Genomic DNA, 72,089 nt, shown 5'->3' on the forward strand with positions numbered 1-72,089 from the left:
AGCAAGCTTTTGGCTACCTAAACAAATGCTCCTCCAACGTTAATGTGCATATGAATGACCTGAGGATTTCATTAAAGTGTACATTTTTGATTCAGCAGGTTTGGGGTGGGCCTGAGATTCTGCATTTCTAACAAGTTACCAGGTGGTGCTGACTCTGCTGATGCATAGGCCACATTTTGAGTAGCAAGAACCTAAGTACTCTGTGAGGTCCCTGGCTGAGAGGAGGAACCGTGAAAACACAAGAGACTCATTAGCTGGGAGTCACAGTAAGCATTTCTGCTGAGCATTCCCATCAACCTCAACAGTGTAAGTTAAGTTAAAATATTATCTTAATTTGGAGTCTGTTTGTTTTCACCTTTTTTTCAGAAAACAAAATATTTTAAGTGGTATGTGGTATGTATGTGCTATTGTTTTGTGCATGGGTGTGTGTTCTATTTTCACGTTCTCAGCCAAGTTTTTGCTTACGTACAAAACTAATTCCCGGGGAGCATTACACAGAGGGGACAAGCATTACCCCTACTCGTAGTGGTTCAGAGGGCAGAGCAATGAGTTTAGAACCAGATGATTGTGGTTCCCAGCCTCTGCCAGGCTACTTTCCAAAACACCACCTTGGCTAGCACTTCTCAGACTTGTTTGAGCGGTTGAGTGCTTGGGAATCACAGTGCTCCCTGCACGTCAGGGTGGGTGAAATACTGATATATTCATATAATGAGATGATACAACTTCATTAGCAGAAAATATGGCTCTAATAAATGAATTCAACATAAAATAACACCTACCCCTAAGTCCTTTCGGAAATAAGCATCAGTTTCATTATTGGTAAAATGAAGGTAATAACTCCTACCTCTGATCCTTCATTTGGTACCAAAGATACGCCAAGGGCTTTTGCTTCTGGTGTTTATGCAGCGATCACCATAAGGCAACCAGGACGGCAACCAGGACCACCACTGCTACTCACTACTATTTATTTGGCATCTATCACCTACCAGATACTATGCCCAGGGCCTTGGAAACCTCTCATTAAACATGACAACAATTCAGCTAGGTAAGTATTTTTATTTTCTCAATGCTAAAGATGTGAAAGGTTAGAACAAGGGTTCCCTGATAGAGCTCATTGGGAGAGCTCACTCCTTGCTCCTCTTTCAACAGGCCACTCACCATCCTATGCTCCCACGCTAGGAACTTACCTTCTTTATGTTAAGAAGTTAAGATGTGGCTTTGGACCAAGCAAGTCCCCATGGCAGTATTTCTTAATATTTTTTGGATCACAATTGCTCTCAGAATCCATTGAAGGCCATGGACCCTCTTCCCAGAAAAGTGCAAATAAGCAAACAGTACTTTGGATTCAACTTCAGGGGGTTCATGGGCCCCAAGAAAAATCCCTTTATGCTACAGCGTTTAGGAAGACAGACAGGGCTTTTCTAGGCTTCAGGCTGAACTTGACCTGCCCTTCCAAGCACTGACCTGAAATGTTTCCCTAAGCCATTTTTCTGTTTTATTTTTCAAATATTTATATTGATAAAAGATTAAAACTCTAAATATCAAAAATATTTCTTGGCACCAGGGAGCCTATAGAGTTTCCAATTTTTTAATAGCATCAGTCATCAAAAAGACTGTCTTTCTATTAATATTATGAATAGACAATATCACTTCAGATTAGTGAACACCCCAGAAAATGCTTGTTTTTCTTTCTCTTGATATCTGAATGAAACAAGATACTTAACGCAAAACAACATTATTGCTCCCTCCTGGTTTCTTGACACAAGAAGAGACTTGAGCTGTTGACAAAAATATACAAAGGTAAGAAATACAGGGTTTGGTTTCCATCACCCCCAAATATGAAGGAAAAAAAGTGGGAGGGAAGAAAGAGGAAGAAAGAAAGAGAGGAAAGAGAGACGTGAGAGAGAAGAGACCAGATATTTATATTTTAAATAATTTGAAATTAACGTTTGTTGTGCATCTTGTAGATCCACATGTGCTCTCTGGACCAGCAAAGAGTATGTGTTAGATCAGCAGAATCAGCATCAGCATCGCCTGAAAATGTATTAAAAATGTAAATTCTCAGGCCATACCCTGCTGTATCCAGACACTTTAGGGGTGAGATATAGCAGTCTGTTTTTTTCTTTTCATAAATAAATTTATCTCTTCAAAGATTTTATTTTTTAGTGCAATTTTAGGCTCACAGCACAATTGAGAGGAAGGCATGTAGATATCCCGCACACTCCTTGCTCTCACACATGCTCAGCCTCCCCCCTGGTCAACACCCCCCACCAGGGTGGTACATTTGTTACAGCTGATGAACCTACATTGACACACATCATCACCCAGAATCCACAGTCTACATTAGGGTTCACTCTTGGTGTTGTACATCCTATGGGTTTGGACAAATGTATAATAACATGTATTCAGCATCATAGTATCATACAGAATAGTTTCACTGCCCTAAAATTCCTCTATTTTCTCCCTATTCGTTCTTCCCTCCCCTTAACCCCTGGAAACTACTTTACTGTCTCCATAGTTTGCCTTTTCCAGAATGTCATGTAATTGGATTCACACAGTCTGTAGCCTTTTCAAGATTGGCTTCTTTCACTTAGTAACATGCATTTAAGCTTCCTCCATGTCTTTTCATGGCTTGATAGCTCATTTCTTTTTAGTGCTAAATAATATTCCATTCTCTTAACGTATCACAGTTTATTTATTCATTCACCTGCTTCCAAATTTTAGCAATTATGAATAAAACTTCTATAAACAGCCATGTAGAGGTTTTTGTGTGAAAATGTTTTCAGCTCCTTTGGGTAAATACCAAGGAGCATGACTGTTGGAATTATATGATAAGAGTATGTTTAGTTTTGTAAAAAACTGGCACACTGTCTTCCAAGACAGCTGTATCATCTTGCATTCCCACCAGCAATGAATGAGAGTTTCTGTTGCTCCACGTCCTCACCAGTATTTGGTGTTCTGGATTTTAGCCATTCTTACACGTGTGTAGTGGTCAGTGGTCTGTTTTCAACAAGTCCTCAAGGTGATTCTGATGCACTAAAGCTTAAGAACCATGGTTGTGGACGGCTGTGGACAGTTTCTCTTATAGAAAGAACCCTCCCAGCTCGTCCTAATTCAGTCCCTGATCTTGTAATGAAAAGCGGGCATAAAAAAGAGAACAATGGTGGGGAAACCAGTGTTTATTGAGCAACAACATGCCAGCCACTGTATGATTATAATCTCATTTTATCCTTCCATGAGGCCTCAGAATTTTACTCTTGTCTCCATTTTAAAGGTTTTTTTGAAATGAGATTCTAATAGATAACATAATCATTCAAGCTTACAGTTCTACTAAGCAGTGAGTCCAGAGTAGGAAATTTGAAAACTACAAAAAGTTATAAAGAAGAACACAGGAATTACCCACAATCCCACCAATCAAAACAACCACTATTATCAGTTAATCTACCACCTCACAGTATCTTTTTTCCTATGTAAAACTCCTCTGGATTTAAAGGCTACTTTGTGGTTTTTTGTACAGTTTAGGCTCCAGAGTGGCTTCCCTTCTCTGAGATCTGAAGACTCAGGAACTCAGCCCCAGCTTTGTTCTGATCTCCTCTAAAAGATAGTGTCCAGATCCTTCGGTTCTCACTCTGTACTTACCTTGACAATACACAGAAATAAGAGCTTAGTAAATAAAACAAATGAGATAAAACAAGTGAACTGGAGTAGATGCTGAAAGTTGACCCAAAACAAACTGAGAGCTAAGCCCGAACTCTAACACAGATGAGCAATGGACAGGTGTAGAACAAGCTGTGTATGCTCAGTTCTCTAGGAAAAAAAAAGGAGGCTTGTTCTGAGACGTGTGCATCTTGTGGTGGGGGCTGAGGAACACTGCTGTTTTTGGAACACACTACAAGTATCTGTTCTGGGAGGGACATGATGGTCTCTGCACCACGAGCCAGGCGTTGGGCATCAGAGTCAGGGAATGGAAGTCATCAAAATTCTGGACAACGCTCTGTGATGTTTGGATGGTCCTCTATTTAACCCCCTGTGGAGGCTAGTGTGTATCTGTTTCATGCCAGACTCAGAGAAAATAGTAAAGATAAAAGACAGAAGGCTTAGGCTTATAGATGTTTTCATAAAGTGTTTGTTTTCCTTGTAGCTAAGACCACTTGTCCAAGTGAATCATTTGAGGTTGCATTTTATTAAGCATCCCCCTCAAAAACCAAAATGTTTTTAGAATCTATAGCTGTGGGTGGCCCAAACATAATGAGCTTCCTCCTTCTGAAAAAAAAGAAAAGAAGAAGAAAGGAAAGCTTAGGGTTTCCCCCCTCAACCCTGCCATGGATTCTATGAAAACTGGAAGCAATTTCTGCCTTTCCCTCCCAAGGCTGCCTTTCCCTCCCTCCTTAGTTTTTATTCAATGTAAAATAAAAATGAAGATAACCTGGAAGGATTTTATATGACAGTGATGTGTCATATTCAGGCTGTGGATAATTGAAATTTACAATTAACAATTTTGTCAGAAGAATGCCTTTTAGTCCCAGGGGTCCTTTATTATGTATGCTAATAGGATAATTTAGAATAAAGGCAGGAAGTGGGTTCTAAAGAGAACATCACCATTATGTAAGTTAAAGGGTAATACAAGGTATTCACTTATGGGAGAAATGTGTTAACATATTTTACTTATCTACTTTTGAATAGACAATACATTTACATAGTTCAAAATTAAAACAGTACAAAAGGATAGATGGTGAAAAGAATCCTTTCGCATTTCTGCTCTCTACCCCTTAGTTTTCCTGTCTGGGATAATCAGAGCTACCAAAGTGTTTTGTATTCTGCCAGATGTATATTATGCATAAACAAGCAACACATATATATTCTTAGACGCTATTTTTTAATGCAAATGGCAACATTTACTACACATTGTTCCACCTTGTTTTTACCCTTACATGTTTTTGTTTCAGTGTATAAAGAACTTCCCCATACATGATCCTTACTTGAAATCATGCCTCATAATAGAGGTTTCCTCTGACTGCCCTTTTCTGTGCCTGTGTTGTCCCCTTCTTTTATTGTTTTCTGCCTCTACTTTCATTGTAAGCCTTCTTTTCTATTCTTATATTTCATCTGGCTTAAAGGAAGATCATATCTTTGTGCTGCAGTGATCCTAAGCTTCTAAGAACTCTAGTGATAGCAGGTCTAAAGAAATTTCCTGAGGTTGGAGCTTGTACCTTTCTGGAAAGACATTTATGCACTAGGAAGTAAGGAGCAAGAAGCAGGGACAAGATAGGAAATGGAATCAAGATTAAAGACAAAGGTAATGTGAAAGAACTAGACTTTTGCAATAATATAAATGATTTGGGTGATTGAACTACCAAAGCTGTTTGTGTGTGTATTTGAGGAATCTGCATTAAATGTGCAGAGGCAGATGATATGTTAAAGCAGTAGACAGGAATTATGTTGATGTGCAGACTGAAATGTGCATCATTAGCTATAGAAATAATATAGTCTTTATAGATGTGAATATAAGTTGATATCTAGTAGCCAATTTGGAAAAATACATCAAAAGGATTAAAAATGCGCCCACCCTATAGAATTGTCCAGAAACTCCAATATTTTAAGGAAACAAGGATAAACAAAGTGGTCACATTATTTATAAGGGCAGAAATTTAGAAACAATCTAAATATCTAAGATAAGGGATTAATGATGGTACATCCATGAGCTGAAATACTATCAGCTATAAAACATGTTTACAGATATGGGAAAATGTTCTCCATACATTTCTAAATCTAAAACAAAATACAGCAAAAAGGCTCACTCTATATATTTATTGCAGTGTACTAATAATAGCAAATGTTTATTGAGATTCACCATGCACCAGAAGCTCTTTGCAGCATTTTAAACTCATTAAAACTTACAACCCATAAATTAGCAGCTACAATAATTTAATTTTGAATTTGCTCACAAGGAAACTGAGGCATGGGGCAGTTAAGCAACTTGGGTGAGATCACAGCTGGCAAATAGTAGGGCTAGGAGTTGACCCAGCTCTCCTGGCTGTAAAGCCAGATCCAAATCCTTGTCCACATGTGGCAATGCCTACACATGTAGCAAGAGACCCGGGTAACAAAATAGAATTAGGTTTTTGAATAGTGACCATGGGGGGGAATGTGTCTCTGAATGGGAAGAAGTTCTTTTCCAAGAGAGACTGAGGGAGGCAGGTGTGAGGGGATTCTGCCTGTGTTAAAATGGTTCAGTTCTGATAATACTGATATGGAGAACTGAAATCAAGAGTAGAAAGATAAATTTAAGGATACCTGGAAGGGACTGTAGGGGTCAAGGAGAAAGTTCCCTTCATTGCCCTCTGAACTTTCCCTGAAAAATCAGTTTGCAAAAGGCAGATTAATTGGAGAAAAGGCAGACAAATTTATTGAATGTGTGTACATGGGAGCCTTCAGAATCAAGACCTGAAGACATGGGGGAAATTGTCCTTTTTTATGCTTAGCTTCAACAAAGTATGCACTGCAGTGTAGAAATATGATGGGGCAAAAAGGGTATGATCAGGCCGGGCGCGGTGGCTCACGCCTGTAATCCTAGCACTCTGGGAGGCTGAGGCGGGTGGATTGCTCAAGGTCAGGAGTTCGAGACCAGCCTGAGCAAGAGCGAGACCCCATCTCTACTAAAAAAATAGAAAGAAATTATCTGGCCAACTAAAATATATATAGAAAAAAATTAGCCGGGCATAGCGGCACATGCCTGTAGTCCCAGCTACCCGGGAGCCTGAGGCAGTAGGATCGCTGAAGCCCAGGAGTTTGAGGTTGCTGTGAGCTAGGCTGACGCCACAGCACTCACTCTAGCCCGGACAACAGAGTGAGACTCTGTCTCAAAAAAAAAAAAAAAAAAAAGGGTATGATCTAGTGCCAATACACTGAGTGGGAAAACCCAGCGAAGCCTGTCTGTCTAGTTTCTTCTTGGCCTCTCTGAGCATGCATTTTTTTTCCTTCTGGGTGTGGGGCAGGGCCCTCTCTGGAATGGGGGTCTTATGACTACAATAAAAAAAAGTAGGTCAGATAATTTCTTTATGGTCAGTTTTTACTCAGAAAAGTGGAGGGAAAGTTAGATTAATACTCTTAGGTTTTATGGCTGGCTTTGAGGAAAAAGGGTTCTGGTTTCTATGACCTGCCTTGGGGAAGAGGAATTCTAGTTTCCATGGCTAGCCTTGAGACTGAGAGACTGGAGGGCAGGAGAAAGTCAGAGAAAAACTTGCTTCTGCAGCTGCCTCTGAGGCTTTCATTTTGGGGTTTTATTTTCTGAGCCCCAATAGGAACAAAATAAATCAATTCAGTATCTTAAAGATGATTTAATTTAATCACAAAATAAGCCATGAAAGCATTCAGCTTTCAGAAAACAACAAACAACATGCAAGTGGTTTATAAGTCTGAACTTGCAGTGCTTGAGTATTTATTTATTCATATAATAAATAATTTCTTTATAATGATTGCTTAGGATGACTTTTATAAGTGTGCTCTCCTCATACACTTAAAATTAAATTAAAATATCAAAATAAAAGAGTAAAATGAGGCTCTTTGTTGTAAGAGAAAACAAAGTCCAAAAAATCCCAATGCTCAGCTTAAATATTGAATAATTGTGTGGGGAGGCATTGGTCATATTTTGTTTTCTTTGGAAATGCTTGCAAAACCACTTTCATTATTAATTTTTCACATTGTTTTTAACAAAAAATCATTTCACCTACACCATTTACCACACTTGTCACCAAATGACTATGTTTCCAGACATTCAAACCCACTGACAAATGAGGATGATTTATCATTACAGAGGATATTTTAATAAACAGACGGCAGCTTTTCAAGACTCAAAGCAATATTCTAATAACATATTTAGTAACCCCAACATTGCTGAAATAAGTATATCTTCCTAAGATGGTTCTTGAGACATTCTGACATTTTTGCTTAAAAACAAAATTAGTCACATTGCTTTATTATCACATATGTAACTTCACATTTAAACATATATATATTGCATAAAACAAATTGAGCTATATTTATATACAATATCTAGAATTTATTTCAAGGCATATGGGCCCAGTACTCCTTAAAGTACAATAAACACTTTTTTCCCCTTCATTGCGTAATGGCCTGGGGCCTTGAGCAAATTAAAATAAACTACACTAATTTTTCAGCTGTATGTTAAAGCCTTAAATCCGCCACATAAATATTCCAAAACCAACTCAGAGCAGTAAGCTGATGGCTGGGTAGAAAGCACAATCAGGCGGCTTATTCCGAGGCTTTGAGGGAGCAGGGGAAGCGCATTTCCTGACCTTCTGTACTGAAAGGCTGCTTTTCATCTGGTTTCAATTCTCTTGTTTGTGCACCTTGCCATATTTATTATTGAATTCCTGGTTTCTTCGTCTTGTTTCATGTTCCATGTTCCAATGATTTATGAGAAATTGCTGATCTAGATGTTATCTTTGGCATTCAGAGAGTGCACAGAGCCCCTTAAGAATGCTGAGAGAATAAATGTGTTTTGAGCCGCACAATACCCGGGCTGAACAGATGTCCATCAATTCATGAAAAATGCCAGCTGAAGATGCTTTAATAAGACGCATTTTTCTTCTTAAACACAGCAGCAGCAAGTATATTTTCAAAATCACAGATATTTTTCCCTTTTTGGTAGTTGATTATTGTTAGAAATGACAAGACTTGGTCCTAAAGTTGTCATTTTAGGAGAACGCTGGTGGAAAATAGATTTTGGTTTTTTTTAGTTTAGCTCACAATAAAATGAAATGACATGTTTTCTACATCAGGGATTTGTCTGGTTTGGTTCACTAAGAAATGAAATATGCTAGTGACATTTCAGCTAATTTCTAAACATCTCCATGAAGATGATCTAGTTTATAAGTGTGTAGGGAATGAGAGTTTTTGTAATGGTGAGCAATTTTCTCTTGCTTAACTAAGTCAAAACTAATTAGCAAGTCAAATGTGCTCGGAGAAAATCAGTCTAGTTGGATCAATTTTACAGGCTAATCAAAATAGTTGGGGCATTTTCCCTAGACTTCCTCCTCTTCACTAGAGGGGGTTAAACACATCCCCAGAAAACATTGCTGTCACTAAACTTTATCTTTCTATGCAAGTCATTCTGTAATTAAACTTACCAAAACATTATATCAAACACTCTAAAGTAGCCATGTACACAGATTCCTTAGTGGGCTTAGTGTTTCATGACCTTTCTCATAAAATTTAATAATTTTTAGGAGGGAGATGTGTCAAGGTACCAAGTCTTTTTTTTTTTTTTTTTTTTTTTGAGACAGAGTCTCACTCTGTTGCCCGGGCTAGAGTGAGTGCGGTGGTGTCAGCCTAGCTCACAGCAACCTCAAACTCCTGGGCTCAAGCGATCCTCCTGCCTCAGCCTCCCGAGTAGCTGGGACTACAGGCATGTGCCACCATGCCCGGCTAATTTTTTCTATATATTTTTAGTTGTCCAGCTAATTTCTTTCTATTTTTTTAGTAGAGACAGGGTCTCACTCTTGCTCAGGCAAGTCTCGAACTCCTGAGCTCAAACAATCCGCCCGCCTCAGCCTTCCAGAGTGCTAGGATTACAGGCGTGAGCCACCGCGCCCAGCCAAGGTACCAAGTCTTGATTATTTAAAATTATATTCTTCATTTATTTTCATCTTATTTCTCAGAGTTAAATCAGAAAAACAACACACAGAATGAAGACAAGTAAAGAGCTTAACGCACACTATAATAAGCAGTGCACTTGTGAGAAAAGGTACATAGTGGTAAGAGGAGAAAAGAAGTCCCTTTTTTTCATGATAAGAAGGGAGAGAATAGATACGTTCACCTGTTTCTTTACACACACAGAAGCTATGATAGAACACCTGGTGCAATTAATACCTTTCTAGTTAGATAGTTAAATAATTGAGCAAGGAAGTAATTAAAGATTATTTTAGTGAATCAAATGTTTATTTCTACAGTTACAAATACTTAAATCCTAGGATACTTAAAAAATAATCAAAAAGACCGAAGAGTTCTCCTAGAAATTTCAAGAATTCTTAAAGGACACATACTTCAATCTTGGCTAAGGACAAATCTTTGATTTTTCAGAGTTATCCTTTATAGAGCTTATCAACTTAATTTCCAAAACCCAATGTGAAATATTTTAGGCCACGAAATGTTTATTTCTAGATGGTGAGATTAAGTATGATTGTTACTGTCTTTCCTTATACTTTCCTATTTTATATTGTTTTTATACTGTTTATTTTTATAGTGTTTATTACTTTCATAATGGAGGGAAGGATATTGCAAAAAAATTCCAGGCTACCTGACACACACACAAGTGCAATTCACAAGTGCATGGCACCATGATAAAGAAACAAGTTTGGTTGAGACAGGTTTTCATAAGGATGGCTTCTTACCTACTCCACGTTCTGGGATTCAGAAACTTTGCCATAAAGGTAATCTTGTATCCATCTAAGTTAGGTACCTAACTGTCTTTTCTAGAATTTTGTAAAGGTTTCATTAAGAAGAACCAGCCAGGCACAGTACATGGCTGTAGTCCCCCTGGCTATTCAGAAGGCTGAGGCAGGAGGATCGCTTGAAGCCAGGATTCGAGGCTGAATGCTCTGTGATTGCACCTGTGAATAGCCACTGTACTCCAGCCTGGGCAACATAGTGAGACCTCATCTACTAAAAAAAAACCCAACCAATTCCACACTAAGAAATGATTTGTGATAAAGTTAATAAGCATTTAAACCAAGTCCAAAAGTAAAACAATAACTATATAAATAGTATACAAACAAAACTGTATTATCACCAAATGTTCTCTCCAGGATACAGAAGAAACTATTAACTATAAATGGTTAGAGAAATTACTAGAGAAGTCTTGGTCCTGTCTAGATTCTTGTATTCTCTATATCCTCGTTCAGTATCATCCACACTACCACTCTATGCACAATGGACCATATCACATGCCAGTTTGAGTCCTCACTACAGTATTTGATCTATTTATATTATGCTCGAATTCTTAGTCTTTCTATCTCTAATTGTTCACATCTCAGACTTTAAGAAACAATGTCTTCTTTAACTATATTGCTAATTGAAAGCTACTTCAGTCTCTAATAGTCTCTAATTGTTATATCACAGACCTTTGCAAACATACCATTGTGCAAATGCCATAAATGTCCACTGTTGTTCCCTGTCACAAAACACCTCCTTCACTCTCAGACAATGGGTGTGGAGAGATTTTTAGACCCCCTTGACTTGTCTGGCAGTGCACTGTTTTCATTTACAATGAAGATAGAAGCTATTACCTTATCCTTGTGAGCTGACTCTAATTTAGCCCAATGCCAGTAAGAACTTAGGCCTCTGCCCTGTTTTACACAAGAATCACAGTCATTCTCAGCATCGTGAGATTTTTAAAAATAGACTTTATTAAAGATTTCAGAGAGGACACAGAAAAGAGATCTTCCATTACACATCCTCATCAAACTGCCGCAAACATCCTAATCAGAGCTGACTCCCCTGCCCTACTCTCTAGCTCTGCTGCCCGCTGGAGTGTTCCTTGTCACCCTTTGTTCCTCAGAGGGCCCCCAGCCCACTGGCTCCCTGTTCTCTCTGCAGTCTCTCACCCCAACCTGCATATTTATATACCTAGTTGTCAGCAAATTAAATGCCTTCTTTCAAAAGCGAAGGGGGGTTATGAATAACAATTTTATTTTCTCCTGTTACATTCACATTGAGCGCTCACGATAGGCCTCCACAGTAGGTTTCATCATAGTTTACAGTGAGGAAAGTACAGAGTACAAACCAAGGTTCCCTCTCTCCAGACTTCAATCTAAACTACTACACATAGTGTCATTTCCTTGTACAATCATAAGATGTCTGTATAATCCTCACATAAATGGATATGAAATGTCCAAACATCAAAATTCAGGCAGTTTACAGATACAGGGATGATTTCTATAATGCAAGCAGGAAATAACTGCAGAATTATGTATTTGTTTGTCTCTTTGTTTTAATAATGAAGGAAAATTATCTCAAGGTCAAATCCAACTTTGGAGAGCCCCTCTTTTTTAAAAAATAATAATAATAAAAAAACTATGACAGCCTACCTATCAGAGTCACAAACACAAAAAAAGACACAATTTTCAGGCATTGGGCATTATGCAGAGTAACATTGAACCACAAATTCTTAACCTCAAAAATTTATAAAAACACATTCAATAGCAAATAAATTGTGTGGTGGGGCCATAGAAGTAGAAAACATAGTTGGTAAAGATTCTATACTTTAACATCTTCACTAGAGACCTGCAAAAAGAGACAGCAAGAGAAATCTGCGTCTTTATTATCAGCTCTTACCAGAGAAGGGAACCATTACTTGCCTGAGTTCTGAGCAACCAAGGGACATATAAGGGTAAATGAACCTGTGTGGAGGAAAAATGGGGCCCAGCTATGAGGAAATATTAATGAAAATGAGTCCTGATGCAAACCCTCAATGTCTTTCCCTGCACCACAGTTTGAGTTTTGTTCTATACCCTTGCATGCAACAAAAACGAGCTTCTCTTTTCTTCCCTTTGGTAGAGGAGACACAGTTGACAAAGCAAAATCTGGGAATGGTGTGGTTAGCGGAAAGATGTCATATACTCTTTGGAGAAGAAAAGGAATATAAGGAATTGGAGGTGGAAGCTCATAGGAAACTATCCACAGGAATGAGACTACCTACATGTTCTGACCCATCTCAGATGGAGAAAGAGACCACTCTCCCACATGTAGCTGGATTATAAGGAGTCTATCAGTCAGTCAGTACGGGCTAGATTTTGCTGCAGAAACAAACATATCTCAGGCGTTAAATGACAGATGTTTATTTTAATGGCTTTTAGTTCATATAGAATTAGAAGTACACAGAGTTCCTGATGTTAATTCTAATCCCTCTTCATTGACGAATGATGAAACCCATGGTAAAACTAAATCAAAATGGCTGTTGCATTGCATGGAGGCACATGGACAGTCTTTGTGAGCTTTGAAAGCAAAGGAATTGAGGGAGAACAACCCGGCAGCTCTCCCTCATTAAATTAGCATTGCAGTTTCTTGTGGCAGTCATCTGGTCTGTTCCCAAATATTCCACTTTTTCTCTTTTGGGGCTCATGATGAGATGCACATTCCCAACTCCCTTTTAAATTAACCATGGCCATTTGACTTGCTTTGGCTAATGAAATGTGAGAGGAAAGTGATAGATGTCACTTCTGGGTGGAAACTTTAAGAGATCAATCAAGAGATCAATACAAGTTTTCGTAAACTGCATATAATTCCTTACAAAAGTAAATTTAGTCATTTTCAGGTAATGCTCTTAGTAATCTTTAAATAAAAATCTCAAATAAAGAGAGGTGTGAAAAACTTAAGAAAGGGATCACCCTATTTATTTTCCTGACAATTGCAAGCAAGACTCACTCTCATATACTGCTGATGAGAATATAATTTGACATACTTTTTGTAAAAAATGTGGCAATATGTATCAAGAGCCTAAAATTATTCCTCATTCTTTTACCTGGCAATTCAACTATTGGAAATGTATCCTAAAGAATCCCAAATGTTTAAAAATTAAGCATTATGTTCATTGCCATACTGTTTATAGTGGTAAATAACTTGAAATAGCTTAAAAGTCTAACCACAGAGGAATGATTTAAACAAATTATGGTAAATCTACATGGGAAACTCATTGAAAATTGTGTTTTTTGGGAAAATGATTACATTATAATATTAACTTAAAAATAAAGATACAAAATTATTCATAGAGGATGATCAAATCTGTGTTGAATGTATCTATAACATATATTTTTATACATATTTTGACATCCATTACGAGTAGACCACTTCAAACAAAGGTATTAAACAAGACCTATTTCCTTTTTAATATGATGCACGTTATACATGCACAACCAAAGGACTGTTATTGTTTCATAATTAATAAGACAGACCACTTCAAACTTGCTAACAACACAAGGGTATATAATGAGATTTTGTGTTGATTTGAGAAAGTTGGAAGGGTGTGTGTTTGTGTGTGTGTGTGTATGTAAAAGAAAAAGAGAGCATTAGGTAATGCATTTGGCAAAAACCCATTTTTAAAAGTTATCAGAAGGAATTGATTTGGTATAAAAAGACCTAGTAGGAAAAGATCTAGAAGACCCAGTAAAAACTGAGACTGTTCTGGAGTGTCATTCTAGGATGTATATAAAAAAGAACATTCCCCCAGGGAGGTAATCCTCATATATATTAAGCCTTTAATATACTAATGCATATAAGATTAAGGCTGGTTAATTATTATTATTTAGAATAATAATAAGGTTTGGGAAATGGTTACAATAGAAAAATTCTGAAGGGAATAGAGATTATTTAAGCTGGAAATAGAAATCTGAGGAGAAAATCAATAGGTACTTAATGTAGTAAAGGCATATGTGTGAGAATGTTGGTGACCAGTTCTTTTAATGGTCATTATCACTGATTCCATTAAAGATCTACTGAAAGCAGACAAATTTAGGACAAATTAGGAAGTATTTCCTAAATAGCAAAATAACAACATTCTGAAATACAATGGCAAGAAAGTTAGGCAATCTGCCTCCCTAGGGTTGGTTTTGCTTGAAGGAGAGGGAAACCGGCCAGCCATCTATCTTTCAGGGTCTGGGGTGATTTTGCTTTGGGGAGGAGGAAAGGATTTCTCCTCCAGTTCTTTCAGTTTGAATTGCAGGTGCCTTGTCCCCTCATTCTTTTCCTGACATCTTTGAAGATGGCATAAAATCAAGAGACTCTTTTTAAAACGAAATTAGATGGTCATTTCTAATCACATTACTTATAATGCACTAATTTTGGAATTTTAAAAATTTCTGACAGCACTCTCAGAAATAACTTTTTGCACACTTATTTTTCTTGCTTATTAAATTAAAAACTTATTACAGTCCCACAACCCCCTTTCCAAAAGTCTCAAAGACAAATATATTTTGGAATTTAATACTATACTGATTTACTGACTTTAAAGAGATAATATGGTGCAAATATCATATATTATATAACCCCAAGTATTATATGGGGCAGTACCCATAGTCAAAAACATAAATATTTCTGCAGTAATACATATAAATATTTACGCTAATTGAAGTAAAGATGATAAATAACCTTACCTCAATTTAGGTTACATTTTGCCATTAAATAGTTACAAAAATCTTTGGCTTTTAGATAGGGTTGCAAGATAAAATAGAGAAAGCCCTGTTAAATTTGAATTTCAGACAAACAACAAATAATTTTTATTGTTTTGGGTTTCTTTGTTGTTGTTGTTGTTGTTTTGTAGTGGTGGGGATGGTGGGGACAAATAATTTTTTAGTATATGTCTCAAACATTGCATGGAACCCATTTATAAAAAATATTATTCAGTGTTTATTTGTAATTCAATTTTAACTGAATGTCCTGTTTTTTATTTGCTAAATATGATTTTTTAAATTTTGGAATTGCAAATGAAGAATTGTGAACCCATATCTGGAGATATCCTAATTGAAATATGAATACTATTAACACCTACTCTTCCAGGAGTAGAGTTTGATTTGGGCTTTTTTGAAAGGAAACACAGAAAACAATTTTATTATGTTTGCTTATGTCCACAGAGTATATGAAATATAAAGCCTGTGCAAAGCAACCAGATTAACAACTCAAAATATTTCAAAAGTTAGAAATAACATGGCTATTCTAAAAACTATTTATATCATGCATTTTAATAAATGGTTCTTTCCTGTTTCACTTTAAACTTCATCATCTGTAAAATATCCCTTTTATAAATTGATAAAATTCTCCTTAACAAAGATATAGCTCCATCTAATGGAAGAAATATCCAATTACAGCCCTTCATGGAGCTAAGAATTAACCCAGTATCTCTACGGGCATTAGTAACATTGTATGTGCATGTGGTTTATACACATGTACACAAATACTGGATGTGTTTCTGTGCTTCTCCTTTTTTGAAGCTAGATAGGATCCAAAGGTACTTAGTCATAGTTTTGCAAGAGTTGCTCTTTTTCTTGGATTGAACTATGAAATGTAAATATATTTTTACTGCATACAACCACCAGCACCCTACGCTCATTCCCACCCTATTCATCTACAAAACATAACCTTAAGAGTGTTTAATTTTCTGCCTTTGAGAATCATGTTTTCTTCAGATGTAGAAAGGGCACTAGAGATTATCTAATTTGGCTTCTCTACCTTATTATTAGGTTGGTGCAAAAGTAATTGTGGTTTCCAACCGTGAATTTTAAATCATTACAACTAGGCTGAAACACATCTTTATTAATCAAAATAGGAACCATTACAATCCACACATTTTTGCCAATGAGAAATAAGTTTGTTTATTCCTGTAGTGTAAAAATCTGTGCTTCAGGATTCCAGGAACTCTTGGAAAGCGTTTTCTGCATCCTGCTGGTCATGGAAGTGTTTTCCCTGCAATAACTTTTCGAGATGCTTGAAGAAGTGGTAGTCGGTTGGTGAGAGGTCAGGTGAATATGGTGGATGAGGCAAAACGTCTTAGCCCAATTCGTTCAACTTTTGAAGAATTGGTTGTGCAACGTGCGGTCAAGGGTTGTCGTGGAGAAGAATTGGGTCCTTTCTGTTGACCAGTGCCCACTGCAGGCATTGCAGTTTTAGGTACATCTCAATTTGCTGAGCATACTTCCCAGAGGGAATGGTTTCACTAGGATTCAGAAAGCTGTAGGGGATCAGACTGGCAGCAGACCACCAAACAGTGACCACGACCTTTTCTTGGTGCAAGTTTGGCTTTGGGAAGTGCTTTGGAGCTTCTCTCAGTCCAACCACTGAGCTGGTCTTTGCCAGTTACTGTATAAAATCCACTTTTTGTTGCATGGCACAATCAGATTGAGAAATGGTTCGTTGCTGTTGTGTACAAGAAGAGAAGACGATACTTCAAATCGACAATTTCTTTGATTTTTGGTCAGCTCACGAGGCACCCACTTATAGAGCTTTTTCACCTTTCCAATTTGCTTCAAATGCCGACTGTAGAATGGTCGACCTTGAGTTCTTCAGCAACTTCTCGTGTAGTTGTAAGAGGATCAGCTTCGATGATTGCTCTCAATTGGTCGTTGTCAACTTCTGATGGCCAGCCACTGTGCTCCTCATCTTCAAGGCTCTTGTCTCCTTTGCAAAACTTCTTGAACCACCATGTATTGTTGATGTTGCGAGTTGTCTCTGCTGCTTTATGACCCATTTTGAACTTGAATAAGAAAATCGCTGGAATTTGCTTTTTGTCTAACATCATTTCCATAGTCTAAAATAAATATAAAATAAACAGCAAGTAATAACTCTTTAGCAAAAAAACATAAAGCAAGAAATGAGCATTAAAATGATATATAACATAACCACATTTATTTAAGAATGTATGCCAATATCAAACAGGAAATGTCAACAATGCTGAAACTGCAAATACTTTTGCACCAACCTCAATAGACTCATCTAGGAAAGTTAACAAACACACCTACATGAGCCTGCCATCAGATATTCTTCTTTAATTGGTCCAGGTAAGGCCTGGGCTGGGTACTGTGTGAAAGCTCCCCCAGGAGATTCTAATGTGCAGCCAGGGTTAGGCCCCAGTGAATTTTAGGATAGCCCACATATTTTATAGTTGAGGAAACCAAGCTCCAGCGAAGGGAAGTGATTCTCTAACCTAGAGTACTAGAGTCTCTGACATAAGAAATCACAATTCTTTCCTTTGCATTACAGTATTCTTACTCTTTAATTTATATAAAACTTTCATCTAAGAAGACATAGCAGGAAAAGGTCTATTTCAAAACTCAAGCTCAATGACATCAAATCAGATATAAGAATTGTCCTCACTTCTGAGAATCTGACCTCTAGGTCCAAATTGTAGTCCATTTTATCTCTATTTCTCTTTCACCCCTCTCTCCATTCCATCACCAAACCTTGCTGGTACTTTTCATAAGCTCTGTGAGGGCAGAGCATGGGACCGTCTTGATCATTGCAGTAGTCCCAGCCCTGAGCATCATGTCTGAGTGATGGTAAATGCTCTATAAATATGTGCAAAACTAAATAAATGAAGTCAAGGTCTCTTGCATTCATCCACTGCTTTCTCTCAAGACCAAGTCCTCAATTCCTCCTGCCTAGGTAACCATTACAGTCTCTTCACTAATTTTTTTGCTAATTTCCTAGGGTTTTTTTGCTTATTTCTTAGCCATCAGTAACTTTCAACTAATACATGTTACTTTGAGCCTTTACCATTTTATCCTCTTGCCCCAAAATACACATCTCTGTTTTGATTTCTTCCTTACACTCACTCCACCCTAATTATCCAACTTTTTCCCTCACCGTTCCCTATTCCCTTCCATTCATGCCATGTCTGTTCTTCTATTTCCTTTTGCACATACTTTAATGCCTTGAAGTAGTGGAACAAACAGAGGTTGTGGAATCAAACTGATAGCCAAGTGGTTCATATTCCAGCTCTGCTACTTAATTGCTCTGAATCTCAGTTATTTCATCTATAACGTGTATCAGTGGAAAATAAGATAATCCATTTAAAGCACCTAGTACTGTCTCGTGGATAGTATTGGGCTAATCCTTTATAGTCTCTCCACCATCAGCACAGCTTTGATCACCATAGCTTTAATCACCATAGCTTTAATCACACTATTTACAAGGGAAAACCTTTAATTCTAGAAGTACTTCAGTTGACATTCCTCTGTACTAATTTCACAAACAAGCCATGTCTTCCTAGTTTTATGTACTTGAGTAAGAATAGTTATAATCAAAGGTCAATTTATTCTGAATTTATTTTGAAAATATCTCCCTCTTGAGGGAATTACTATTTATGCATCAATATGCTGTAAACCTGAGTACTCTGATATATATTACTGGGTGGGAATGGAGGTAAATTAGTACAAACAGCTTGGAGGACAATTTGGCAACATCTATTAACATTTAAAAACCCATGAATATAAAGACCTACAAGCAAGGACAGTCAGTGAAGCACTAGGTAGAGTCACAAAAACTGCAAACAGGCTAAATGTCCAGCACTGAGTGACTAATCAAACAATGGGAGGGTACATAGTGAAATAGTGTGTAACTATGAAAAATTGGAAAATCTATATATACTGACAGAATTATCTCTAAGACATATCTGCATAAACATACTTGTGTGTGCATACAATAAAAATACCTCCAGATGAATGCTGGTAATAGCCATTGGCTCTGAGAGAAGAAACGGATCAGCAGGCTCAAGAAAGGGAGACATACTTTCCACTGTACACACTTTTACTGTGTAAACTGATTTTTATACCACATATATACATAATCTATAAGTAAAAGTCCAATAAATTAAATATGTTGTAAAATTTTTGAAGTAGAACTTACATACAGAAAGTGCACAATCGTAAGTGTAAAGGACAATGTTTTTTGTTTTTTCCACAAAGTTAACATACCCACAAAAAGAGCATTCATATCAAGGAAAAAGGCATTACCAGTATATATATATATATACACACACTTTTTTTTTTTTTTTTTTTTTTGAGACAGAGTCTTGCTTTGTTGCCTGGGCTAGAGTGAGTGTGTGGCGTCAGCCTAGCTCACAGCAACCTCAAACTCCTGGGCTCAAGCAATCCTCCTGCCTCAGCCTCCCGAGTAGCTGGGACTACAGGCATGCGCCACCATGCCCAGCTAATTTTTTCTATATATATTTTCAGTTGGCCAGATAATTTCTTTCTATTTTTAGTAGAGATGGGGTCTCGCTCTTGCTCAGGCTGGTCTTGAACTCATGACCTCGAGCGATCCACCCGCCTCGGCCTCCCAGAGTGGTAGGATTACAGGTGTGAGCCACCGCGCCTGGCCTACCAGTGTATACTCACAAGAAAATCTCAGGCTGGGCACAGTGGCTCATGCCTGTAATCTAAACACTTTGGGTGACTGAGGCAGGAGGATCGCTTGAGCCCAGGAGTTTGAGGTTACAGTGAGCTATGATGACGCCACGGCACTCTAGCCCAGGCAACAGAGCAAGATTCTGTCTCAAAAAAAAAAAAAGAAAAGAAAAGAAAAGCAAATCTCAAGACATTTTATCATTTTACCTGTAATACTTCAGTATGTATATCTTAACAGATTAAAAACAACCATAATACCATAATCATATGAATAAAATGAACAATAATTGCATTTTAAAATATTTTATGCTTAGATGTTCTAATACCTAGTTCACACTCAATTTTATTTGCTTATCTCAAAAATGTCTATGTGCACTTGGTTTGTTTGAATTGTTTTCCAAAAAGCCCACCTATTACAAATGGTGATTTTTCTCTTAAATCGCTTTGATTGTATAACTGTTACCATTAATGCTATTTTTTTGTTGTTAGAGAAACTCATCATTTATCTTGTAGAACTTTTTACATTCTGGATAGGGCTCACTGAATCCTCCTGGTATCATTTAACATGTTCTTTGCCCTCTGCTTTTTTTTTTGTAAGCCAGTAGTTAGATCTAGAAACTCAATATATTTTCCTGAGTTGGTAAATAAAAGCATTCTATGATCCAGTTCCTTCGGGAAACGCGGTGTATTTTGGGGAACGTATGCGTGGAGATTGGCAAATAAAGACCTAAAAAGTTCCAAAGTGAGAAAATGTTGTTTATTAATAATTTTGCTTAACTGTATATTTTCCACGTGTTTTGTTGATGTTGTTGTTGCAATAGTACCTATTACGTCCACATGGAACTGGAGTCTTGTTTTACACACTCTGATAAACACTGGGGTAGATCTGTATGGTCTTCTCAGAATCTGTGATTTTGCATGGTGTGAGAGACACACTGCAGATACTTCTAAAAGTTTGCTGATTGATTAATCAGGCAGACATGTATTATGTTTTCTATTAAAGCGTACTGTACTTGAAACCACTATTCCTGTCCTTAAGAAATAAGATTGGGTTGATGAATCAGCATGTGTCCAGGCAGTAAATCCACACGCTCATTTAAAGCATAAGGTAGTAAAAACCTCAGCTGTGATGTTGCAGTCAGAGTGGCCTGATTGGGTTCATCAGGAAAGCTCCAACAGAGAGGTCAGCTTTGGGGTTCAGCAACAAGAACTCACAGCAGGTCATAGCTGGGGAAAAAAAAACAAAACAAAAAACCCCCCCAGAAATCAGCTGGTCCAATCTCTTTATTTATAGAGGACACGAAGTCTAAGGACAGGAAAGAACTTTTACAGCTGATGAGATAATCCTGCTGCTAAATTTAGTTAGTCCCCTTAGTAGGTCTAATTCAAGATTATTTCTTTGTAAGCAAACTTTGTTTTTTCTCCCTTTTGAAAGGTTCTGGGATTTTCTCTTCACCCTTTGGAGTACTGATTTTTCCTAAGCAAGTCTCTAGTTATATGCTTTCCCCTTCATCCTGCCTGGCCCACTGTCAGCCTTTGCAATATGAGGACCTGGGTTTTCTTGAGCCAAGGGAAACTTTCTTCTGTTACTTGCATATCTGTTTTTGGGTCACTTGTTTTAAAATTCGTTCATCCCCAATTGTTTTCTTTGATGCTGCTGGTTTTATTCATTTGGGGTGAACCTTGGTTGCCTGTTTACATTTATGAATGAAAGATAATGTTATTATCTGACTTGGGACTGTTTTGTAGTTGTATGGGTTTGTTTACCCTGAAATGCATACGGAGATAAATATGACCTACTTTTTAGCCTTGAGGTATTTATAGTCTAGTAATGGAGGAAAACAAGTAAACCAAAAATTCTGCCAAAGTGTCAGAACACTCATGGTGCAGCTAAAACAAAAAGACTGTGATACTACTAGTTTGTGTACCAGGGAGTTCCAAGCTGTGTCCCTCCTCTACCTTCAACAGGCTACCTCTGGCTCCTCTAGGGCAGGCCTGGAAATGGAGGGTGCCTGGCAGAGATAAAGGTCTGACTTTTAACAGTTTGATGATGTAGCTCTCTGGGCTTGAAGAAAGTTCAAGGCTTATTCTTTCCATTGAAATATTATTTCTGAATTTCTCAAAGATTTATCACTGAAAGTCTTCCACTGCAACATTTGTGACATAGGCAATGCCTTTCCTAAGGCTTTTCACTTACTACTACTTTTAGCCCCTGGGCACATGGTGGTCCATTCTACACAAACTCTCTCTGTTTGGGATCCCATCTCTCTCCCAAGTAGTCCTTTTCGGGAGATAAGAACTTGACTCAGGCCTGGTTCCTCCCCATGGACTATATCTGGTCCAAGGGAAAACACTCGGGCATCCTCGCACCTGTGGAAATGTGCCTCTCAGTGTTCTGCTGTAAGTAAACTGCTCTAGCCACTGCCCTTGCCTTAATTTCTCAAGGATGAGTCAAACACCTGAAAGTCTTCAATTTCTCATGTTCTGGAAGTAGGTAATGAAGTAAGACTTACAAAACTGGAAGCTAAGCACCTCCTTTGTAAGCTCTGTATAGATTTAGAATGTGGGAATATTTGGCACTTTTAGTTTTGTGCTCAGTCTTTGGGGTCTGAAAGAAAAGAAAAAAGGTCCCACCGGAAAAGCCTTTGTCATGCCTAAGTGAAAAGAACAAGAGTGATGAAATAAGGAAGGAATCTTCCATGATGCTTCTTGAAGGCAGTAGACCATCTCCTATACCTGACTTCATTACAACAAAACTGTGTGTCGGATAAACCTCTGTTAAGCCTGTGAGCCTCAGTCAGGGCAAAAAAGGAAAAAAAAAAAAAAAGCTGGGTTCTCCTAAAAGGCTGAAAGTTTCTTAGGCTTGGTTCTCCTAGGGAGCCAGCTGAATGCTGTGAAGAAAGATTGCCTGGCAGAGAGAAATTTAGAAACATTTTTACACTAAGGCATTTATACAGCATGAGCATTGAAGTCAGACAGGCCTGGGCTTAAATTCCCATTTGAAACTTACTAGCTGTGTGACCCTAGACAGACAGCACTCTAAACCCATGGTTTTCTGATTTGTAAAAAGGGACTAATAGCTAATTTGAAGAGTAGCTGTGAAAATTAAATGAGATGTAGTATATAAAGACTCCAAAACAGAAAGTCCTCAAAGAGTAGTAGACACCATCCCCTCTGCTTCTTCTTTGGCCCATTAATTCCCACTCTTCCTTAGGTCAGGGTCAGCCACCTCCTATAGAAGGCTTTCTTGGATTCCCTTTCCCACTCATCATGGTACAGGTTATGTTAAAGTGTTTTGTGCTATCTCTATCAAGCACAAACTACATTTAGCTAAAGTTGTTCGTGCCCATGTTTGCTCCCCCCATTAGAACTGGAGGCTTCTTGAGTGCAGAGAGTACATCTGACTCACCCATCGTTTCCCATGGCCGGGCCCGGCAGGGCAGATATCAATGAACATGCATTTGGGACATGTATGGGATCCGTAATTCACAGCATCCTAGGAGAATTCATAACCACTCTGTCATAAGTAAGATAGCAGATCCAGATTTCTGATTCCCAGTCTGGCTCACTAAATCATAGAATTGTAGGGCAGGAAAAAGCCTCATCATGGGGGAAGTATTTTATTCAAAAGGAACACATGTATCTTAAAAAAAGTATTCAACATTGTAAGTTTAAAGTGGGAAAGTTACAAAAAGAAACTTAGTTTTATTTTAGAATAGAAAGCCCAAAAATACCTTGGTTGATGGGATATTTATTTAAGCATCAGTCATACCATGGTGGTGGTAATCAGAACTGGGGACAGTGATACACAAGGTTTCTGTTTTATCAAAAGGAGGCAGGAGTTACTAAAGTTTAAGAAACAATGACCTATTTTCAACCACTTCTTTAGATACAGATGAGGCTCAGAGGGTAAAGAAATGTGTGCAAGGTCAGGTAGCTAGTAGGCAGCAGACAGGCTGGATGTGTGACCCCAGATGAGCGCTTCTCCGCTGCACCACAGCCTGCCTTGTGTATGCAAGCAGCACTGAGTGACGAGCGAGAGGTGGGTACCCTAGCGGGACCTTGAGCACGCCAGTAAATCCGAGACTCCGTTTTCCCATCTGCAAAACAAGATCATATTCTGCCATACATGGCTGCTGCGGGATTAAAAGAGAAGCGAAAGTCCTTCATAAACACAACACATTGCTTAAAAGTGGCCCTTCTGGTATTTACATCAACCAGCTTGTAAAAGAGTAGCACAGTGAAGCTATACATCTAGACTCCAGCCACTTCAGCATGGCCACACACAAGGGTTTCCAGACAAGAAGTAGGATACCAATGATAATTAACACTCCCCGAGCAGTTTTTCATCAGGGGTAATGGTATAAGTGGGTAGTCACAGGAGATAAAGGTAAAATTGGAAACCAGGATAAATTCCAAATAGAAGAGAGACCTATATTTTTAAAAAATGAAAATCTATAAGCACTAGAAGAAAACATAAATGAATTCTTCTATAATCTGGAAATGGGGAAAACTTTTCTAACCATGGTTCAAATTCCTTAAGCAATACAGAAAAGATTAATAAATTTAATTACATAAAATAATTCCTCTATAGCAAAAAAAAAAAACCCCAAAACAAAAACTCACCAAAACCCAAATAAAACAAAACAAAAATACTGTAACTAGGCAAAAAAGACAAATGAGAAACTGAAAAAAAAAAAAAATGTGTAACTTACATCACAGACAAGGAGTTAATAGCCTTAATAAAGAGGGTGCTTCTAAAAATAAAAAAACCAAGAATCCCACAGATATATATTGGAAATAAAACAGCTCTGAGAGAAAGAAATGCAAATGATCCTTAACTTACTAACATTCCACCTCACTCATAAATGACATGTGAAGTAAAACTACCCTAAAAAGCATGTCTCACCTATTATATAGATTTTAAAAACTCAAATTGGACAAGATCGGTTGGTGAGTCTGTGGGGAAATGGACACTTTCATAGATTGCTGGTGGGAAGGCTACTGAGAGAGCAAAATGATATAACCTCCATGGAGGGAAATTCAACAATATCTAGAAATTACACATTCATTTATCTTTTGACCCATGTCTCATTTTTAGAACTCCACGCTAAAAAGACAATGGCAAAAATATGAAAAGGCATGTGCACAAGTCTTTTCATTGCAGCACTGTTTATATTATCACAAGTCTGGAAACAATTCAAATACCCGTCAGTAGGGAACTGGTTGAATAAACTACAGTACATCAACAAAAGAGTGATCAACTCCAGGATAATATTAAGTGAAAAAAAGTAATGTGGAGAAAAGTGAGTAAAATAAGCTATTTAACTAATGATACATATATTAAGTGGACGGATAAAACATTTTTCTTCTTAAATGGCTGCTTGCATGGGGAGGAATGAAACAGAAGGGAGGGGACTGATACAGAAGCTAGACTTCTCTAAACATACCTTGTTTTGTAGATTGAACTTTGGAATCCCATAAATATTTTATAGAATTATAAAACACAAATAAGGTTTATGCAAACTTTTAAAAGCAAAAGCAAAATGAAACAAATGACTCTGTGTATCAAGCTTGTGGCATAACCACACAAAGATTAATCATTTCTAGTGACTTTAAAACACAGGGCTTTGTTCATTTCTAGTAGGATATATACCATAAGGACAAAAAGAACTGCAAAACAATCTTAAGCTGCAAAGTCATTATATTATAGGTAGTAATGTTGGTATTGCTTTATTGAGACTATTATGTGTGTACTGTGAGATAAAGCAAATGAGTATTTGGGTTGGTATCACTGAGAATCAGAACTTTCGCCACGGGGAAAAAAGAGGTATGGCCATACAACTGATGAAGTAAAAACTCTTTCATCCTGATTTTGAATTGGAAGCATCAGTATAAACTGAAGTATTTTCTCTTAAAAACAAAAAATGTATTTCCTCGCATTGTCCACTGAAAAGGCCTAGAAACCATGACCAGCTCAGTAACAACAACCATCTCTAGCACCCAGAAAATGGTCCAGACCTCGTTATGGAAATGGATGATTCCAGATCTGAGGCAGGCAATTTGGAAGAACCTGGAACATCTTATCATACCAGAAATCAAGGAAGCAATAAAATCCAAATAAGCTCATGCCAGAAGGATACAGAAGCCAACCTGAAGAGGCTCCTGTTGGCCAAAGATGGGATAATTTGCATATTAATAACTACAATAAATTAGAAAATTCCAAATATTTTTACACCATAGGTTTAATATAACACTAAAACCAACTAAACTAGATTATAGAATGAATGAGAGAGAACAAAAGGGATTGACCTTCCCTGCCAAATTCCTTTTATAAACCTCTCCTTGTAGCACTAAAACTAACCATGTCATCACTTGGTCAGTTTCCCTCACTGCACTTACACTAATGCAGAAGAGCAGATTGGGTGTTTTTAGACACCATCACATCCCCAGTGCTTGGCAGAGAAGGGACAGTAGGTACCTGGTACTATTTATGAAAAATTGAAATAGGGCAAAGAGCTAAGTTTGGAAACTGAGTCATCCAAGAAAGAACCAAGGAGTGGTTGCAGTGTGTTAAGATTGGGGAGCACTTACTTAGGAAAGTAAAACACTTGATGAAGCCATTATTTTGAACACCTGCAGTACCAACTGTGTTAATATGTACAATTAGGCCAGAACTGTCAAGACATACTTGGCAACATATTTCTATTGACATCAGGGCCCAACTAAGTCCCTGAGGTGCTGGCACAACCACCTTTAGGCTCAAAGTCTAAACATCAAGCAGAGCATGGTGGCTCACACTTGTAATCTTGGCACTTGGGGAGGCAGGATTGCTTGAGGTCAGGAGTTTGAGGTTGCAAGTGAGCTGTGATGAGGCTACTGCACTCCAGCCTGGGTGACAGACTAAAAAAAAAAAAAAAAAAAAAAAGGAACATCATTCCCTTTTGTTCTCTCATCTTCTACAATCTGGATTCTGCCAAACCATCCACTTAAATATGAGGCCACTGTATTTGGAGAAAAGGTCTATCACTAGGAAGTTTTAACAGTCAACCAATATTTTTAGAATGATAACGGATAGGAGGGTGAGAGGAGATAAGGATGGTCCAAGATTCCAACTAAGTAAACTACTTTTTCAGACAAGGCACACAGAAGTAGATTTAGTGGACCAGAGTTCAGATTTGAAAGTTCAGTTTCTGGTGCCTATAAGGCATCATGGGAGATTTCTAACAGGCCATTAAATATTGGTTTGGATCAGGAATGATGCTCACCCATACAAAGCCCTTGATAATTAGTACATAGCATCCTCTGAAGCAGAAGGCAAGAGTGATGCAACAAATACTGAAAATTTATGTGTAATAACTATTCTAAGGTACTCAAGGTTGTATTTACAAATTATACAAAAATATCTAAGACTGAAGAAAACAGAATTTCATACTGCTATATATGAAATTGTGCTTCAAGTACAATTTCCTATATAACACGTTTACTTGAGGACATTTTAAAAGCAATAAATGTTGGAAATCCTAGGGGAAAATTCTACCAGCTATATAAGCTACTTAAATACTGTTTATAGAAATTATTAAAGGAAAATCAAAATCATGTAAATAGCATATGTGAAAAGAATTAGACCAAAGTTTAAGAGTGCAATATTTTTTATTCATTGATAAACTAAAAGCCCATTTTTAGATGTTTCTTTCTCGTGTATGCTACATCTGTTTTAGTAGTAAGCAAAGCCCTATAAGGAATGGCTTCACCTAGTCCTCAGACTCTGATCCATCTTCATCTTGGCTAATCTGGAAGTAACGAAGTTCGTAAGTCTCCTTATCAGAGGCAACCACTCGAAGCCAATCACGAAGATTGTTCTTCTTAAGGTACTTCTTGGTAAGGTATTTCAAGTACCTTTAAAATAAAAAGATGAATGTCATCAAGCAATCTAGTCCCTACTATGGAAGATGCGCACCATCTTTTTTCTTGTGTGCCCAGTTCCCTCCAAAATGTCATCCTTTCACTTATACTAAGCATTGTGCAAGGATGCTATGGATACAAATAAGAGCAAGCAGGCTCTCAATCTCAATCAGAATCAGTTTATGCCTTATGAAACCCTTATTCTCCCATCTCCCTAAAATAAACTAGTATTCTTTACACTGGGAGATTTTATGTAGCAGAGCAATGGTAGCTTCCTCTTCAGCCTTACTGCCACAGCCAAATTATTTTTAAATCAACCAATACACAATTTCACTCTTCAAATACATTATGCATACATTATGCATGTTAACACCCCCTTCACCACTATCAACCTCCCTAACCTCAATGGCACCCTGGATCAACAAGAGGCAACCTGTCAAGAGAATTAAGTTCATTTATAAGTTCAAGGTTTTACAAACAGCCTTGTAAGAAGTATCTGCCTTAGCTCTTATAAAAAAAGCTTTCAGCATGGTCCAATTTCATCACTCCAGCCATTCTCTTCCTTTTACACTTTACAGCAGTTCCAACTACCAAGCATTCCTCTAAAGCTCCCCTGCCCTGTGCTAATGCTGCGTCCCTCTGCCTGGAATACCTCATTCCATTGGCAAACTATGCTCAGTCAGTCTCAGCTTTTCTGAAAATTCTCGTGCCCTATCTCTACATCCAATACAACAATTACAGAATTGTATTTTATAGTAATTACCTGATTGTCTATAAGGTCTTTGAGGACAGCTACTACATTGTCATCTCTCCGAATCCTTAGTTCAAGCCATAAGCTCTTAAGTCTTCATCTTCAGTTTCCAACAAGCTCACCACCCATCTTTGTCAGCCATAATGATCAATGGCTTGCCAATGCACATAAAACTCAAAGCCCTTCTTCCTATGGCTTTCAAGATCTGCTTCCTAGCTACCCCTCCAATATCATGCATTCCTCCCAAAACACACTGGCCTCCTTACTATTCCTGCATTTCATTTAGGTGAGGCATTTCCTGACCAATTTATCTAAAAACCTTGCAACCCTCTTTATGCCCTCTCACAGCACTTATCACTGCTTAATCTTGCATTTCACTTTCTCCCTTCTCCATTAGAGAAGCTCCTTGGTAGTGGCTAATTGGCCTGTTTGGTTCACTGTTGGGTTACCCAGTCCTGCAACAGTGCAACATATTCAATTACAAAAGCACTCAACATTAAAGTTTATAAACAACTTGGATTTACAGGGCCTATAATTTACTGGACAAGAACCCTGGACATGACTTGCTATATCCTAGTAATAAATTGCACTTATAAACAGTCAATAAGCAATTGGCTCCCAGTTAATGTACTTCCTATTCATACAGGCCTTTAATAAGTTCAAATGTATTCTTACGTATGAATAGAATAAATGCCAGGATTACATATTCTATAAAATATTTCTCAACTATTATAACTTCATAAAAATTTGCAAAACAAGTACCAACCTTTTAGAGAACTGTTTCTCAGAAACAACTGTAATTTTATTTTTGAAGCGTTCAATGTGAACAACATTCCCAAGATTTCCAGTTTTTCCATTGACTTTAACTTTTTCCCGTAGAAACTGCTCCTATTTCAAAACAGAAGAAATGCAAAACTAGGGAAGAAAACCCTAGATATTCACTAGGGAAGGTACCCTAGGAATAGACCTTAGGTTAATATCAACTTATTATATACTTAAACCATTATCAAGAATTCTACAATTATAATAAGCTGAGTGGAATGATACTTACAAAATTTCCAGAATCAAAAATTCCATCTTCTACTGGATGAGTAAGATCCAAATTAAACTTCCAGGTTGACCTCTTGGGTTTTTTGTCTTTCTGCTATATAAAGTTAAAATTATGATAATGCTGTAAGACAATTTATTCAGTTTACATACAAAGCCTTAACACAATGTACTGTGAAGTTATAGAAAAACAGTGTATAATCTTTAAAAAAGACCCACCTGGGGTTGATTTAAACTTCTAACCAAGGCCGATTTTGTTCAAGTTGTCAAGAAAAGTTGTGGGCTTTCATTATTTTCCAGACCACTAATGTTCAATTTTAAATTACTGTGTATGGTTTACTATGGGCCAAGTACTGCTTTACCACCATCCCCACTGCAGATGGGAACAGGTTAGTACACCTTCTAGCCCAAGCTCAGTTACTGCCAGAGCTACAATTCCACCCACTTATTAGACATAATAAGAATCCAATTCTTATGCTGGCCTATATATATATATATGTATGTATGTGTGTGTATATATATATATATATTTACATCGATATATAAGGAAAGGCGGGGAGGACCTTTGGTAAAGGTTTCATTTTACATTTAGATTTTCCATATCTAAACATTTTACACCAAGTTCATATAATATGGCTACATAAGCAAAATGTTGCGGCTAGTAACACTGGATATTCAATGTAAGGAAAACAGACAAATCAGTATTTATTAGAGAATGTCTTCAAATTAGATCCACCCAAATGGATATCAAGTATTGATACAGTCTGCTTTCTCAGGTAGTCGGGTTAACTTGTGCCAAAAAAACAAAAAGTTATCCAAAACTTATAACTGACGAGAGAGCAGTGGGTGCTGGGCCTGACTCCTGGTTTGGGCATAAGTTAACCTGGGAGACGCAGACAGTTCCTGTACAATGGAACGGAAAACCCCAGAGGGTTTATGGCCTCAGTGGGCTTTAACCCAGTTTTCTAGCCCAGCGATTTTACCCTAACATTTCTTTGTAAGTTGCGGGCATGTACCTAACTTACTGGTTCCCTTATTAATGACTTAAAATATCTGACGCACGTCACCGTAGAGTCATGACTTCTCCCCCAACTTAGTTCTAAAAGTTCTCAGAAACTTCTCCGACCGCCTCTGGCTCCCTCCGGCCTGGCAAGGCCGTCAGACCGGTCGGATTACCCACCTCTCCCCCCTTCCCGGTGCAAACAGAGCGTCAACAGCGTTATCAGGCGCGAGAGAGCAAAGCAAGGGTTCAGATGCAGCACCACCGGCCCCGTCCGCAGTCGTGCCTTTCTCTTCCTGAGTGCCATGACCACCCATCCTAAATTCACCCATCCAATTCCGAACCCAGCTCCAACTCCATCAGGCCGCATGGCAGCAGCCAGGACTCAAGAAAAACAACGCAAGAACCTAACATCTTGGTTGTGTTCCTGACCCGGCTTCCATGTCTCCCCTCCCTTTATCTCGACTGAGACGTCCACTCGCCAGCCGCAAAAATCATCTACTCTGCCCCCAAACACTCCCACTAAGACCACGTTCACTCACAGGCGCCATCTTGAAACCAGGCCACAGGACCAGAGAGGAGTCGGCCGCCGCGCGGCGCGTACTTATACCACAGCGTGCTGCGTCACGCGCTCGGAGCGTCGGAGTCCCGCCTCCCGGAAGAGGGCGCGGCGGCCAGTAACCCGGGAAACCGAGGGCGTGGCCGGAGGCGGGTAGGATAAGAGTGCAGTCAGGTTTCCTGCGAGCGCCCATCCGCGGCCGCAGTTCTAGTGGCTCTCGGTTTTCCACTGCGGGCTGCAGAGGCTCGTTGATCACCGCCGTCTCTGCGCGTGTCTTGGGGCTGCTCCCCGGCGCGAGGGATGCGGCAGTTATCTTTCACCAATCACCTGAATCTTGTCTTCAGTCAGGGCAAGGTAGTGTCTCAGGTTGCTTTGGGATCTCCTCTCCTATATTGCAATTATAATCCTCCAGCGAAAACGTTATTTCTGTGTGTTTTGTCTGTAAGCCCTGTTTTCTTTTATTCCCCCATCCCCCGCCCCGCAACCCGAGAGAACCCAAGCTGTGAAAGTGAGCCCTGTTTTCTAAATACCTATTGAGGGAAATCACTGTTGAGGGAAATCAGGGAGAAAAAATAAACTAGGTCCTTGGAAAAAATATCTTTCTAAGAGAAAAACACAAAGTGCTTACTTCTTGTTCACGTGTTTGGGTATAATCTATTTTATCGTGGGTTTTAGAGTTAACTCTAGGTCTCCTAACTGCCATCCAAAATGCCTTCCAGTTATGAAGAACAGGAATTGATGGTAGGAAAATGTGTGTGTGTGTGATGAATTGTTTTAGAGAAAAAAATGTGCTCTCTTTGATTCTAACTGATGCTATTTGCTTCTGTGACTGTGCTTGCTTTTAGTTGTTTGATAAATATAGTTAATCAGAATGAAAAACAGGTATAAGAGCCAGGGTAACTCCATGATAGGCTAGGCTTCCTGGATGTGAAAAGCTAACAGCCTAGTTCTGCTTCTGTATATGTGGCTTGCTGGCTTGGCGCTTAGCTTAAGTGGAGCCATGATAGGCTTCACTAAAATGGAGAAAAAACAAGGCCCCGGGGAGGTAACTGCAAGTTACTTCCTGATAAAGGGCTGGAGAGTCCCGGGGCCCACCAACCAACTAATTAGATAAAAAAGACAAGACATGATCAGCGCGTGAACAGCTTGTACAAGGCGTGTGTTCTCAATATCGCTTGTAACCAGAAACTAAAAGTCATACAACAACCACCCCTGACGTGACACGGGCCCTCCTCTTCCCCGACATGACATTGACCACAACTGGCGCCGGCGCGAAAAGCCCGAGGCTTAGAGTCAACCAATCAGGAGCCAACATGATCAGCCACTTTTAAAAGAACAAATAAACTAAAGGGGGATGGAGTGCCCAGTATGTCCTGTGCAGCCCAGTGTGTCGGGTGCAGACTAGTGTGTCGTGTGCAGACTAACGTGTCGTGTGGAAACTAACATACAGAAAAGTATAAAAGCTTAACCTTTACCCCAGGGCGGGGTCCTGGTTTGTGAGGGGACCCTGCGTTGGTGCTCTGGGACTTGGACCCTAGCTTGAGCTAGCCAATAAACTCCTTTGCCTTTTGCAGCCTCAGTGACTCTGTCTCTCTGTTCCTGGGGCGGAGGGGAACTGGCTCTAACAGTTAAAAGTCAACGAATGTTTGCTGTGACTTAACAATCATATGTACAAGGCATACAAGGGTGGACGTGTCTTGATGACAAAAGGAAAAAAAAATATCAATAGCTTTTGAGCTTTGAAGGATTGTAAACTGAAGTCAGATCAGAAAAGTGGCATGCCTCTCAGAGTTTACCAGTAATTCCGGGGTGAAACTATGGTACCTAGGGGCTGGGATAAGGGATGAAGTGGACTTTTGTTGTTAATTTGGAGAATGACCCTAGAAAGTGATAATGGTGTGTGTCCTTTATTCCAGCAATTAGTTATTGTAGAAACTATGCTTTAATAAAGCATACGATGGTTAGAGCCTGAAGAGAAGCACTGAATTCCTCAAAGAAATCCACGTCAACAAGATTTTTTTTGCTTGCCTCAAAACCATGGTATTATAATTTCATTTCTTTTCTGAACATTAAGAGGAGGGGAAGAAATCAGCATTTCCTCCTCAAGGGCTGCCCAGGCTGCAGGGCAGAACTGATTCTTGTGCTATTGGATATTTTGAAAACAAATTAGTAATTGAGGCACTTATTGTTTTGTTTTCCTTGTCTTTAGTAGCCTTCCATGTGATGACAATAAACTCCTTAAACACTGGTAAGCTATTTTTACAAAGGGGTTATAAGAACAACATGTGCTTCAAAGTAACTAGTAATCCCAAAATAACTGGTTAGACACTGTAACGGGGAAAAAGATTTCTCCCAATTAGAAAACAAAACAAAATAAAACAAAAACTTAAGAAAAATATTAACCAAAAATGTGCCAATGGAAAGAGTAACTGTTGTAAATAACTAAATTCTTCCTGAACTGCTTACACGCACACACACGCACACAGATATATTAACACAATGTTAGTCGTTACTCCAGTTATTTTTTTATTTTGACAGCTATTTCTAAAACACATAAAAACAATAAATGTCTGAAAAAAGCCAAGACAATTTAGATCAATGAAGGGAAGTGTGCCTTTCCAGCTATTTGAATATAAGGTAATATATGATAGATATATATTTCATATGTCATAAACTTCAGTCGTTGGATTTACATGATACTGAAGCCTGAGTAGACAGATCAGTAAAACAAAGAATACAGGACAACATGACAGATTAAATTCTTAAGAAAAACTCCTCCACATGTAGCCGTCTTAAAAAATGGCTAAAATATCATGTTATAAATAATTGTTATTGTATGGTTAAGCTACTGGAAAAGTAATAGAATTTTTTGGAGGCAGAAATGACAAGCCATGCTCATATTTGTTCCGAGCTTGAATTAGCTCTGCCCAAATAGCATGAAAAATCTCCAAACTAAAAATGTAGTTTAAAGTGTGCTTGGATTGTTAGTGCCAGGCAGAAGCAAATGCAAATGCTCTCTGGAGAAATCCATTTTAAATCCAGGCACAAAAAAATTCTCTGAGATAAACTTCCAGAAATATGAGCTGAGAATTTTTTTAAAATCACTAAATACACAGGAAAACAAACCACTATGCATGAAAATCAACCCTCAAAATCTACGAAATCAGACCGACAATGAACCTACAGATAAATTATTAGAATTATTATGTGAACATATCAAGATTGCTGGGTACAAACTTCATATACAAAAATAAATTGCATATCTATAAACCACAATGAATTAGAAAATGGAATTTGAAGAAGATATCATTTTTAATACCATAAAATACGTAAGGAAAAAATAACAAAAGATGTACAAGACCTCTGTGCAGAACTATAAAATATAATTGAGAAAAATTAAAGAAGACCAAATAAATAGGAGGACATTCAATGGTCAGGGATTGGAAGACCCAATAAAATAATGATGTAATTTGTCTCAAAACTAAATTATAGATTCAGTGTGATCTCAAACAATAGCTTAACAGGTGTTCTCTATCTCATCTCTCTCTCTTCCTCCTCTCTCTCTCTCTCTCTCTCCTCCTCTGTCTCACAAAAACCAATTTGAAAACTTGTATGGAAGCACAAAGGTACCAGAATAGCAAGAATATATTTTAAGAAAAAAAAATAAGATAGAAGAACTTTCTCTACCAGATTAAGATTTATTTTAAAGATACTATAATTAAGACAATACAATATTGTTTTAAGGTTATGAATATAGACAAATGGAGTAGACTAGAGAGCATAAAAAGTTCACACACAAATGTGTTTGTTTGCCATTTATGGCCAAATGGTACTTCAGAATAGTGGAGAGAAGACTATTCTTACAACCCTCATTATTTTTTAAATTGAAAATATGTAAATGTACACCCACTAAAACATAAACATTGTGGTCAACATAAATCTTTAAAATCCACATGATTATTTTGTGCTGGAAATATTATAGATATGCTTATGAATGTTTGTAAATAATCTAATAAGCATTTATCCATGTAAGTATCAATATGTATTTTTTGAACTGTGAAAAACTGCTCTGACATTTCAGCAAAGAGGACTCAGAATAGAATTATCTGTTCTGGTCCATTTGTATATCACACATCTGCTCTTCTTGCAGGTGTGTATCTGTCCTGGCTTTTTGCATCACACAAGGTTTCTCACAGGAGTAGATAGTGCACCTTATTCTACAGTGTTCTCTTTTGGAAATCAGCACAGAGGATCACACTGTACCAAAGAAAGCAGACAATGTCTGTACCTCTGAAATATACTTATTCATTATTAAAACCCATCCTATTTGCTTGCAGCTTTTATAAAAAAAAAAGAAAGAAATCTGTAAATTTCTCTCTATCCAAACTCCAAGTCATCAAAGTTATCACCATTTAAGCATTGTAAAAAAAAAATTTTGTATGTGTAACAAACATCCTATTCCATTTCTTTCTGTGCCATGTGCTACACAGTGAAGCATGTTAAGCATCACAAGGCATTGCACTACTCATCTCTGGGAAAACATACTCAAATGACATTGCAGTGCAAACAGTCTTATGGAAGCAAACTGCGTAGTTTTAGCAAAGGATGGCCTGCAGCCCTTCTGTGCAAACAACAATGAGACACTGTGGACAAACTTTGTACTACCAAAGAATATTGCTGTTAAAATCTCAAATCTATGTGTAGTTCTTTGTTAGATACTCATTAATGAAAGCTAAGAGGACCAGGCAGGGGAAGTAGGAACTTAAGTTACTGCTGCTTGCCCTTTCTTTACTAATTTGATTAGAGAGCATTAAAAAGTAAAAAACAATAGATGGTGGTGTGGATGCAAAGAGAAAGGAACGCTTATACACTGTAGGTGGGACTGCAAAGTAGTACAACCTCTGTGGAAAACATTAAGGAAATTCCTCAAAGAACTAAAAGTAGACTTACCATTCGATCCAGCATTCCCACTATTGGGTATCTACCCAAAGGAAAAGAAGACTTTTCATAAAAAAGACAACTGCACTTGAATATTTATTGCAGCACAATTCACAATTGCAAAGATGTGGAAACAACCCAAGTGCCCATCAATTCATGAGTGGATTAATAAAATGTGGTAAATGTATACCGTGGAGTACTACTGAGCCATAAAAGAGATGAATTAATACCTTTTGCAACAATCTGGATGGAACTGGAGACTATTCTCCTAAGTGAAGTATCACAAGAATGGAAAAATAAACACCACATGTACTCACTATTAAACTGGAACTAACTGATGACCACACATGTGCACAGAGGGAAGTAAAATTCAGTGGAAATCAATGAGGGGGGAGGGGGAAAGAGGGAGGAGGGAAGCGGCAAAAACCTACCGAATGGGTACAATGAACACTATTTGGGTTGTGGGCACACCTATACCCAGGACTCAAGCATTATGACAGTGATCCATGTAATCTAAAACATTTGTACCCCCTTAATGTTTTGGAATAAAAAATAATTTAAAAAATTTTAAAAACGTATGAGTAAAACATTTATGCTTGCTTCAGTGCATCTTTTCTCTCAATGTGTATTTAGAAAAACCTAAGTTATTTGGTTTTTTTTCCTTTTTTACAGTATTTTACAGAAAGTTTTTTTGTTTGTTTTTGTTTTTTGGGTTTTTTTGTTTTTGTTTCTGTTTCGTTTTTGAGTCAGGGTCTCATTTTGTTGCCCAGGCTGGAGCATAGTGGCGTCATCATAGCTCACTGCAACATCAAACTCCTAGACTCAAGTGATCCTCCTGCCTCAGCCTCCTGAGTAGTTGGGACTACAGGCATGTGCCACCACACCTGGCTAAGTTTTGTATTTTTTGGATGATAAGTCTCACTATGTTGCTCAGGCTGGTCTCGAACTCCCAGTCTCAAGAGATCCTCCTACCTTGGTCTCCCAAAGTGCAGGATTATAGGCATGAGCCACCATGCCTCACCTGTTTTTATTATTTTTAACAAATTACAGATTCATCCAAGTAAGTTTTTCTTGTTATATAGTGCTACAGGAATTCTGCATCTTTAAAATGAGAACAAGTATCTTTTTTCGTTACTTAATTTTATTACCTATTATTTTCAGTGTATATTTAGTCATTCATCTGTTGGTGAACATCCAGATTATTTCCATTTTTTCACTATTATAAATAATGCTTAGAGGAACTTTTTAAATTAATAACGTTACTGTTATCTTCTTATGCAAAAAGAAATGCTCATGAAAGAAAATATAGAGAAGCAGAAAAGATAACATAAAAATATATAAAACCCCACTTGCTCAGAAATAGCTATTTAATGCTTTGGGGCATGCATGTCTGTGAATGTGTGTGTGTGTGTGTTTGTGTGTGTGTCTATCATTTATCTATCCTCTGTCTAGATAACTATCCTCTATCTAGATAACTATCCTCTATCTAGATAACTTTATAAAAATTGGATGGTACTATACATACTCTTTTGAGTTAAAATTTTTTTATTTAGAAATAACTTATTCTTACTAAAGATTGTAGAAATATTTCAAAGAACATACACACACACAAACACACACACACACATATCTTTTATTGTATCTGGATTTCCAATCAGTTGAAAAGAAGCCAGGTTATAGAGGAATCCACCCATGTTCTCTTCCAGGACTTGCATGGTTTTATTGTTTCCATTTAGGTCTCTGCTTTATTTGGAGTTTATTCTTATGTATGTTGTATGCAATTCATCTTATTTTATTTTTTCCAAATTAATTTTTTTCCAATTGTCCCAACATGATTAAGTCAAACTTTGCTTAGTGATTTGTAATACTATCTTTATCATATATTAAATTTCTATATGTATTTGGGTCTATTCTGAATATTCTATTAATATTCTACCGGTCTGCCTATTCATTTGCTAGTACCTCATTGTTTTGATTATAGAGGCTTAGTAATATGTTTTAATTTTTGGTATTGTTTGTCTCCACTCATAGCTCTTTCTTTTCAGTATTTTCCTAGTGATTCAATTTGCAAATCAAAGTAGGTAGAACTAATAATCTTAATGATGTTGAACTATCAATCAAGAACATGGAATATGTTCAAGTCGACTCCGTCTTTAAGAAGTGTTTTACAGTTTTCTTTGTATAGGTTTTGAACATTTCTTGTTAAGTTTAGTCACTTATATCTTATAAGTGACTATATCTTATTTTTTTGTTGTTGCTATTGTGAGGTTTTCCCTCCATTGTGTCTTCTAACTGGTTATTATGTGTGTACATAAAGCTTGATTTTTGCATGTTAATTTTATATCCTGCTACCTTGCTGGACGATTTTATTGAGTCAGCATCTGGGATTTTCCAGGTATACTATCAGATTATCTGAAAATGTGTCTAATTGTTTGATGGCACTGGTTTATATTTTCATAACAATGTAATAGAGGTCAAGACAGTGGGCATTCTTGTCTAGTTCTTGACTTTAGTGAGAATGTCTTGGCTGGCTGAGGTGGCTCATACCTGTAGTCCTAGCACTCTGGGAGGCCGAGGCAGGAGGATCACTTGAGATCAGGAGTTCCAGACCAGCCTGAGCAATACTAAAAATAGAAAGAAATTAGCTGGACAACTAAAAATATATAGAAAAAATTAGCCAGGCATGGTGGCGAATGCCTGTAGTCCCAGCTATTCAGGAGGCTGAGGCAGAAGGATTACTTTAAGTCCAGGAGTTTGAGGTTGCTGTGAGCAAGGCTGATGCCCCTGCACTCTAGCCTGGGTAACAGAGTGAGACTCAGTCTCCATAAAAGAAAAAAAAAGTGTCTTTAGTGTTTCTCCATTAAATAAAAGGCTGGCTTTTGAATTTTATGCACATGTGCACATGTATATAAACACACATATATGTGTATATATGCACCTGTGTATATACATCATATACATATCTAATGTGCATACTATGTTAACATATATAAACATAAATATATTTACATTAAATAAGTATTCATACATCTTTATTTTCTAAAGAGTTATTTTGAGAATGGATATTGTTTTACTGATGGTTTTTCCAGTATCTATGGAGAAAATAACATGATTTTTTTCGCTTTGGGTCTATTAATATAGTAAATATTAGTAAAATATTTCCTAACATATTAATATATTTCCTATGATAGTGAATTATATTAATAGATTTTCTAATATTGAACCATTCTTACATTTCCAATATAAACTCCATGTAGGCATGGTGTATTATTTTCTTCATGTAGTGTTTGAGTCTAAAAACTAATTAGAATTTTTGCATCCATATTTCTTTTTTTGTTATTTTTATTGGGTTTAGGTATCAATATCATACTTGCTTCATAAAAAGAATTTAGGGATTCTACTTATTTCCTATATTCTAAAACAATTTATGTAATCTCGAGATCATCTGGTCTCTAAAGGTTTGGTAAAATTCTCCTGTGAGACCGTTTGGACCTGGTTTTGTTTTCTGTTTGGTTGGTTTCTGTCTGGGAAGTGTCTTGATAACTTTCTCCAATTCTTCTATTAAATTATTTTCTTTAAGCTTTCTATCTTTACTGAGTTCAATTTTCATCTAGGTTTTCAAATTTATTTGCATAGAGGTTTGCAGAGTTTCCTGTTTTATTTCCTCTGCATTATTAGTTATTCCTCTTCATCATTTCTCATTTTTTATGTTTGTGTTTTCTTCATGTTCCTGAAATAAATTAGCTAATGATTGGTCTATTTTGTTAATTTTTCAAAGAACCAGAATTTTAATCTATTTATTTAATTTGCTATTTTTCTTATTCACTTCATTTATTTCTGCTATTGATTGATTTTTATTTCAGAATATTACAGAAGTACACACATTTTGGTTACATAATTTGCTTTTGTACACTTTGAGTCAAAGTTATCAGTGTGCTCTTCACCCAGTTAGTATGCATTGTACCCATTTATTGCTGTTTTTATTGTTGTCATTTCTTCCCTTGTGCATCCTTTTGATTTGTTATTTTTCTGTTTGATTTGGGAATTTAATTCATTTATGTTCATTCTTTCATTGATGTTGATATAGATGATAGGGCTATGAATTTTCCTCTGATACTACTTTACATAGATTCTGATGATGTTTTCATTATCATCTTCCAGAAATTCTTTAATTGTTGTTTGTATTTACCCTTTCATTGTACACTGTGCATGTTTTTAAATTTAGAAGGGCCTTTTTATTTTCCAGTTTTGTTTTTAATTTCACTTGGGATTGGTATCACAGAGCATTTTTAATATGTCTACTTTATAGAAACTAGTACTGTTTTCTTTGTGCTTCAAATACCTTTCTCTTTGAAAGTTCCATTTGCCTTTGAAAGAAAGGTATATTCTCTAACACCATGGTGTTAGCTTTTGATATATATCCAAAAGATTTACCTCACTGATTGTATCGCAAGTAAAATGAAATACAGTGACACCCACAACTTAAGTGAAACTCACACACATAATTGTAAACAAAAAAGGCAACCACGCTATGAATGTTAGGTGGACGAACATTCTCCCTTAGAATCTGTGTCAGGGATCTGATGGTAACCCAGTTTCCCAAACCTTTTTGACATGCCTGGACATTGGAACACAAGTCATTGTCTATGGGTGTGGCCGATTTGACTGGATCAGAAATAACTCAAATTGGACAATGGATTGATATGACCTTGTAGATGGGCCCTTTTGAGTCAATATACACCCAGTGGTTGTAACTGACACTGCTGAATGTATTGTGGGAAATACATCTTTTAAGTTCCCAGTGGAGTGCACACTTTAGACAGGCAGTATGGGTTCTATGTGGCAGTCCCACAAAAAGACATTCTATTTGTTAAAATGTTTAGTTATGGGGGGAGAAGGGGAAGAGACCCTGACAGGCTGTAAGAGACACAAAACACACAATTAGACCTTTTTCACTCTTCTTCCTTCCCATGCCTACCTCTGGGAAACTGGGCTACTGTATTTTAAAGTGGCAAAAGAGAGTGAGGATGTGGGTTGGAAGACTAATCTGGTGCTTCTTTTACTGCTCAACTCTGCTTTCTGGATCTGGAAGATTATGGATATTAATGGTATTGATCATAGATATGAGGTATGGCTCACATGTCAGGGAGCAAGAGAGATGTTCTAGAATGGTACAGTGTATAAAAGGAAGAAGCTGCTGAGCCACCTAGGGAAAACCTTGTCCAGCTGATGTGGATTAGAAATGGTGGTGAGGTTTGGAAAAAGGGTGAAGAGTTTGCTTCAGGGAATTATCATACCACTCATGTCCTTGTGGAAAGAGAGCAGCAACTCCCAGCTGGCAGGAAAGGAAAAACCTCAGACCCTGGGAGGTAAGGGATGAGGCAAGGACCATCTCTCTTGTATTAAATATTTCTGGAAGGATGCATAGGAAGGGGATGAAGATGGGAAGATGTTTTTACACTTTTCTTACATGTTGAATTTTGAACCAAGAAACTATTTTAGTAGTTTTAAAAACTATTAAACATTTAAAAATAAAAACAAAATTGTCCTTAAACCTGGAACTAAAATTTAGAAATTAACATTCCCAGCCAGAATGCTAGGGTACTAAGGACCTAGCATATAAAAAAAAAAAAACTTAATAAAATATAAGTTAGATTTTCTTTTTAAAGCGATATACACATTAACTCATAAAATTCTCTACTATGAAAAATTTTTTAAGAATGTAAATAAACAAGAGTTGTATAAGCTGTTAAATTAACTTTATTTGTATTTAATGTAACTGATGAAGTTAACAGACAAATATTTTAATGTAACAAAAAGTCATAATTGATAAGTTTATCTACATTTTAAAGGTTTTTTTAGTATAGCCAAGGACTTAATATTTGAATTTTACCCATATTTGAAATGTAAAATGCACAATTATAATATCCATACTATTAATACATATCTTAAAATTTTTAAGTTTTAGCTAAAACATTTGAGTCTCTACAGGTAAAAGCAAGAATTCTCCTACACCTAAGATAAATAAAATGTATTACTAATAAAGTGCCACTGGATTAGACAATACCATTTCAAATATTTCCTTTTTTGGGAGGAGGAAAAAAGTACATAATAGAATAGAACTGGTCATTTTCATTATACCAGTATAGAACTAGTAATTTGCACTTTACTTTGTAACAAGCACAAGAGTGCTTATTTATAGTAGATATTAACCACAATAAAGAATTCCTCTCAAGAAAGTTCACAACTGTAACTTATGACACGCTGTTTGGTCATTGTTGAATATAGTTTAGTGTCCAGAGTTTTTAAAAAGTACAATCTACAACTAAGATACACTTAAATCTACCAATACCAAGAAATAGTTTTAGGGACTTCATATAAATAAAAGAAACTTTTTTATTGTAAAATAGATCTCTACCTGTTCAAAGGAGGGGAATAGTGGTGGATGGCAAAGTTTGGCAACAAGTGTGTTTCTAGCCAGTGAAAGCCTGGTATGGTTGCCGTAAGATGCATCTTTCACATAAAGAAAAACATGCTTATTAGATGTATACAGCACTTTTCAGGCACTTGACCTCACTTGGTAGTTAAGTTGGTGTTCAGATGTTTATTTACTGGAAAAACATTAAATTATATATTGACTTCAATCCATGTTCCCTTACAACATCTGTGTTCCGTAAGCTAAATCCAAATGTTCCCTGCTAAAATCAAATAATGATGCTATATACCCAATTCAGAGAAAAAAAATTCAATAAAGTTAATAGATTGGATTTTCTCAACTTGAAGATTTTCTACTATAAATTTTTCTTAAATCTTTGTTGCCTATTATTTGAATGCTAGCAGAAAAAAGCTTGAAAACTATGAAATATTATGTCTAAATTTTATTAGAAAATTAAAACTGTTGATCAGTACAATATATTGTTTATGGGAATATGCTTATATTTTTGCTCTTATACTGCTTAGGAGCCGTATTTTCTCATAGTAAATGTGTTCATAGGTCATATTATAGAATTCAACATATAAACATTTGTACACAGAACAGCATTATGAATTTTCAACCTGCTGTCCCTAAATATGTTTGGAGAACTACTATATCAATGTCTGGCTCTAAAACTATCTTTGGGGTCCATGCCAAAAGAATGCTTTTCAAATATATTGTAAGGATAGGGATCCAAGATGAGACTACCAAATTCTATTCTTCAATGAAAAAATATGGTAAGATTCAGGTATAGATGCTACTAATACTTCCATTGTTTTCTTGAATACTTGGTATGTAGTTTAAATATGTTGATATTAAGAATTTTTTAGATGTATGTATCATGGTATTACAATTTGGGAAAGTTCTGCAATATGCTTTCAGGCAGTCAGCTTTGAAATAATAAAACTCCAGCTCTTAGCACAAACAGTCCTGAGAACAATGCATTCAAATTACAGCTCAACTAGAAATAATCTAATTGAGAAACCTTAAAGTACAAAAACAAGTTCTGAAAAAGTTGTAAATTAATAAAAATAAAACCAGTTACCAACATTTGAGGCACTACCAGACTACAGTACTTTAAAGAGTTGAATGGATTTTGGAAAAAGAACAAAAATACAAAGCTAATGTGTGCACATGCACACACTCACATTGTGTTGTAATGAAAAATTGTATACCCAAATTTTATTAGCCTAAATATTTTAACACAGCATCTCCTGTTAAAGATATCATGTTCTGACTGCAGGAGAATTTTGTTAATTAATATAAAGCATTGGTACAGGGGCTTGTACCATTAAAGCAAACACAGCAAGAGCTTGGTTAGCAACAATTTCTTCAAGTGACTGACAGCCCTTGGAGGGGAGTATGAAAGAAAAACATCATAACTATGTTTATGATGCAAATGCTAAGTAGCAATGATGTGATCTATGTCAGAGGGTATACAACTTTGTAGCAAATAAGGTATAACAAAGTCATTACAGTAGAAATAAAATAAGTTGTTCTAGAAAGAAACAATTATTCAACCTGTTGAATATAAATTGGTGAAATGTGTACAGACAAAAATGGGATATCATTGTATAATCTATTGACATGACAGTCCACATTCTATACATGTAACTTGTGACATTTAACACTTGCTACAAAAAAAGTACAAGAAATACTAGGAATCAACTTTTAACATTTCTCTGATGTCTAAAAAGAATGAAGTCACTTCTGTTCTATGTTAAAAAATATGTTCCCTGCTTCCTTTTAATATAATTTATAAAGCTTTACTAAATGAAATATTTTGTTCTAGAGAAACATCTATTGACTTATGTGAAAATAAACAGTCCCATATCTTTAAAATCTATACTTATATGTCAGAAGAATATTTACACTTCATATAGTACTTAAAATGAAATATTTATGCACAAATAGCTTTTGCCATTCAAGGCTTGAAGATAGAGATGCATTATTATAATTTGTATACCCTTACATCACAATTGAAAATATATTTATGTGAAGTTTGACAAGTTAGGAAGAACAAGGGCATGCTAATCTAGAGATAATATTAAATCAGAACACGAGTACGGTTAGCAGGGGCCATATGAATGACCAGTAAGTAGCACAGATTAATAATTTTCTGGAATTCCTGTGGGTAACAATGCCAACCAGCAGCAAGTAAGATATGCATTACAGAGTACTAAAAAAACTAGAGCATTATGTAGTAGATTCTTAAATAGCATACTGGAAAGAATTTAGCCTAATTACTAATTGTGCTTTAGATGGGCAAAAGCGAAAATGTTATACTGAAAACAATTAACTACAACCTCAATATTTCTTGTGCTTTAGAATTTTCCTCTTTGCATTTCTCTCAAAGCGTCTTGCTTCTTCTCCAAATGAGTTTTCTGAAGCCAAGATAAGATTTAAAAGTCTGTAGAAATTAAGCAACTAAAACTTTGAGATCTTCTGTTCCTAATGCTATTTCTAGTGACTTATTAGATCAGTGACATCATCATATATGTGTCCCTCTAGGTTATAGGAACCAAAGGCCTTTCAGAGGTCAAGGAATGAAGGAAGAGGTCTCAGAACCAGTCTTAGAGAATCAAGGTATTACTAAAAGAGTGATTTTGTTCTAAGCTTCATTCCAATATAATGATTGTTACTGAGTCAAAGATCCTCATGGACCCTGTACCAGTGTCTAAAATTCTGGAAATATTAATATACATATGACTCAAAAGATTAAACAGAAATACAGTGGTGTCACCTAAAATAACTTTTAAAATAATTCAGCTTATATTAATAGAATTCTTTCCTAGTTATATTTCACACCAGTAACCGAATAAAGTCACATGATAATCAGAAAAGTACATATACTTTAAAATAAGTTAAATAACAATATATAAAGTGACATTTCTTCCATGATTCACTTTCATTTTAGAAAAAACATAGATAAATTTAACAAACGTTCCAAATCAATTAAAAGTAAGAATTCCCAGTTTTTGTCTAACAAATAGTTTAATGTAAAAACAAAAAATCTACTTAAAAATGGTTGGAAAGGAGTATTTACTGATAAATACCAACATGGCTGGGAAAAAAGTACTGCATAGTATCCAGTAAAGCAGATAGATCACTCCTTTAAATGTCTGTGGGTGGAGGTGGGGGGCAAAACTTAAAAGCAAAAACACAACTAAAAAGCCACTTTTTATTTTTATGCTGACTACAAAAGGCCTCAAATAAAAACTTATGGCTTTAACCAACCCTCTTTGTCATTGTCTTTTGTGTATTCTTTATAATCTGACTTGTTCACTTTCACCCAACAGTTCAATATCCCTCTGTCAACCACAAAAAGATACTAAAACCACCATAGGTTATATCAAGTCTGACAACAATTTGGCAAAGAATAGTATGACCAAGGTAATACATGTGGTTGCACGTGGCCAGCAAGATAACTACACTTTTTCATAGCATGATTTTTGTTTAAGGATTTGTGTTTGCCATACACAAGCTGAACTGCGACAATTCCAATCCATAATCTATATATTTTGTGATATTAAATCTGAAATTAATGTAGAGCAATTCAACTTCAATACCATTATATGCTACATTGTTTGATTTAAAACCCTGGTTTATTTGTCATTTAACTAAAATGCAGGAATGATTTGGTCAGACAAATCACATCTGCTGAAGCTATCTTGTCTGTTTCTTAGACTCACAGACTGAAAACCACAGGAACGTTATAGGAAAAACACCTACAAAACTAAATAATAAAAGAATTACACATCTTGGTAATTTTTTAAAATTACTAATTGCCTGCAAAACTAACCCAGCACAACTTCAAAACAATTACAAAAAGAAATGAGGTTGCTTATGAAGGTCATAGCTTTGGTGACAACTTAGAATCAAACTTTAGATCCGCAGTTGATCCAGACCTAAATAGTTTGTTCATGCCTGATGTTCCTGTTTATTTGCAGGGTTTTATGGCTACAGCATATTCTTCACTCATTGCACACATGACAGATACCTAGAAGGAAAAAAAAGCAGGCAAAAAGTTATTCAGAAGGTAATACATATAGAAGATATATTTAGCTCACATATATTTTATATTTGTGGATATTTTGTACACATTGAATTTGGAAAGGAGTATTCCAAAATAAATAATCTACTTTCTTTACAGTTTTCTGAAGCAGAATTTTTCAAATTGTGGTTTGTAAAACAACTTCCAGGGAATAGGAAGAATAAGAGCTATAAATATTTCAACACTTACTAGATACTGTACTTCTGAAAGCTGTAACAGAGTAAATCTCCTTCACTCTTTAACACTCCCTTATAGCATCATTTCTTCTCCTTAAGAACAGCTCAGATGAAGAGCCTCAAAACAAATTTGGGGTTGACAGTGTTTATGTAGTAAAAAATGAACTTCAATACTTCTTTGGTAACGGGTCTCTAAGAGTATCATGGAAAAATTGCCTTACAGCGATCATTTTCAACTTTTCAACAATATTTTTAAACCACATTCCATGTATATTAATAGTATTTTATGTTAACTAGTTTAAGCCAAAATTCTATTAAATGGTTTAAAAAACAATCTTCCCATAAGTCTTTACCTGTACATCTTCACCTGCATTGTATTTTCCTTCTATTTCTTTGCCTAGTTCACCTTCTGGGAGTTTAAGATCCTCACGAACTTCACCAGTTTCTGTCAGCAGGGAAAGGTAACCATCTTGAATGCAAATCAGCTATTAGAAGAAATTATATCATTTGCACTGATTAGATTATATCCACTCCTCTCATGTTCACAAAAATTGCAATCCATATTAATTTGTATAAATACACAGTAATACATGAATATTCTTGGTGTTTAAAAGTGCTGAAAATACAAAAGTATAAAATACGCACAGAATGGAAGTATAAGTTCACTCATCCCTATACTCCCCCGCCCCCACTCAATTTCTGCATTATTGAACAGTTTAGGCTTCTTTTACAGTGTATCCTAAAGCATTTGCATTAATGTACACAATGCAAATATAGTTGCTTTAAAAAATTGGATATAAGTATTTTTTCTTTTTTTAAATTCTGCATGTATTTTTTCAGCAAGCTCTTTGACTTAACATGTCTTAGAAATCTTTTCAAATCAGAACATAAAAACCTACCTTAGTCTATTTAACCACTACACAACTGCAGAGATATACTGTAACTGATCTTACCATTTTCCCATTAATAAGCATAAAAGTTATTTTTAATTTTTCAATGTTACAAACAATGAATTTTATAATTTTATTATGAGCGAAGTTAAATGGAAAATTTTTGGTCTCTAGCTCACTGCTAACAATAGGTTTTCTTTTTTAAAAAACAAACACTAGCTTATTGATGACATTAATGAAACAAAGCCAGTCATCAACCTAATCTGGCATGAAATATAAAGCATTTCAAATATAAAAATGTATAAATATCATATTAAACATCTAGTAAAACAATGTATTTATAAACAATAAATTGTTATATGAAATAAAAGTTTTCAAAAATAAAACTAAGTTAAGAAAACTAAAATTAAATAATGAGATTGAATTACTTGATCCTTTAAATTATTAGGAAATCTTAAAATCTAAAGAAAAGTTGCAATAATGCAATGAAATCCCATATCCTTTACCTAGATTTACCCATTGTTAACATTTAAGCAACAAGTGCATTTTTCCTCTCTACATATACATACATGCAATATATAAAATACATATCACAAACATTTTTACTGAACCATTTGAGAGTAAGTTTCAAAGATCATGACTTTTCAGAAATAAGTACTTCAGTGTGTTTTCCCCAAGAACGAGGATATACTCTTATATAACCACAGTTTGTTTTTCAAAATCAGGAAATACTGATAACCTATTATTCAATATACAGTCTATATTCAAATTTGCCAGTTATCCTAACATTGTCCTTGATAGCGACTTATCTCCCCAACTCCAGGATCATTATGTTGTATTTATCTGGCTGTAATGTCAGGTTAGTCTCTCTTAATTTGAACAGTTCCTTCACCCTTTGTCTTTCAGGACATTGACATTTTTGAAGAGTACACGTTCACTGGTTTATAGCATGTTCCTCAGTTTGGGTTTGTTTCATTCTTTCCTCATGATTCAGGTAATGGATTTTTGAAAGGAATACTACACAAACTATGTGCCCTCAGAGTATCATATCAGGAGGCAAATTATGTTAATTTGTTCCATTACTAGTGAGCTTAATTTTCATCACTTGGCTAGGGTGGTATCTCTCAGGACTTTCCACTCTAAAGATACACTTTTCCCCTTTGTAATTTGAAATCTTAAAAAAAAAAAAATAATGTCATTGTCAAATCTCAGGCATATTTTTGGGCAAATTTTTCTACCTTTTCTCAAATGCCTTTCTGACTCTATGGAGTTGGAAGGAGGGGATGGTGAGGAGACTGTCATCAGCCAATTCTAAATATTTCCTTCTGATCGTTCACCTTTAAACAAATCTACTCATTTGATAACATTAAGATTTTTCTTTTTTTTTTTGAGACAGAGTCTCACTCTGTTGCCCTGGGTAGAGAGCAGTGGTGTCATTGTAGCTTCCTGCAACCTCAAACTCCTGGGCTTAAGTGATCCTCCTACCTCAGCTTCTCAAGTAGCTGAGACTACAGGTGGTGCACACCACCACGCCCTGCCAATTTTTTTTTTATTCTACTTTTAGTTGCCTGGCTAATTGTTTCCATTTTTAGTAGAGATGGGGTATCGCTCTTGTTCAGGCTGGTCTTGAACTCCTGACCTCAAGCAATCCTCCCACCTCAGCCTCCCAGAGTGCTAGGATTACAGGCATGAATCACCACGCCTGGCCTTTAAGATGTTTTTGAACAATTGTTTTTTGTTTTTCTTTTGGTAGAGGGAGTAGTTGTTGTTAGTAGCAAGCAGGGAGACAGTAGAGGTAAGGTTCAAAAAACTTAAAATAGAGGTGCTGGGCATATATGGTGGTATACCATGCTCCTGAACAGTGTAGATTATACTGGTATCATAATGTGGGATCTTTTATTTCCTACTAAAACAATCTGTGGCTTCTTGGAAAAATAGATAATCCCAAGTCCAGAGCAGGAAGCGTACAAGATGAACATGGAGCAAGTTGTTATACTAGAAAGCAAGGCACAATCAAAGACCGTTAGGCTCACGAAAAAGGAGCTCAGGAGCTAACTTGGATAAGGTTCCACTGGCCAAAGACAGGACGATTTGAGAGTCAATATGATAGGAACTACAATGGATTTAAACACAAATATGTTCAAATGTTTGAGTTCATAGTGAAAAAAATATTTCGTTGTCATCTTCAGGGGATGCTAGGAACCAACTCACTTTAAAGATGGGTAATTTGGCCAGGCATGGTGGCTCACGCCTGTAATCCTAGCACTGTGGGAGGCTGAGGTGGGAGGATTGCTTGAGGTCAGGAGTTCAAGACCAGCCTGAACAAGAGCGAGATCCCACCTCTATGAAAAATAGAAAAAGTGAGCCAGGTGTGGTGGCACATGCCTGCAGTCCCAGCTACTAGAGAGGCTGAGGCAGGAGGATCACTTGAGCCCAGGAGTTTGAGGTTGCTGTGAGCTAGGCTGATGCTCAGGCAACAGAGCAAGACTCCGTCTCAAAACAAAACAAAACCCTGGTAATTACAGTGAAAGAATCAAGTATTTATACTGCCTTTCATATATATATGTGTTTATATACACACACACACACACACACACACACACACACATAGAGTATATATACTATACCTTAAGGTAAACAAAAAAAATTGATAAAGTTTCTTTTTATAGAAGTATTCTGGTAAAAAAAATGAAGGAATGACAGATCATTATTTTGTCTCTAATCAATTAATGGATTGAGGCAATGATCACATAGCTGATAACACCTCAAAAAGAGAAATAATAACCATTATTTAACTAACAGTTGCACAGAATATCACCTATGGAATAGTCCTGTTAAAGAAAAAAAGAAAGGAGAGGAAGAAAACAAAAATCTAAATTGAATCTGACCAAGCCTTCACATCTTATTACCAAGTTTCAGGAAACACAAGGGACTGAAAACATGTTAAAAAATAAGAAAATGCAATTTGCTAAATCCAGACAGTGGGAAAGTCTACAGAACAGTCTCTTCATCAAAAAATTGCAGAGAAAAAGAGAGAGAGAGAGAGACCTTAAGTGCACATGTGAAAGAGGAGAACCTATAGATTAAAATACATTTAAGAGATACACCAATCAAATGAATTGTGTGGACCTTATTTAGGCCGGATATATTTTTTTTAAAAAATACAATTAGGAAGTTAAGAAAATGTAGATACTGATGGGATATTTGACGATATTTAGGAATTAATTGTTTTATATGTGTTAGTGTGTTTTGTTTTTTATTGTTTTTATCTTTTAGAGATGCATAACAAAATATTTGGAGATGAAATGATATGATGTCTGGAATTAGCATCTGAAAGGGGACTAATAGCCAGAATATACAAGGAACTCAAACAAAAAACAAATAATTCCATTAAAAAGTACACAAAGGACACGAATAGATACTTTTCAAAAGAGGATATACAGAAATTAATATATCAAAAAGGTAACCTGTACTCATATGTTGATTCCAGCATTATTCACAATAGCAAAGATATGGAATTAATCTAAGTATCTATGGATGACCGCATAAAGAAAATCTGATATATATATATAATGAATACTATTCACCACTATGCAATCTGTGCATGTCATAAAATTACACTTGTATCCCATAAATTTATACATATAAAAAAAATCCCAAATAATCAAGAGGTAGAACAGGAAGAAAAAACAGGTGTAGGGTGTAGATGAAACAAGATTAGCCACGTATAGGTAATTGTTGAAGCTGAGTGATGGGTATATGGGATTCATTATACCGTACTTTGAAAATTTCCACAATAAAAAGTAAAACAGAAAAATGCCATGACATATCAAGAATTCTAGAAGGAGCACTGTAACCACTAAATGCTAGGAGGCACAGCGAACTAAGGAAGCAAAGCATGATCTAAAAGGAAGGGTATGGGAGATTTAGTGACTACAGATTTTGTCCACGATGTAGTCAGAATAAGAAAGCACATTGAAAAGGAGGAATTATGGGGAAACTATTTTTGCTTGCATTTGTAATACTGGTATACAACAGAAGGCTGGAGAAGGTATGTCAGCACTACAGGTGCCTTCTTAGCCCTAATTTCTGAATTTAATTTTGCTTCTCAATGTATTTCAAAACAACCAGATTTGTTTTGGTAATACCTATTCCTTTCCACTTCTTCCTTCTTTTCCCCCAGCACTCTTGGGCTACTTCCTTCCAGTTGCTAGTCCCTGGGTAAGACTGAATGCTTAATCATTATTATTACACATCCTAAGCAAGAACACCATCATCAACTGGGATGTTATCTGAACCACTAAGCCATGCAACTGGGAATATAAAGTAGTACTCCAGCATCAAATAGAAGTAGCATATATGACATCAACTTAGGCAGGTTCTAAAGGCACAAACAAATTGCATAAGAAGTGGCTCAGATTCAGAAAACACCTGCTCCTACCACATTGACACTTCTCCCTCAACTCATACCAATGGCTTTTTGGGGAGTTCCCTACAACAAGTTTACTGAAAAAGAAAAAAATTCAGAATGGTTTCTAGATGGTTATACATTACATGATGACACCATTCACAGGTGGGCCTGAAAGATAGCGGGGCTGGGAAGAACTTTAAGCACTGGAACTGAAAGAGAGAACCAGAGGTGTGGATTTATGCTAATTATTGGCAACAGCTAAGAGTTTGGCTGAAAGGTTAAGGGCACTAAAAGAACAAGATACAAAAATTGCTGACAATAAGGTCTGGGAAAGTGGTAAATGGATGGACTCCTCCAAAAAATTAGAGAATGTGTCCATATGAATGCTCACCAAAGGTCATCTGCTACTGATGAGGCTCTCAATAATTAGGTGGACAAGATGATTCTCATGCCATTCAGCTTCTTTTTGTAGCTTTCCCAATCCTTGTTCAATGTGCTCAATGACATAGGCTTTCTCTCACCAAGGCTGATCTGACTACAGCCACTGAGAACTTCATGGAAGAGATCCATACAGAATCCCAGATATGGCACCATTCCCCAGGGGGAACAGTTAGCCATCTGACTGATAACATTGTACCCCTTCCATCATGGCAGTGGCAGGAATTTGTCCTTATTGCAATAAATTATTACCCTGCATATGGATCTGCCTTTCCTGCCTGCAGTGCTTTTGCTAAAATCTCATTTAGATTTATAGAATATGCCTCATTCCTTTCATAGTATCTCACATGGCATCATTTCTGACTAAAAGAGTAATTTTATAGGCATAATAATGGGGCACAAGACAATGTCCAGAGAATTCACTGGCTTATATAGCCCATCATTCCAAAACTGCTTGCCTTTGTGGACTGGCTTATTGAAGACTCATTTATGGCACCTGCTGGGTGATGCTTTCTTGGTCTGGCATGCTGTTTTGCAGGTTACAATACATTTCAATATATGGTGCTATTTTTCCCATAGGTAGAATACATAGGTCTAGGAGCCAAAGGTAATGGCTTTTCTCACTAATACCCTTACTGATCCTGTAGCAAAATATTTCCCTCTTGTCCCTGCAATACTGAGCTCTACTGGTTTAGAAGTTTTCTATTCCCAAAGAAAGACTGGTTCCATCAGGGAATGCAAGGATTCTGCAGAACAGGTAAAAATTATAAAAACATTTTAAGAGCTCAAGGAATTTATAGCATCATCATCTTCTTTGCCATTATTGTTTTAAGTTGCAACAATATCTCAACATCCAAAAGATAGACCACTTATTTGAAGAATATGCTGGGGTTTAATAGTCATAGTTTTGGAAATTCACCAATAATCCAAAGGTCTACAATATAAACTTAATGTGTCCTGTAGTAATTAGTTTTCCTTCTAGAAAATGATCTTCGAATGACAGATAAAACTTGAGTGAATGCAGAAAAGACATTTAACTTGTAGTAGAGTGAACAGCAATATAAAACTTTCTAAAGAAATATGATTCAACAGAGTATAAGCATTTTTGAATATGCATTTCTATATTTGTGAATTTCGGGATTCCCAAAGGTGTCTGGATATATTTGTATTTTATACCATCCCTGAGCCCCAGACAGAGTTAACTACTTCAGCAAGAAGTAATGGTAATACCAAGCTAATCTTGGAATAGACGAGTCAGGAGACAATTTTTCTTTCATTCTGAACTTATTTTAAAATACACAAAATTAAAATTGTAAATATTAATACATTTCTTTTCCTACACAAATATTTACTTTTAATTATTCAAATGAACAGATATACATATTTTGCTTTAGCTGAATGCCAAATTGGCACTCAAAATATTGAATTCAGCAAATACAAAGGACAATACACAGCCAAATAAAGGACTATACATAGCCAAATAATAAAGTAGGAATTTAATCAAGGCACTTGGATAGGTGAGCGAAGACCACGATAGCACAATAAATATAAGTGGAAAGTCTCACAGAACTAATTTTTTAAAATAAACAGAAATAAGTATTCTATGCTGACTTGATAATGAAGAGAATGTGAACAATGAGTACTTACTATACCAGGTATTGTTCTAGTATTAACTAGTAAGCTTCAAAATGATCCCATGAGGAGTTTACTATTCACATCTCCACTTTATACATAAATAACACATAAAGAAATGGAGGCAAGAGAGGTTAAGTAACTTGCCAAGCAAAGTCACACAGCTAGTTAGTGCCAAAGCAGGGATTAGGACCCAGTCTGTCTGGCTTGAATTATCCTCTTATCCACTCTGTAGCATAGACTACATACCAACGGCTGCGATTAGGGTGAAGTGAGACACTTGTCTTGGGTGCAAAATTTAAGAAGATACCAAAAAACTTACAGTGATCAAATAAATATTTTAATGTAATATCTTAAAAAATTACAATTAATGCAAACATGCTATGATAAGCAAAATATCAAAATTTTAAATAAAGACAGGATCAGATTTACTGGTTTTTCCTTGTGCCTTAGGCTCCTATATGGTTTAGCATTGTTACTAGTCTTCTCTTTATTTAAAATTGTGTGCCTAAGGCAAGGGCCTCCCTTACCTCATTCACCTTTCCCTGGTCTGGACCCTACTATATACCAAAATAAAACCCAAACCAAATTTTTCCTTTATGCTAAATCTTGAGTTCCAGTCAATGAGTGGCTAATTTTATCATAGTCGTAATCATCTGAACTGCTGATACCATCTTTCTGAAACATGCAACAATCAAAAGCATTTTGCCTTGAATGGATATTATTGACTATAATGAATATTAATATTCAAAGCCTTAATATTTTAGGATGAAAAGAGAAACACATTTTCGGCAAAAGAAAATTGTATGTTCAGCTTAAGTCTGCTGCACTATCCTTACCATACTGAATAATCATATATGCATTTAACAAATGTTTATTGAGCACCTACTATGGACCACATCTAGATTTGATGCTCCAACAATAATGAAATGATTAAGTAGAATTTTTAGACAGGAGAAGGGGGAGTAGAACTACTTTTTGGTAGATGTCTACTTATAGGGTATTTATGGGATACATTTTCTCATTTAATCCTGTTTTACAGATGGGAAGACAGGCTCAGAGACATTGTGTAACTTGTCCAAGATCATCCAGCTACAAAGTGGCAGAACTAGATACAAACCAAGATCTACCTGACTGAAACCACTTGCTGGTATACTAAGACAATTCAAATTTCTACAAAGACTCCAATGCAACCTAAAAAAACATTTATGATAAGTAGGAAAGTGAAAATATAAAACTGTTTACTAGATTAAAACTACACAAAAATATGTTTACATGTGGACAAAGAGTAAAAGGAAATCATTGGGTAATTACAGTTGATAGCAACATTCTTTAAAAATGTATACAATACAATAAAAGGTATAGAAAAAAATCAGTTTAAGTTGAATTAAAACAAATCTAAGTGTCAACTTTGTATTTTTGACTATGTAAAATGACCAGACATGAGTTTGATCTATGGCATGCTTTATACAGAAATTGAAGACTTTCAAGAAATGCTTTGGTTATGATTAATCTGAGCTTCTATATCCTATGAGATCAATTGTTTGGTTATCATCAACACTCCAAACAACAAAATGCTATCATTAAACATGACTTATCCAAATGTATAATTGGAACTAAACTTGAAGTTTACACATATAATTTAACAAAAGGTCAAAGCATGGTCACTGAATATAAATAAACCGATTACATAGTTTTTGTATCTTCTTCACCGTATTCAGTGACCATGTACTTTATCCTTTATATTTATGGCTTTCGATTTATTTTCCTCTTTAAGAATATCAAGTTCTGATTCACATTCATTAATACAAAAACTTGGTTGGTAGGAACACGAATTTCAGTAGTTTCTTGAAAGTCTTAGGTATGATCAGTGAAAAGAAACAAGACAACCAGGACGGAGATACCTAAATTTGAAATATTTTACAATAGAGAGAATAGCAATTTTACTAAACATTCAACTTAGTCACAATATGCAGTCACTTGGCCTGAGAAACACTGAGAAGTGTTCAACTTTTTAAAAATACAAGAATGTTATAAAATAGGAAACTAGTAATAATCCTAGATGAGGTACAAGTGTTAAACATCAGGATCTAGTTCTCTAATTTCTAAGAAAGTTGGTGCCTAATAATTGGTTAGGAAAATCTACAAAACTACTCTTGGGTTTTGTTAAATTACAAATGATAGTACAGTACTTGTACCTTTAATAAACAAGCAATAGTCTAAAGGAAATTAGTACTTACTTGATAATCATTTCTCTTAATATTTGGAACATCCATGTTGTGAGTAGAAGGGCAAATATCTTCATATTTTTTGCCAGTGAAAATATCAATTCCAACAAGGTGAACCTAATAGAGAAGGAGAACAGGAAACCTGTTTAATCTTTGCCAAGTATATCACTCATTACATATACAAGAGCACAATACCAATGCTGATTATGACAGATTCTTTCTCCTCCTTCCAAGGTCATCTAATTTTACTTTCTTAAAAAAACGTAGTGGTCATAGAATTAAGATGCAGTAAACAACTAAACAGTATCACGACATGTCAGAATCCAATATGATATATAGTCCAGTAATTCAATTATAAAAGTAGACAAGAAAAATAAAGTTAGGTTTCTTAGAACTATTAGAACAGGTTTTCTCATTTGTAAACGGAATAGATCTTCTAGGTCACTAGGATTCAGAAAAGTTTCAGTTCCCAGTTAATGAAAGGGCCCACGAAAGGATTGCTGCTACCTTTAAATACTCAAAGCAATAGATGATCAGCCACTAATTCCGAGAAGGGGGAAAAAAGCGCTTGTCACAAAATTTTAAGTATAGAAATCTCATGATCTGTAATGGAATACAAATAATGAAAATCCCAGCTCTGAAGCCAAAGACTGACTTGGAAGGGCACTTACCTTGGCATGGCCGTGCTTTCCAGTTTTGGAAGTTGACATCTCCACTATTTTGCATGGTCGTCCTTTGAGCACCACGAAGCCGTTTTTGCGCAGGGCCGAGCACTGCATAGGGTAAGTGCTGGAAGCCCCAGCATCTCCAGTGGTGAAATCAATTTCGTCTGCCATGGTGGGCTGGGGAGATGGTAGTTTTTCCGTGGGAACTACGCAAAAAGTTTGTGTTTGCTTTTTAATAACGGGCATGTAGGCAGGGAAACGTCTCATTTCGGACAGGTTAGGTGCCAAGCATCATAGGCCTGTTATTTTTGAATTTATAGAACACCCACCCAAGACTCGTAGGCACTTTCTAACTGGCCTCTACAAACTTTTCCAGCCATTCGTGGGGAGGGAAGTCGCAGAGGAACTCGCTGGAGGTGGGGATGATACTCGCCTTGGGCGCTCACCGCGCAGGGGAGAGCAGGTCCCGCCACTACCGCCCAGCCGCAGAAAAAGCCGGCGCCCTTCCCGCGCCGCGCCGCCCGGCCCTCTACCGCCGCCCCGAACCCTACTGCGGGGAGCCCAGCCCAGGCCGCACGTCCCCGCGAAGGATGGGGGATAAGGGGACCTGGCCAGCAGCACCTGGCCCTCGGGTAGCGGGCGCGCACCGCGCCCTCCAGCCCTCAGCGCGCCACCCCGGCCGCACAGGCGCCCCCTCTTCTGCCGGCATCCCCGGCTCGGCCCGGCCGGGCCCGGCCCGGCTCGGCCCGGCCCCAAAAGGGCCTGAGCCCCGCCGGGTCCTGCGCTTGTCACCGTTCCCCGATCCATCCTTCCTCCTTCCCTCGGTCACGGCTCGGCTCCGGGCGCCTTCCCCGGCCCTGCCTCCCTCTGGTCCCAGCCCCACCAGCTTTTCCCCAGGTTTTCACCTTTCCGCAGGCAAAGAGCGCCTTTCGCCTGCGCACCCGTGCAGGTCCCTTACAGCTGCGGCGGTGGCGGCCGCGGCAGTTCCAAGACACGGGGCGGGGCCGCCACACTTTCCACACCCCGGCTCCCCGCCCTTTCCCGCCCCCACCTTAGCCCCACTTCCGGGATAGGCCCTGGAGCGTCACAGGCACCGCCCTCTCGGGCTACCATTGGCTACCAGGTTCCCGAGGCCCCGCCCAGTCACGTGAAGAGCGCCCTGGCAACCCCACGTGCTGCGGATTAGTGCACTTCCGGCGTGGGGAGCGCTTCTGGGCGTCTGGTTGCTGAGGGCAAACTCGCTGTCAAGGAAACTTGCTGCCTCCAACTTTTAGTATTGTTGCGTCCGGGTCCCAGGCCACGTTAATGGGAACCAAGGCATGCGCTCGGTGGTCCCTGCCATCGGGTGCGTGGAGGTTGTCACGTGACGGCCATCAGAACTGGAGAGGCGCGCACAGCGGGTGTCCCAGGTGTCCCTGAAGGAAACTGCGTTGAGCTCCTGGTTAAACTTACAGCCCTCCTTGGGGTTCGAATCCAGCTTGTTTCTGGAATAAGAGCTCAGATACAGTATGTTATTACCCAGCTCCCCACTGCGGGTTCTGTGAGGGACCCAGCCACCCTATGGTAAGATTCTGGCAGCGACTGCTGCCAGTGGCCCCTTTAGGGTCAACGGTGCTCCCAGGGGTGGGAACTCCAAAGCATCCGCAAGCTTACAAGCAGCAGTGAAGTGACTTCACCCGCTTCTCACACCAGAAGCTGTTACGGAGTTGTGGAGGCGAAGGGTATCTGACTCCCACCGCTTTCTCCGTTTAGAAAGGTGTTCTGTCAACTCAGCCTTTCTTTCCTCTTGACATTGGCATTCCTTAGGGTTTGGGCTTTGTCAATACCATGTTGGATATCATGTTGGAGCAGTTGGGTTGTCTTCAAAACCGACCTAGAGCCTATAGGAAGGTTCCTAAAGGAGATGCAGTCTTCTTTTCACAGTTCCATTTCACATTTTCCTACCTTGGAGAGGTGGTCTAGGAAATTACTTCCTACTCCACACACCAATTTATGTGGTCCTGTGATTCATATTGCTGTCTCATGAATAATCCTCTTTCTCACATAACTATGACTACAGTTTACACATATATTTCACACATGTTGTCCAATTTAACCTTCACAGTAAGTGACCTCCCATAAAATGAATTCAGCCTGTAAATATATGAAAGAGCCAGAGTAGAACCCGGTTCATGAGTTCACTCTGGTTTTCCTTATACCACCTAATCTTTCCCTATTAGTGTTTTTAGGATGATTGCTAAAGTGTATTTAAAGAGTATTTATATTGGCAGGTGATGTACCAAATGATGTATGTTATTCCTTTAATCTTGACTGCTACTCTCTTTTTTTTAACTATGTTTAAGTTATAATTTATATAAATTAAAATTCTTTTTAGTTTTATGAGTTTTGAAAAACATAGTTATATATAACCACCCTATAATCAAGATACAGAATATTTCCCTCATTCCAAAAGTTTCCTTGTGCCTTTTTGTGGTCAGTCCCTTTGCCCCACACTCAGCCCCTTCCAAATATTAACGGCTACTCTTTTATCTGCATTTTTAGTTATGGAAACAGGCAGAGAAAAGTTAAGTAATTTGCTCCAAATCACAGAACAAGTCAGCCAAGATTGTAATCTAGGTAGCTTGGCTTCAGAGTCACTGCTCTAACTACCACCATTCATACAAGCTTTGGATTTGGAATAAAATGACTAGGCTTCATTCATTTGAAAAATATAGTTGATTCTCCTGAAGTCACTAGAACACTGAGTTAGCAAATACTGAATCATTGCTCCTAGGGGAAGTACAGGGTTAGGTTCCTGTGAGCCTCTGGACACATTTTCATTAAGTGGTCAATATGTGATCTTTTTTTATGTGTTTCTGTTTAAATACTCATTATTTACTATATATTGTTGATTCATTAACATTGAACCTGTGGCCAGTAGCACTATTAATTAATACCTGAAGGTAGCTTATGTAACATACTTACTCTATAAGACATACCATATCCTTGTGCTTAGGAATGCTAGATGGCTCTTCAGCATGGTGCTTGGAGGCCATTTTAAATAGTGAAATCACCAAAAAAAGTACAAAAATGTAAAAAAATTGGCACTAAATAGACTGAAAAGAACACTTGTTTAAATTCTTACAGTTGAAACAAGAAGGCAGAGCACTGCTATGTTTGATTCCAGCTAGTAAAATCTGTATTGGATGGCTCAGATCTCTGGGCATGTTCCCAAATGACTTCAAAAGCAAAGTATTGATTTTGGGATTACAAATAAATTTTATCAAGTATGCAAATTTGCAAATATGGAATCCAAAAATAATGAAGATCAACTGTGTGTATTTTAGCACCCTTACCTCTGAATTACTATGTTGACTAGGACAGCCTCTTGTTAATAAGATACTTGCAGTCTAGTACAGGAGACAATTTAAAGAGATAAAACAAATACTAGTGAAGAAATAACTATAAGGCACTAAAAACAGGTGCTCTTCCTTATCTAGTCTAATGCTGTTCAATTAAAATATAATGAAAGCCACATGTAGTTTTTAGTTTTCTTTTTAACTACATAAAAAGATGATGAAACTAATTTCAATAATATGTTTTATTTCACCCAATATGTCCCAAATATTCACATTTAACCAATATAAAAATTATTAATAAGGTATGTTAATATTTTTTCCCATACTAAGCCTTCAAAATCTGGTGTATTTTACACTTAAAATACATCTCAGTTCAGACTAGCCACATTTCAAGTGCTCAATAGCTATGTATAATTGGTGGCTATCATATTGGGCATCATAAGTCTAGAAGGTTTAGAGACTGCTTCTCTGGGGGTAATACCTAATTTGAGATTTGAAACATGAGTAGAAGTTAGCAATAGGGAGGGGTTTGGAAAAGGCATGTTAGGCAAAGGGAATGGGGGTACAAAGGCCTATAGGTGACAGAATCATGGCATCATCTTGTGTTGCAAATGACTTAGTATGACTCGTGTACACTGTAAAGAGAGATGTGTGAATTTGGACTTTCTCCTAACGGGCAATAGAGAAATATTGAAACAGTACATATGACAAAATGATTTAAAAACATATTTTTTATTTAGAAAGACCATTCTGGTTGTGATATGGAGTGTTTTTTAGGGAGAGAAAATACTGGAAGTAGAAAATCAATTAGGAAGAAATAGTTATGTTGGTGAACAAAGGTGATGATGGGAAGACAGATTCCAGAGAATTATAAGGGAAAATGGAAAGAGTGTTGTAATTAATTGTTAATGGTCAAAATGAGGAGGCGCAGGATGTGAAGAAGAGGGAGAAATCAAATTAATACTCACCAGTTTATGGGGTAAAAAACTGAGTAAATGGTGGTATTATTCATTGAGATGGAGGATATAGGGGAAGAAGCAAGTTTCCAAGGAAAGTTGAATTAACTTTTGGGCAGATTGAGTTTAAGGTTCCCATGGGAGAGAGCTTTGTCTGAAATACAGATAGACATTTCTGAATCATCAGTATATAGGTGATGATTAAAGCTGTGGGAGTGGATGAAGTCTCTTAGGGTAAGTACGCACAGTGAAAAAAGAGGAGCACCTAGGACAGAGCCCTACTGTATTTAAGGAATAACCAGATGAAGAGGAGAATGAGAAAGAGCATTGTGTTTCTTAGGGTTTTTTGGTTGCAAGTAGTGGAAACCAACTCCTACCTTAAAGCAAAAAGCAAGTTTGTAGGAATTATATGGGAAAACTCTGAAGGGAAGTCTAAAAGGACAGAAACTGTGCAACTTTAGAGTTTTTGTAGAAAGCCATCATATAGTCTCATCTAATGCCATTAGAATGAATACCCTTACTCTAAGTGTCAGTGGAGTCCAAGAAAGTTCTGGAAGATGGATTCCAGTTGCTCTAGCTTTCATTTCCTGTCTACCTCTTGACAAGGCACCTTGTTCCAACAGTCTTATTTCTATTTCTGTATTATGTCAAGGAGTTTCTACCATGACAATTTCTTTACAGTGCAATAGCACTGGATTTAGAATAGCATTTACCAAACCAGCAAACTGTCTCACACAGCTGCACAAACAATACATTGACATATATACCCACGTCAGCAAATTAAGCCTGATTTAATTTTATTGATCTTCCCTCTATGATTGACCACCCTTCATTTCCACAAATAATTTCTGTATTTTGGGGTATGTAAATCAACTAATGTCTGTAATTCTTTTTGTGGCCAAACTTTCACTTCCAGGTGGTTGTACTTGATTTTCAGTCTCCAAATTGGGATTGGATTCTGGCGTAAGTAACAATGAAAGGTGGGACATAAGAGAATTATTGTCTTTCTCCTCAAGGGAATGACAATTTCCTCAGGCAAGGCAGACACTGCTGGTTTAGACCAGAGAAACACCTTGTCAAGTCATGTGTTGTAAATAGTGTTTTCAGAGGATTTGAAGGTTTGGAGTACTTCAACTTCTATCTTCTCAGATATTTTCATTCTTGTAGGGCTTTTCACTATCAGCTGCCTGATGTTCACAGATGACAGCTGTAAATTCAGTAATGCACAGACTCAAACTCTTAAAATTATTTCAAAGCAACAATCTACATCTTAATACAACCATCAGCCACCTTGTTGTAATTGTCATCTTTTGAGCACTGTACCGCAGAACTACAAAGTACACATTGATCATCATCCAAAATATGCTGGATCAGTTTTCAGAGAATGTTTTCTAATTTTAATAGAATTAAATTAAAAATCAATAAGATATATTTTAAAGCTTCAAATATTTAGAAATTGAAAAAAAATCACAATTTGTAGAACCACAGCTAAAGCAGCATTAGAGGAAAATTATAGCTTTAAATTTTATTTTAGAAACAGAAAAGTTTTAAATCGATGGCATAGGTTTACATCTTAAAATGCCAGTAAAAGAAAGGCAAAGTAAACCTACGGTAGAAATCTGCAAAGTTTTGCTATAAAGGGCCAGATAGTATTTTCAGCTTGGTGGGCCATACTCAACTCTGCCATTGTAGCCTGCAAACAGACATAGACAATGTGTGAACATATAAGCCTGGCTGTGTTCTAATAAAATTTTGTTTTCAAAGGTGTGCTGGATTTGTCTTATGGAATGTAGTTGTACACTCATGATCAATAGTAAGTAGAAAGAAGGAAATAATAAATATAAATGCAGAAATCAAGGAGATATTTTAAAAATAGAGAAAATAGACAATGCCAAATCTTGGTTATTGAAAACATTAATTGGATAAAACCATAGCTAGACTGGTGAAGAAAAAGAAAATATACAAATTGACCAATATCAGGAATGAAAGAAGGGATATCCCATGGAACTTACACCAAATAAAAGGATTATGCAGGAGTATTATGAACAACTTATGGCAATAATTTTAACAACTTAGAAGAAATGAACAAATTCCTTGAAAAAAACACAACTTACCAAAATAGATGCAAGGTGAAAAAGAAAATCTGAATAGCTCTATATTTATTTTTTAAATTGAATTCATTATCAAAAACCTTTGTAGAAAGAAATCTCCAGCTGTTTCTCTAGAACTCTATGAAAATTTTAAGAAGGAAAATGACACCAAGCTTACATATCTTTTAGAAAATAGAGAAGGGAACACTCACTCATTTTTTGAGGCTGATTCCAACACCTGACAATCACAAGAAAATTACAGTCCAGTCTCTCTCATGAAAACAGACGCCAAAATCCTTAACAAAATATCAGCAAATTGAATCCACCACTATATGAAAGGTTAATATATCATTCATGATCAAGCAATCAAGAAGGGTTCTTCTCAGGAACACAAGGTTTGTTGAATATTTAAAAATTAATCAATGTGTTGTAGTAAGTCTTCATGACCTTCATTTATTTTTATGGTTGCTATGATTGCTTTTGGGGTATTCTATGTAAATTCTTTGCCTAGGCCAATATCTATAGGAGTTTTTCCAACATTTTCTTCTAGAATTCTTATAGTTTCATGCCTTGAGTTTAAGTCTGTTCTCCATCATGAATTAATTTTTGTGAGAGGTGAGAGACAGCCTTCATAGAATTAAAGAGAGTTAGTTCCTTGCTCTGGATCAGGCAGGGAGTGTTGTGGCTCTTCTCATTATAATAGTAACATCAAAAATCACTGATCACAAATCACCATAACAAATTTTGTTAATCTGTTTTCTGTGACTTATAACAGAATACCTACAACTGGGTAATTTATAAAGAAAGGAAATTTATTTTTTACAATTATGGAGGCTGAGAAGTCCAAGGTCAAGGAGCCGCTTCTGGTAAGGGCCTTCTCGCTGGTGGAGAGTCTTTGCAGAGTCCTGAGGTGACACAGGGCATCACATGACAAGGGGGGCTGTGTCTCAGGTCTCACTTCCTCTTATACAGTCACCAGTCCCACTCTTGTGATAAACCATTAATCATCCATTAACCCATTAATTCATGAATGGATTAATTCATCACCTCTTAAAGACTTACCTGTCAGTACTGCCACATTGGTGATTAAGTTTCATCATGAGTTTTGGAGAAGACAAACATTAAACCATAGCACAGATATAATAACAGTAAAAAATTTTGAAACATTGTGAGAATTATCAACAAGTGACACAGACACAAAGTGTTAGAAAAATGATACTGATAGACTTGCTAAATTCATAGTTGCTACAAATCTTCAATTTATGAAAAACTCAGTATCTTTAAAGCACAATAAAGCAAAGGGCAATAAAACTAGGTATGCCTGCATTTTTTCTTAAAAAAAATCATTGGGTTAAATTTGATAAACTTTTATTTATAATTTTTGTGTCTGTGTTCATGAGGGATATTGGTGCATAGTTTACTTATAATGTGTTTGTCTGGTTTTGGTGTTAGGGTAATGCTAGCTTCATAGAATGAATTAGGAAGTATTAATATTACTTCCTCTTCAATTTTTTAGAAGAGTTTTTATAGAGTTGGCATTATTTCCTCCTTAAATGTTTAGTAGAGTTCACCAGTGAAGCTATTTGAGCCTCGAATTTTCTTTTGGGGAAAGTTTTTAACTATAATATTGATTTATTTAATAGATAATAGGGCTATTCAAATTTTTTATTTCTTCTTGTATGAGCTTTGGTAACTTGTCCATTTCATGTAAGTTGTAGAATTTATTGGCATAAAGTTGTTCATAATCTTCCCTTATTATTCTTTTAATATTTGTAGAATTTCTAATGATGTCACATATTTCATTTCTGATCATGGTAATTTGTGTCTTTTCTTTTTCCTGATCAGTATGGCTACAAGCTTTATTGGTCTCAAAGAACTATTTTTTGATTTCATCAATTTTCTCTATGCTTTTCTGTTTTTTATTTCTTTGATTTCTACTTTTGTCTTTATTATATCATTCTTTCTACTTACTTTGGTATTATTTGCTTTTCTGTTGCTAGTTTATTAAGGTAGAAGCTGAGATTCATTGATGTGAAGGTTGCTATAAATTTGCCTTTATGTACTGGTTTAGTGACATCTGACATGGGTTTTCATTCGATTCAGTTAAAAATACTTTCTAATTTCCCTCTTTATTTTTCTTTTTGATTCATGGGTTATTTAGTAGTGTTTTAATTAACTTTCAGTGATTTGAGAACTTTCCAAGGATATTTCTGTTATTGATTACTTTTAAATTCCATTGTTCAGAGGACATACTCTGTGTAACTTGAATCCTTTTTCATTTATGAAGATTTATGTCATGGCTCAAAACATTGGCTATCTTGGCAAATGTTTCATATGTCTTTGAGAAAAATATGTATTCCAGTATTGTTGGCTATAGTGTTCCGTAAATATCAATCAGCTTAAGTTGGTTGATATCATTATTCTAGTCTATTATATTCTATTGGTTTTCTTTCTACTTATTCTATCAATTATTGAGGGGTTATTGAAATCTCCAACCATAATTGTGTGTATGTCTGTTTCTCTTCACATTTCTATCAGTTTTTGCTTCATGTCTTTTGAAATTTTCTTGCTGTTAGGTGCTTAAATGTTTATAATTGTTATATATTTCTAAATAATTTAACCTCCTATCACTATGAATTGCCCTTCTTTATTAATATTCTTTACTCTAAAATATATTTTGTCTGACATTAATATAAGCATTCCTGCTTTCTTTTGACTAGTGGTAGCATGATGTGTGTATGTATATATTTTTTACATTATCTTACTTTTACCTACTTGTATCTCTTTATTTAAAATGAATTTTTTTGTAGGCAACATAGAGTTGAATCTTGTTTTTTTATTATGGTAAAATAGACATAAAATGAAAAATTGCCATTTTAACCATTTTGAAGTATACAATTGTGTGCCATTAAGTACATTTACATTGTTATGCAACCATCTCTAGAACTTTTTCATCTTCCTCAATAGAAATTCATTACCCATTAAGCACTAACTCCCCATTCTCCACTCCCCACAACCCCTGGTAACTACCATTCTGCTTTTTTGTCTTATGAATTTGACAGAATTCGAGGTTACTGTAGGAAACTCATATAAGTGAAATCATAAAATATTTGTTCTTTTGTGTCTGGCTTACTTAGCATAATGTCCTTGAGTTTCATCTACCCTGTAACATGTATCAAAATTTCCTTCCTTTTTAAGGCTAAATAATATTTCTTTGTATGTATATACCACATTGTGTTTATTTATTCACTTATCAATGGGTACTTTGGTTGCTTCCATCTTTTGGCTATTGTGAATAATGCTGCTATGAACATGGATATACAAATATCTGTTCAAGGTTCTACTTTCACTTTTTTTGTATACATACCCAGAAGTGGAATTGCTGGATCATATCATAATTCTGTGTTTAATTTTTTAAGGAATTGACATACTGTTTTCCACAGTGACTATACCATTTTATATACCCACCAGCAATGCAGGGGGATTCCAATTTATTCATATCCTTGCAAGCATTTGTTATTACCTGTTTTCTTTTAAATCATAGCCATCTTAATGGATGTGAAGTGATATCTCATTGTAGATTTGATTTGCATTTCCCTAATGCAATGGTTTGAATATGTCCCACAAAAATTCATATGCTGGAGACTTAATTGTAAGAGCAGAAAGAGGTGGGGTCTTTAAGAGGTGATTAGGTCATGAGGGCCCTACCTTCATGAATGGATTAATTCCACTATCACAAGATTGGATTAGTTATCTCTTGTTTTTTCCTTTTTCTGATTAATCAAGTATTTTTTAAAATGATCCCATTAATCTCCTTTGCTTATTAGCTATAACTCATTGTTGTTAATTTAGGGATTGCTTACAAGTTTATCGTATACATCTTTTACTTTTCAAAGCCTTCCTCCAAGTATATGTCATATATAGTATAAGAATCTTATACTAGTGTACTTCCCTTCCTGGCCTTTATGCTATTTTTGTCAAAGATTCTATTTGTATACATATTATAAACAATATAATACATTGCAATTGTTTTTGCATAAACAATTACCTCTTAAAGATTTAAATAATTAAAAAAAGAATTGACCTTATTTACCCATGTAGTTAATATTTCTGTGTTCTTCATTCCTTTGTATGAGTCCCGATTTCTACCTGGTATGATTGACTCTCTGCCTAAGAGCTATCCTTTAACATTTGTTATAGAACAGGTCCACTGTAACAAATTCTTTTAGTTTTGTATATTTGGAAAAAATATTCATTTTACCTTCATTATTTTTGCCATGTGGTGTGTGTTGCATTGTGTGCCCACAAAAGATGTGCGGATGTCCCAAACCCCAGTACCTGTGACTGTAGCCTTACTTGGAAATAGGGTCTTTATAGATTTAATCTTATTAAGATGAGGTCACATTGATTAGGTACTCTCCAAATCCAATATCTGGTGGCCCTAGAGAGAGAGATTTGGAGACACAGAAACAAATACACATAAACACACACACACACATACACACACATGCAGGGTGGGGGAAGAAGGTGGCTATGTGAAGACAGTTGTAGAGATTGGAGTTATGTCCAATCTGCCTGCAGCACCAAAAATTAGAAGAGGCAAGACTCCTTAGAGTCTCAGAGGGAGCATGCTGACACCTTGATTTTGGACTTGATTTTGGATTCTGGTATGCAGAACTGTGAAAGAATACATTTCTGTTGTTTTAAACCACCCAGTTTGTATTACTGTGCTACAGCAGCCTTAGAAAACTTATACACCAGGTATAAAACTCTGTTTGAGAGTTTTTATATTTCATTCCTTTATGATGTTGCTCCAAACTCTCACCTTGTTTCCAACGGAAAATCTGATGTCATTCTTATCTTTATTTTTCCCCTACCCTATGCTTACTTTTAAGATTTTCTCCTTATTCTCATTGTTGAATAATTTGATTATGATATACATTGGTGTAGTTTTCTTCATGCTCCTTGTGCCTGGGGTTCATTGAGTTTCTTGGATTTGTGGATTTACAGTTTGCATTAAGTTTGGAAAGTTTTTTGCCTTTGCCATTATTTCCTCAAACATTTTTTCTGTCCCCTGCCTTGATTTGTGACCTCCAATTACTCATACAGTGGGCTGCTTGAAGTTGTTGCACTACTCAGTGATGCTCTTTTTTAAAAAAAATTCTTTTTTCCTCCATGTGTTGTATTTTGAATAATTTACATTGCTATTCCTTCAAAGTCACTAAATTTTTCTTCTGCAATGTCTAATCTGTCATTAATACCGTCTGCTGTATATTTCATCTTAGATATTCTAAGTTTGATTTGAATCTTTTTTATATTTCTAAGTCTCTACTTTGTGAACCTATGGAATTCAATTGTAAAAATTGTTTTAATGTCTTTTTATGCTAATCATAACACTTTTGTCAGTTCTGAGTCAATTTCTACAGATTGATTCTTCTCCTTTGCATGTGTTGTGTTTTCCTGCCCCTTTGTATGACTGGTGATCTTTGGTTAGATGCCAGGCATTGTGAACTTTTACCTTGTTCAGTGCTGGATATTTTTGTATTCTTATAAATTTTCTTGAGCTTAGTTCTCAGATGCAATCAAGTTACTTGGAAACAATTTGATTCTTTCAGGTCGTGCTGTTAGGGATTTTTTTAGGTGGATCCAGAGCAGTGCTCAGTCTAGAGCTAATTATTTCCCACTGCTGAAGCAGTACCTTCCTGAGTACTCTACCCACTGCCCCTGAATTATGAGATTCTTGCAGACTGGCTAGTGGGAATAGTACCTATTCCCAGGCCTGTGTAAGTGCTATACATTATTTCTTCTGTCCTTTCAGATGATTCTTCCCTTGGCTTTAGGTAGTTTCCTTATGCACATTTACTGAATCCTGAGGGGATCCTTTGTTGATCTCAGGCTCTTTCTCTTTGCACTACCCTCTTGTCTGATATTCTCTCCTTTGTACTCTAGCTGTCTCTATTTCTTTATACTCTTAGCTTCATCTCCTCAACTGAGGAAGTCTGCTGGACTCTGTCTCAATTTCTACCCTCATCTTTTTTTTTTTTCTCAAGGATTACTAAGCTTCATTTCCTAATATCTGGTCCCTTAAAAACTCTGGCTTAATGTATTTTATCTGTTTCTTGTTTTTTTTTCAGGTAGGATGGTAAATCTCATCCCCTTTATGAAATCTTGGCTGGAATCAGAAATCCGGGTCAAAATTTTGGCAAACATATAAAAAAATGTTCAACATCTCTAATCATTAGAGAAATGCAAATCAAAACCACAATGAGATATCACCTAACCCCAGTAAGATTGGCTTCAATCAAAAAATCCCAAAATAACAAATGCTGGCAAGGATATGGAGAGATGGGAACACTCTTACACTGCTGATGGGACTGCAAAATGGTACAACCTCTGTGGAAAAGAATTTGGAGATACCTCAAAGAGTTAAGAATAGAAATACCGTTCATTCGATCCAGCAATAGCACTATGAGGCATCTACCCCAAAGAGCAAAAGGCATTCTATAATAAAGACATCTGTACCCGAATGTTTATGGCAGCACAATTCACTATTGCAAGGATGTGGAAACAACCCAAGTGCCCGTCAATCCATGAGTGGATTACTAAAATTTGGTATATGTATACATTGGAATATTATTCAATTATAAGAAACGACAGTGATCTAGCACCTCTTGTATTTTCCTGGATTGAGCTTGAGCCCATTATCCGCAGTGAGGTATCACAAGATCAGAGGAATAGTCTCCACGTGTACTCGCCGTCAAATTGGCGCTAACTGATCAACACTACGGTGCTCACACAGTAGTAATATTCTCCAGGGATTAGGGGGGTGAGGGGGGCAAACTCACAACTAATGGTCACGGTGTGCATTGTAAAGGGGAAGGGCAAGCCTCTAAACCTCACTTGGGTGAGGCAAAGACATAAAATGTGACCAAAACATTTGTGTCCTCATAATATCCTGAAATAAAGTTTTTTTAAAAAGTGGTTTTTAAACATGTAAAATATTGCTTAAACTTATGAAAATAATTCTTAAACATGAGAAAGTAATTACTCATAATACAAGAAATAAAAAAAGAAAAAAAAACCTGTCAAACTAGAATTCTCTGTCTAGAAAAAATATTCCTGAAAAATGATGATAAAAGTAAAGATATTTTCAAATAAAATAAAACAGCAAATATTTTACCTGCAGACCTAAGTAGACTGAAGCAAGTTAAGGATGTATATTGTAATTCCTATAGTAACTGCTAAGAATGTAATGCAAAAAAAAAAAAAAGTGAAAGAAAGTTCTATAGGATGAAGGGAAACAGAACCAGAGAGAAACTCAGATTTTCAGGAAGGAATAAGAGCATTAGAAAAGGTAAATGTGTGGGTAAACACAAAGCCTATTTTTTACTAATTATTTTAAAATACATGTAACTTTAAAACAAAAATTATAACATTGGTTTGTAGAGTTTATAATATTTATAGATGTAATACATTATATATGACAACTCTAGCCTGAATGAATGGGAGGTAAATGAGCTGGTTAATTGCATGATTTTTATATTGTAAATTAACTTTCAGCTTTATTGAGGTATAATTGACAAATACAAATTATATATATTCAAGGTGTACAACACATCTTGATATATATATATATATATATATATACACACACACATTGTGAAATGATTTCCACAATAAAGCTCATTAACACATATCACTTCACATAGTTACTTTTTGTGTGTATGTAGTGAGAATATTTAAGGTTTACTCTTCCAGTGAATTTCAAATACAGTACATTATTGTTAAGTATAGTCATTGGGCTGTACATTAGATCTTCAGAACTTACTCATCTTATAACTGTAAGTTTGTACCTTTGACCAACATCTCTTCATTTCCCCCATCCCTGATGCTTGGTAACTACCCTTCTACTCTGTTTCTATGAATTTTGCTTTTGAGATTCCACATATAAGTAAGATCACGCAGTATTTGTCTTTCTATGTCTGGCTTATTTCACTTAGCATAATGTCCTCCATGTTCATTCATGTTGTCATAAATGGCAGGATTTCCCTTTTTATAAGGCTGAATAATATTACATTTTATCTATCTATCTATCTATACCACAATTTTTTATCCATTTACCCACTGATGGACACTTAGGTTAGGCTGTGGCACCTGCTACCTGGCTGAGACTGACAGCCCCCACCCTTCCTCTGTGTTCTTAGCTATCTACAGATGCATGATAGTTTCCTTAGAAATCCTTTCTGTGCAGTTATTCTCTTCCCCTCACCGGCTGTTTTTTGCTCCATTGTATTTCTGCAAGTTCTTAATTGGACCCTTGAGCCCTGCTAAGGCTATTTTTGTTCACAGATGTCTATCTAATTGTTATTTGTTGTAGGGGGATGATGTTTGGTATCTCATATTCCACTATCTTACTGACATCCTGAAACCATAGTTTCTATATTTTATGTGAAGTTGTTAATATTAACCCTAAGTAAAATGAGAAAAGTTAAGGATGTATATTGTAATCTCTGTAGTGACCACTACGAATTAGATACTAGGAGGCTAAAAGGCAATAGATTAAAATTTAAAGTAGTCAGTTCATTCAAAAAAGATAAAAGGAGGTATGGAGGAACAAAAATCAGGT

At 36.5% G+C, this 72,089-nt stretch overlaps 2 protein-coding genes across 3 annotated transcripts; both read right to left on the reverse strand.

Annotated features, from left to right (window-relative positions):
- Window positions 1–27,544: 27,544 nt before the first annotated feature.
- RPL22L1 (ribosomal protein L22 like 1) lies at window positions 27,545–31,252 on the reverse strand. 2 transcript variants are annotated; one of them, XM_045539652.1, is made up of 4 exons: window positions 31,156–31,252; window positions 29,618–29,710; window positions 29,333–29,454; window positions 27,545–27,809 (listed from the first exon to the last, which is right to left on the reverse strand). In XM_045539652.1, the coding sequence occupies exons 1-4, from the start codon at window positions 31,162–31,164 to the stop codon at window positions 27,665–27,667; spliced, it is 369 nt and encodes a 122-aa protein (XP_045395608.1). In that variant the 5' UTR covers window positions 31,165–31,252; the 3' UTR covers window positions 27,545–27,664. The 2 variants fall into 2 exon arrangements, with proteins under 2 accessions (XP_045395608.1, XP_045395609.1); XM_045539653.1 differs by having other exon boundaries at window positions 29,618–29,707; window positions 31,156–31,189.
- A 15,217-nt stretch (window positions 31,253–46,469) lies between these two features.
- EIF5A2 (eukaryotic translation initiation factor 5A2) lies at window positions 46,470–58,130 on the reverse strand. Its single transcript, XM_045539654.1, has 5 exons — window positions 57,985–58,130; window positions 57,086–57,285; window positions 56,427–56,531; window positions 47,169–47,300; window positions 46,470–46,585 (listed from the first exon to the last, which is right to left on the reverse strand). Exons 2-5 carry the CDS (start codon window positions 57,248–57,250, stop codon window positions 46,526–46,528), a joined length of 462 nt encoding a protein of 153 aa, XP_045395610.1. The 5' UTR covers window positions 57,251–57,285; window positions 57,985–58,130; the 3' UTR covers window positions 46,470–46,525.
- Between the last annotated feature and the right edge of the window lie 13,959 nt (window positions 58,131–72,089).

This window comes from Lemur catta, chromosome 1 (assembly GCF_020740605.2).
Source record: "Lemur catta isolate mLemCat1 chromosome 1, mLemCat1.pri, whole genome shotgun sequence".
Classification (NCBI taxonomy): Eukaryota; Metazoa; Chordata; class Mammalia; order Primates; family Lemuridae; genus Lemur; species Lemur catta.

Coding starts and splice junctions, on each gene's coding strand:
- RPL22L1 (XM_045539652.1), bottom strand. Junction 29,455..29,617: donor TTTTTGATTCTGGAAATTTT/GTAAGTATCATT, acceptor GTTTTGAAATAG/GAGCAGTTTCTACGGGAAAA. Junction 27,810..29,332: donor GAGAAACAGTTCTCTAAAAG/GTTGGTACTTGT, acceptor TTTATTTTAAAG/GTACTTGAAATACCTTACCA.
- EIF5A2 (XM_045539654.1), bottom strand. CDS start 57,250: ATGGCAGACGAAATTGATTTCACCACTGGAGATGCTGGGGCTTCCAGC. Junction 56,532..57,085: donor GAAAGCACGGCCATGCCAAG/GTAAGTGCCCTT, acceptor CTTCTCTATTAG/GTTCACCTTGTTGGAATTGA. Junction 47,301..56,426: donor TTAAGAGAAATGATTATCAA/GTAAGTACTAAT, acceptor TTCTTCTAATAG/CTGATTTGCATTCAAGATGG.